Source organism: Bubalus kerabau, chromosome 1 (genome assembly GCF_029407905.1).
Source record: "Bubalus kerabau isolate K-KA32 ecotype Philippines breed swamp buffalo chromosome 1, PCC_UOA_SB_1v2, whole genome shotgun sequence".
Classification (NCBI taxonomy): Eukaryota; Metazoa; Chordata; class Mammalia; order Artiodactyla; family Bovidae; genus Bubalus; species Bubalus kerabau.
The window spans coordinates 178,012,665-178,084,753 of record NC_073624.1 but is presented as its reverse complement, the minus strand read 5'-3'; the positions used below and the strand labels follow the sequence as shown (position 1 = coordinate 178,084,753).

Below are 72,089 nucleotides of genomic sequence, written 5' to 3'. Positions count from 1 at the left end.
ATCTAATCCCTTAAATCTATTTTTCACTTCCACTGTATAGTCATAAGGGGTTTGATTTACGTCATACCTGAATGGTCTAGTGGTTTTCTCCACTTTCTCAATTTTAGTCTGAATTTGGCAATAAAGAGTTCATGATCCAAGCCACAGTCAGCTCCTGCTCTTGTTTTTGCTTACTGTATAGAGCTTCTCCATCTTTGGCTGCAAAGAATATAATCAATCTGATTTTGATGTCGACCATCCAGTGATGTCCATGTATAGAGTCTTCTCTTGTGTTGTTGGAAGAGGGTGTTTGCTATGACCAGTGTATTCTCTTGGCAGAACTCTATTAGCCTTTTCCCTGCTTCATTGTGTACTCCAAGCCCAAATTTGCCTGTTACTCCAGGTGTTTCTCAACTTCCTACTTTTGCATTCCAGTCCCCTATAATGAAAAGGACATCTTTTGGGGGTGTTAGCTCTAGAAGCTCTTGTAGGTCTTCATAGAACTGTTCAACTTCAACTTCTTCAGTGTTACTGGTCGGGGCAAAGACGTGGATTACCACGATATGGAATCGTTTCCCTTGGAAATGAACAGAGATCATTTTGTTGTTTTTGAGATTGCATCCAAGTACTGCATTTCAGACTCTTTTGTTGACCATGATGGTTACTCCATTTCTTCTAAGGGGTTCCTGCCCACAATATGCATGTATATGCAGAGTACATCATGTAATGATGTATATGCAGAGTACATCATGTAAAAAGCCAGGCTGGATGAAGCACAAGCTGGAATCAAGATTACTGGGAGAAATAGCAATAACCTCAGATACACAGAGGACACTACCCTAATGGCAGAAAATGAAGAATAATTAAAGAGCCTCTTGATGAAAGTGAAATAGGAGAATGAAAAAGTTGGCTTAAGGCTCATTTTTCAGAAAACTAAGATCATGGCATCTGGTCCCATCACTTCATGGCAGATAGATGGGGAAACAATGGAAACAGTGACAGGCTTTATTTTGGGGGGTTCCAAAACCACTGCAGATGGTGACTACAGCCATGAAATTAAAAGACACTTGCTCCTTGGAAGAAAAACTATGAACAACCTAGACAGCATATTAAAAAGCAGAGACATTACTTTGCCAACAAAGGTCCATCTAGTCAAGGCGATGGTTTTTCCAGTGGTCATGTATGGATGTGAGAGTTGGACTATAAAGAAAGCTGAGCACTGAAGAATTGATGCTTTTGGACTGTGGTGTTAGAGAAGACTCTTGAGAGTCCCTTGGACTACAAGGAGATCTAAGCAGTCCATCCTAAAGGAAATCAATCCTGAATATTCATTGGAAGGACTGATGCTGAAGCTGAAACACCAATAATTTGGCCATCTGATGTGAAGAGTCAACTCATTAGAAAAGACCCTGATGCAGGGAAAGATTGAAGGCAGGAAGAGAAGGGGAAGACAGAGGATTAGACAGTTGAATGGCATCACTGACTCAATGGACATGAATTTGAGCAAGCTCTTTCTCCTTTTCCTTTAGCTTCTCTTCTTTTCTCAGTTATTTGTAAGGCCTCTTCAGACAACCATACCCTCTAGGTCTAGCCATATTGTTGCAAATAGTGAGATTTCACTGTTTTATACCTAAGTAGTATTCTATTGTATAGAACACATTATCTTTGTCCAGTCTTCTGCCAATGAACACTTAGGTTGAAACTATATGTTGATTATCTTAACTATGTGGCAGTGAATTTAGTAATACATATTATTTAGTGTTTTTACATCTTTTGGATAAATACTCAGATGTGGAATTGTTTAATCACAGCCTAGTTCTATTTCTAGTTTTTGAGGAACTTCTGTTCTATTTTCTATAGTGTCTGCACCAATTTACACCCCTACCAACAGTGTACAGGGTTTCCTTTTCTTGAGATCCTCTTCAAAATTCATTAATTGTAGACTCTTTGATCGGAGAAGGCAATAGCACCTCATTCCAGTACTCTTGCCTGGAAAATCCCATGGACGGAGGGCCCTGGTGGGATGCAGTCCATGGGGTCGCTAAGAATCGGACACGACTGAGTGACTTCACTTTCACTTTCATGCACTGGAGAAGGAAATGGCAACCCACTCCTGTGTTTTTGCCTGGAGAATCCCAGGGATGGGGGAGCCGGTGGGCTGCCGTCTATGGGGTTGCACAGAGTTGGACATGACTGAAGCGACTTAGCAGCAGCAGCAGCAGACTCTTTGATAATAGCTATCCCCACAAGTGCAAGGTGACATCTCATTCTTTTTTGGTTTGCATTTCTCTAGGAAATAGTGATACTGATCAACTTTCCATGTTTTGGTTATCCATCTGTATGTTTTCTTTAGGGAAAAAAAAAATGTCTATTCAAGTCATTTGCCCACTTTTTATTGAGTTGTTTATTTTTTATATTGAGTTGTATGAGCTCTTTATATATTTTGGATTTTGATCCCTGCCAGTGATATAATTTGCAAATATTTTATCCCATTCCATAGATATCTTTTCATTTTCTAGTTTCCTTTTTTGAAAAAACTTTTAAATTTAGTTAAGTTCCATTTGTTTATTTTTGCTTTTATTTCCTTAAGCACAAGACAGAGATCCAAAACAATATTGCTATGATTTATGTCAAAACATATTCTGCCCATGTTCTCACCACTCAGAATTTTATGATTCAGGTCTTACATTTAGGTCCATAATCCATCTTCAATTTGTTTTGTTTGTATGGGGTGTGAGGAAATGTTCTAATTTCATTATTTCACATGTGGCCATTTAGTTTTCACCAGCTTCCCAAGTGGCTCAGTGGTAAATAATCTTGCCCACCAGAACAGGAGACACAGGTTCTATCCCTGAGTCAGGAATATCCCCTGGAGAAGGAAATGACAATCCACTCCAGTATTCTTGCCTGGGAAATCACAAAAGCAGGGAAGCCTAGAGGGCTCATCCACAAGGTTGCAAAGAGCTGGAGATGACAGCTTGCACAAATGCTCATTCAGTTTTGGCAGTGCAACTTGTTGAAGAGACTGATCTTTTCTCCATGGTACATTCTTGCCTCCTCCTCTGCCATAGTTTAATTGGTCACAACTGTTTGGATTTATTGCTTGGATGATCTATTGATTCATGCATCAGTTTTTGTGCCAGTACCATGCAGTTCTGATTATCATATCTTGGTATTGATAGTATAGTCTGAAGTCTGGGATCCTTATGACTTCAGCTTTGTTGTTGTTGCTGATGTTTTCCCAGGATTGTTCTGGCAATTCTGGGTCTCTAGTAGTTTATGTGAATTTTAGGATTTTGTTCTACTTCTGTGAAAAATATCATGAGTATTTTGATTCAGAGTGCATGAGATCTGTAGATTGCTTTTGGTTGTATGCCATTTTAAGAGTATTACTTCTTCCACTCCAAGAGCACAGGAATGTTTTTTCATTTCTTTGTATCATCTTTGATTTACTTCATTAATTTTATACATTTTGCAATACAGATCTTTCACCTCATTGGTTAAGGTTATTTCTAGGCATTTTTAAATTTGATTTTAACTATATATATATTTTTACCTTCCTCCTTCTTATAGTTGATTATTAGTGTATAGGGAGCTCTAAATTTCTGTATATTAAAATTTTATCTTGCAGCTTTTCTGATTTCATTTAATAGTTCTAATACACTTTTGGTGGAGACTTTGGTTTTTTCTATTTAAATTATCTTGTCTTCTACATCATGGCTTAATGAAAGACTCCTTTTTGTCTCTCCTCTTCAATCAACAGCCAAGATAACGTCCACAACACAACAAAGGTGCCTCTGCACAACATACCAGGTTATCAGAGAATTCCACAAACCTGTACTTCTAAGGTGAGGACATATAGGAGGTGCCAACTACATACAAGAGGGTGATAGAACCTGTGACTCAGTATTTCTCAGACCCTTTAGAAAAGCCTTAATCCCAGTGGCCCAGGCAGCATATCGTTAACAGTGGCAGCAAGCAAGGTACCAACAATCCCAGAGGCACAGGAAACTATAATTAGGATGAAAGAGAACATCTTTGACAGAGGTTGGAAAGTGCATACGTTTTTTTGTTTGTTTGTTTGTTTTTGTTTTAATTTAAATTTATTTATTTTATTTTATTTATTTTATCTTTTTTGCATGAGTCCACCTCACAATCTGGACTGCATTTTATTTTATTTATTTATTTAAGTTCTTTTTTGATATAAATTTATTTATTTTAATTGGAGGTTAATTACTTTACAATATTGTATTGGTTTTGCCAAACATCAACATGAATCTGCCACAGGTATACACGTGTTCCCCATCCTGAACCCCCCTCCCACCTCCCTCCCCGTACTATCCCTCCGGGTCATCCCAGTGCATCAAATGATAATGAAGGGCTGCTCAGGTAGAAAGATTGAAAAACCAAAAGAAAAAAGAAAAAGGTATGCCACCTAGTGGATTAAAAAAGCAACACATTTTTAATTTAGAAGGAAAGAGAAAACTGCTCCCTTTTTCAAAGGCACCACCTGAGAGGAACAGCACATCAAACACGAGAAAGAACCACAGAAACATTACCCCCCAAAGGAAACAATAACTGTCCAGCAGCCAAACTTCAACACTGTCATGAAGAAATTCAATACAAGAAAACTGAGAAAGGCAGCTGAATGAACCCAGGAATAAAATTAATGACCAGAAGGAATGCTTTTCCAAAATATTGAAACTTGAAGATAAAACTAAACAGAAATTCTAGAGCTGAAAAGCAAACAATAAGCCCGATGAAGAATGCATTAGAAATCACTGGAAGCAGGACAGAGTTAGTGAGTCTGTTGATGGAAAGCTAGATGATACAAGTAGGAGAAGAAAGAGAAATGAGATATTAAAAAATGAGGAAATTCAATGAGAGGTAACTGACTCATTAAAGAAGGGCCACTTTAAGGTAATGAGTATCTGAAAAGGAGAAGAGAAAAAAGAAAAGTGTAGAGAGTTTACTCAAATAAATAAAGCTGAAAATTTCCCAAACCTGGGCAAAGAATTGGAAATACAAGTCCATAAAGTTAAGATCATCTTATTACCTCAATGCACAAAGACCTTCTCCAGGACACAGCATATTAAAGTTGTCAAAAATCATGAACAAAAAATCATTTAGAGGCAGAGACAGAAAAAACAGGATGGTAGCCTTCATGAAACACTCATTAGGCTAAAAGAAGATTTCACAGCAGAAATTCTACAAGCCAGGAGGGAATGGAATGACATTCTCAGAATTCTGGAAGAGAAAAACTTTCACCCCAAAATATTCTATCCATAAAAATTATCATTAAGATATGAAGGAGAAATACTTTTTCATACAAACAAATGCTAAGGGAGTTTTGCAACACTAGACCTAACCTACAAGAAATGTAGAAAGAAGCTCTTCAACATGAAACAAAAAAGGCAAAAACACACAAAACTTTGAGTAAGGTGACAAATAGAGTCATAAAATTATAAAATACCACAGAACAGAGTTATAAATACCTTATTATCATGTAATGTGCAAAGAGGAGAAAAAGCAGAAAACAATTATGGCTACTTCAATTAGGTAACAAGCTCACAACATAAAAAGGCAACTAAAACACAAAACGGGAAACTAAGGAACCCATGTGCGAAACAAAAATAAGATGCTATCAGTGGGAAAAGGACTATTTTTACCTATGAGATGTTTACCATAAATCCGTCTTGCCCACAAAACATAAATCTAGACTAATGACTCAAAACATCAAAAAAGAGGAAGCTGATTAAAACAAATCATAGAAAAATGATCAAATTCAAATGGCAGACAGAAACTCAGGAAAAAGAAAAAAGGAGGGTGGGGAATAGGATAACCAGAATAGAAAAAATAAAATACCAGTACTAAATCCTCATCTGTCAAAAATCATTCTAAATGTGTTGAATGCACCTATAAAAAATACAGAGTGGATTAAAATACAAGACCCACATACATACTAAACCCAAGAGACTCTTCATGTCTAGACATAGATTTAAAATTAAGTGACGGAGAAGGATAGCCCAAGCAAATGGCAACATAAAAGATGTAGCCATAATCATATCAGAAAAAATGGATTTAAAGACACAAGAGGAAACAAAAGACAAAAATGGACAGAATGCAATGCTACAGGGGACAGTTCATCAAGAACACATAATTGTTTTTTTTTTTTTAATTTACAAGCACCTAAAATAGGAGCACCAAACGTATAAAACAATAGTTAACAGACCTAAAGGGAGAAATTGACAGTAACACAATAATAGCCCATGACTTTAACAATCCTGATATATGAATAAATATCATCCAACTAGAAACTCAAAAAATGAGTATCAGCTAAACTAAATAGAGAAGAGAAGGCAATGGCACCCCCACTCCAGTACTCTTGCCTGGAAAATCCATGGACAGAGGAGCCTGGTAGGCAGCAGTCCATGGGGTCGCTAAGAGTCGGGAACGACTGAGCGACTTCACTTTCACTTTTCACTTTCATGCATTGGAGAAGGAAATGGCAACCCACTCCAGTGTTCTTGCCTGGAGAATCCCAGGGATGGGGAAGCCTGGTGGGCTGCCGTCTCTGGGGTTGCACAGATTCAGACACGACTGAAGCAACTGAGCAGCAGTAGCAGCAAATTAAATATAAGGCCAGATGCATTTGATATATTTATATAGAACATTCCATCCTAATGCAGAAGAATATACATTTTTTTCTCAAGTGTACATGGGGCATTCTCAAGAATGGGCCGCGTTCTGGGGACACAAAACTAGCCTCAATAAATTTAGGAAATTTTGAATCACATCAAGCTTCTCTTCCAATCACTAAGATATAAAACTAGAAATCAAATAAAAGAGGAAAGATGGAAACAAAAAACAGAACTATGTGAAAACTGAAACACATGCTACTGAACAATTATGAGGTCAATAAAAATACCAAGGGAGAAATAGAGAATCACCTGAAGACAAATGAAAATAAAAACATCACATACTTAAATCTATGAGATATACTAAAACTGAACTAAGATAGAAATATTTAGCAATACAGGTCTACCTCAGACACAAGAAAATTTCAATGTAAACAATTTTTATTTGCACCAGAAGAAAGATCACCATACAATTTCATGTTAGCAAAACATGTCAAATTGTTTGCTTTATAATGGCTTTCTGTGAACACCATATGATATCACTTATATGAAGAATCTAAAATATGACACAAACGTAACAAATGTCCTTATCTCTGAAACGGAAACAGACTCACAGACATAGAGAACAGACTGGCAGTTGCCAAGGGAGAGGGAGTGTAGGGGGGATGGATTGAAAGTTTAGGATTAACAGATACAAGTTGTTATATTTAGCATAAATAAACAGCAAGGTCCTACAGTATAGCACAGGAACTATATTCAGTATTCTGTGATAAAGCATAAAGAAAAAGGATTTAAAAATAAAGCATATCTGTGTATAACTGAATCACTTCGCTATATAGCAGAAATTGACACAACACTGTAAATCAACTATACCTCAATAAAGTATTAAAAAAAAAAAAAAAGAATGGCTTGTTATGCAACAAGAGCTTACTGATACAAACAGCCCAAATGAGCAGAAGTGAAGACTTTTGACATTTGGTTTGCTGTCAAGACAGCATTAATGACCATTTTGTTATTCAAGTTTAATTTAGATCACATTATTAAAATGTAACTCCATTAAAGTTCCCTTTCAGGTAACCAGAGGAGTTTGAAAGAAAATGAATGTTTGTGGACAAAAACTTATGACCCTAAAACACAGGACTAGACAGGAATTCAATTGTTCTTGTGAGTCACCCTTTTATTATAAAGACTTAAGAGATTCTTTACCATAAAGAGGACATAAAATGGTTCTTATTTGTAATGTACATGCATTTCTCCTAAGTTAGTATTATGCCTAACTTAGAAAATAGGACAATATTTCTTTAGAGCAGCAGCAGAATTCATGTATAGGCAAGTTTTCAACAAGAAACCAGAAGATAATCTAATAAAAGCACATAAAATAAGCCATTGAATCCTTCATTCCAACATATAAACCTCCTCTCACTTGAATATTGATTTTCCATAATTTAGGGAGTTGACATATAACAAAGATTTTGCTATATCGTATTTCATAATATTGTGATGGCCTCTGCCATACATCACCATGAATGGGCCATAGGCATACAAATGTCCTCTCCGGAAAGGAGAGGTCACATTCTTTATGTCAAATATTTATTCAAATTTGTGTTACCTATTATCCAACTGGTTTATTTAAGTGACATGTCATCTAAGACAACTAATGCCTTATTGATTTTCTGTTTGGACCATCTGTCCATTAATATAGTTGGGTTTATAAATTGGTACAGCCACTAAGGAAAATGGGCTTCCCTCATAGCTCAGTTGGTAAAGAATCCACCTTCAATGCATGAGACCCTGGTTTGATTCCTGGGTTGAGAAGATCTGCTGCAGAAGGGATAGGCTACCCACTTCAGTATTCTTGGGCTTCCCTTATGGCTCAGCTGGTAAAAAATCTGCCTGCAATGTGAGAGACCTGGGTTTGATCGCTGGATTGGGAAGATTTCCTGGAGAAAGGAACGGCTACCCACTCCAGTATTCTGGCCTGGAGAATTCCATCAACTGTATATTCCATGAGGTTACAAAGAGTCAGACATGACTGAACGACCTTCACTCACTCACTCATTCACTCTGGAAATCAGCAAGGAGGTTTCTCAATGACCTAAAAATAGAACTATTATATGACCCTGGAAACTACTCTTGGGAATAGTTATATAGTTCAGTCACTCAGTCGTGTCCGACTCTTTGCGACCCCATGAATCGCAGCACGCCAAGCCTCCCTGTCCATAACCAACTCCCAGAGTGCACCCAAACTCATGTCCATCGAGTCAGTGATGCCATCCAGCCATCTCATCCTCTGTCGTCCCCTTCTCCTTCTGCCGCCAATCCCTCCCAGAATCAGAGTCTTTTCCAATGAGTCAACACTTCGCATGAGGTGGCCAAAGTACTGGAGTTTCAGCTTTAGCATCATTCCCTCCAAAGAAATCCCAGGGCTGATCTCCTTCAGAATGGACTGGTTGGATCTGCTTGCAGTCCAAGGGACTCTCAAGAGTCTTCTCCAACACCACAGTTCAAAAGCATCAATTCTTCAGCGCTCAGCCTTCTTCACAGTCCAACTTTCACATCCATACATGATCACAGGAAAAACCATAGCCTTGTCTAGACAGATCTTTGTTGTCTCTGTTTTTGAATATGCTATCTAGGTTGGTCATAACTTCTCTTCCAAGGAGTAAGCGTCTTTTAACTTCATGGCTGCAGTCACCATCTGTAGTGATTTTGGAGCCCAAAAAAATAAAGTCTGACACTGTTTCCAATGTTTCCCCATCTATTTCCTGTGAAGTGATGGGACCGGATGCCATGATCTTCGTTTTCTGAATGTTGAGCTTTAAGCCAACTTTTTCACTCTCCTCTTTCACTTCCATCAAGAGGCTTTTGAGTTCCTCTTCACTTTCTGCCATAAGGGTGGTGTCATCTGCATATCTGAGGTTATTGATATTTCTCCTGGAAATCTTGATTCCAGCTTGTGTTTCTTCTAGTTCAGCGTTTCTCATGATGTACTCTGCATATAAGTTAAGTAAGCAGGGTGACAATATACAGCCTGGACGTATTCCTTTTCCTATTTGGAACCAGTCTGTTGTTCCACGTCCAGTTCTAACTGTTGCTTCCTGATCTACATATAGGTTTCTCAAGAAGCAGGTCAGGTGGTCTGGGATTCCCATCTCTTTCAGAATTTTCGACAGTATCTTGTGATCCACAAAGTCAAAGGCTTTGGCATAGTCAATAAAGCAGAAATAGATATTTTTCTGAAACTCTCTTGCTTTTTCCATGATCCACCGGCTGTTGGCAATTTGATCTCTGGTTCGTCTGCCTTTTCTAAAACCAGCTTGAACATCAGGAAGTTCACAGTTCACGTATTGCTGAAGCCTGGCTTGGAGAATTTTGAGCATTACTTTACTAGCATGTGAGAGGAGTGCAACTGTGCAGTAGTTTGAGCATTCTTTGGCATTGCCTTTCTTTGGGATTGGAATGAAAACGGACCTTTTCCAGTCCTGTGGGAATATATGCCCCCAAACTATAAAAGGACACATTTGAAAAGATGCATGCACCCTAATGTTCATGGCAGCACTGTTTGCGATAGCCAAAATATGGAAGCAATTCCAATGTCCAACAATAGAGAAGTATATAAAGAATATGTGCCACAAATAAATCAACATTAATATGTATAAATAATGAAATGTTACTCAGACATTAAAAAGAATGAAATTCTGCTATTTGAAGCCATGTGGATCGACCTAGTTATTATTAGGTTTAGTGAAATAAGTCAGAGAGAGAAAAAATAGTGTATGATATAACTTATGATGTATGGTAAGTGATCATATGGAATCTTAAAAATAATACAATAAGAATATATGCAAACAGAGACATACTCACAGATACAGAACACAAACTAAAAGTTACCAGACTGTAAAGAGAATGGGGTATGAGCAAATTAGCAGTATGTGAAAAAGAGAGGATAGCTACTGTATAGGCAAGTAACAAGGATATATTGTATAGCACAGGCAATTATAGACATTATCTTTTATTAACTTTTAGTGAAAAATAATCTGTAAAAATACTGAATCAGTGTGTTATGCATCTGAAATAAATAAGACATTGTGAATCAACTCTACTTCAGATTTAAAAATCAGGAAAAAATTTCCAAAAGTGCATTGCCTAGGGGATACCACATGGATACAGGCATTTGATCATCTATTTTAGCCATTGACTATGGTAGGTATGGGGCTTCCCAGGTGGTTCAGTGGGTAAAGAATCTGCTTGCAATGACAGAGACCCAGGAAATACAGGTTCAATCCCTGGGTCGGGAAGATCCCCTGGAGGAAGGCATGGCAACCCACTCTAGTATTCTTGCCTGGAAAATTCCATGGACAGAGGAGCCTGGCAGACTACAGTCCAGAGTCACAAAGAGTCAGACACAAATGAAGCAACTGAGCATGCATGCACACACATGGCAGGTATGTGAACAAGATACTAGGAACTTAAAGAGGAGAAAAAAATTAAATTGCACATTACAAATGACACTAAATTTTAAAAGTCTAGAATATCAGGAAAAAGAGTTAAGGTAGTTATATACAAAGAAATGACACAAACAAAAATCAAATCTGTGGTCTGAGATTTTAATCTTTACAAATACATGAACAGACATAAATGCTTAGAGTAGTTTTTTTTTTTCATAGCAGAACTACAACTCATGACTATTCTTTATACAAACAACAAAAAAGTCATTGATGCTATATGTTTTATTTGAGAACATTTTTTTCTTTTTTAATAAACTAATTTTAGTTAGAGGATAATTACTTTATGAAATTGTGATGGTTTTGCCATACATCAACATGAATCAGCCACAGGTGGAATATGTACCCCCATCCTGAACCCCTTCCCACCTCCCTCCACATTGAAACATGCATATTACCATATGTAAAACAGATGATCAAATAATAAATTATTTTAAGAAGGATTTCTCAGGTGGCTAGTATTAAAGCAGGTAAAGCAGGTAAAGCAGAACCTGCAGGTAAGACATAAGAGATGCAGGTTAGATCCCTGGGTCAGGAAGATCCTGTGGAGGAAGGCACAGCAATCCACTCCAGTATTCTTGCCTGGAGAATCCCATGGACAGAGGATCCTGGCAGGCTATAGTCCATAGGGTCACAAAGAGTTGGACTTGACTAAAGTGATTTAGCATGCATGCAGTTTTAAGAAATTCATCTGTTATATGAAAAAATGATTAATTCCCAAATTATCCAGATCCAAGGATAAGAAAAAATCTGAGAAGGTGGGAAAACCATAAAATGAATAAATGTTTGAATTATGAGAGATATCACAAGCCTTAACTAAGGTATATAAATCGTATGGAGAAGCTGAAGTCAATAAAAGGAATATTTCAGGAAATAAATTGAAAGAGCAAGTTCAACTCCCACAGCCTGATCAAAGATTAGCAATTTATGATTCTGAGGCCTTTCTTCAGCCCAGGTGAATTACGTTTTTTTTTTTATAGCTCACATTTGAAAGAACGCTATCAGAGCTCTCTTAATATCTCTGTTCCTCAGACTGTAGATGAAAGGGTTCAGCATGGGTGTGACCACGGTGTACATCACTGAGGCTGTTGCACTTGAGTGTGGGTTGTGCGGAGCAGCAGAGCTAAGATATACTCCTAAGCATGTACCGTAAAATAAGGAGATGACTGAGAGGTGAGATGCACAGGTGGAGAATGCTTTATACTTCCCCTGAGCTGATGAGATTCTACATATTGAGGAAGCTATCTTACAGTAAGTGTAAAGGATACCAGCAAGGGGAACACCACCCAGAAGCCCAGCTGCAAAATTCATCACCAGTTCATTAAGAAAGTTGTTGGAACACGCAAGTTGAATCAACTGCTTGAATTCACAGAAATAGTGAGGGATTTTCACCTCTCTGCAGAAGGACAGCGTCAATACCATTAAGGTTTCTAACAAGGAATGTAGGACGCTAATGATCCAGCTAACCAAAACCAGAATTCCACAGCGTTGTGGGTTCATGATGACCGTGTAGTGAAGGGGGTGGCAGATGGCCACAAAGCGGTCATAAGCCATCACAGTGAGGAGGAAGTCATCCAACCCTGCAAATAGCATGAAAAAATACATCTGAATCATGCAGCCTTCATAGGTTATAACGTGGCTCTGTGTCTGGATGTTACACAGCATCTTTGGGGTGATGTTGGAGGTGATACAGATGTCTACAAAGGATAGGTTGGAGAGGAGGAAGTACATGGGGGTGTGGAGGTGGGGGTCTGAGCTGACGGCCAGGATGATGAGCAGGTTTCCAAACACAGTGATCAGGTACATGGAGAGGAAAGGTCCAAAAATGAGGGGCTGCAGTTCTGGTTCTTCTGAAAATCCCAGAAGAAGAAATTCTGAAACATGTGTTAGGTTCCTTGGTACCATGGGCTGAAGGTAACTATGAGAAAAGGGGAAAATAACATGACTGATTTTTACACAATCAGATATTACTCACATTGTTGAAGGGCTGCCATTTATAATTGCCTATCAAAATATTAACTCCAAAAATTTGTTTATGAATTCAGTCCCCTTGGTGGAATTTCTTATGTCATCTTTAATTAGCAAGCTTGTTCGACTTTCAGCATTTTCCATGGCAAGTCAAATATTTCTTATATTCAAGGAGAAATTCTTTCATTTTTTCAGGGCATTTAAATTGTGTGCCGACAATGTTCCAGGTGCTGTCTAGGCAATAAGTATGGGGTGCTGAAAGATAAAAACTCTTACTATCCATCTACAGAGAAACATCCAGAGAATTTAAAAAAAAAAAAAAAAGTATGTATAGCTTCTCAGACCATGACAGATGCTATGAAGAAAATGAAAGCAGGTATAAGAGAATGAGTAAAGAAGGGGTACTATTTTTTATGGATGTTCATGCTAAGGCTTGAAAACTTGAAAAACAAGGTGACATTTCCATGAACATATCAGATGAAATGTGTGCCAGGCAGGGAGAACAGCAGTGCAGAGAGAGGTACTTCTTTAAGATGTGTAGTATGGGAAAGGTAATGGGCAGGAGGGAAAGTGAGGAGAGATGATGTCATAGGGTGCTGAGGAGCAAGGTGGCCTCCCTGCTGCTGCTGAAACATCAAATATCAAGGAGTCCCTTATATACATTATGCATTTTTAGAACCTTAGGAAATTGTTGCAAAGTTGGCTTGTATGTACTAATGAATCCTTTCTGTCAGTTGAGTTTAGAACTCTGTTATAAGATTCACCTTGGAATATATGTGCTCAGTACTCCTGCTTGGAGGACTTCACACACTTCACAGGTCATGAAAACACACACACAGTAGAATCTTCTTTCCTATGCTGTGTAACTTCCATGTCTTTTTCACCCCTAACTACCCTTATTAAGTTAGATGTTGATATAACTCAACATGATCATAGAAAATTATCTAGAAATAGCATCCAGAAATTCCTGTTTGTAAATTTTCCAACATTCCGAGATAGCTCTACGGGTAAAGAATCTGCCTGCAATGCAGGGGACACAAGAGACCCAAGTTTGATCCCTGGGTAGGGAAGATCCTTTGGAGAAGGGCATGGAAACCCACTCCAGTATTCTTACCTGGAGAATCCCATAGACAGAGGAGCCTGGTGGGTTACAGTCCATAGGCTTGCAAAGAGTTAGACACAACTGAAACAACTGAGCACAGTACCAATAAACTTGGAGCTCTGTTTTGGTATAGCCATTTTATGCTTTGTATTAAACTTATGTTGAAAATGTATTACATAAACTCATGTTGTTGTTCAGTCAATAAGTCATGTCTGATTCTTTCCATGGACTGTAGCACATCAGACTTCCCTGTCCTTCACTATCTCCCTAGAGTTTGCTCGCATTCATGTCCATTGAGTCTGTGATGCTCTATGCTTGTGTGTGTGTGTGTGTGTGTGTGTGTGTGTATACACATATATATATGATTTTCTTTCTCAAATATATATATGGACTTCCTTAGTGGTTCAATTGTTAAGAATCTGGCTGTTGATGCAGGGGTCACAGATTCAATCCCTGGTCCAGGAAGATTCCACATGCTGCCAGATAACTAAGCCCATGCATCACAACTACTGAGCCAGAGTGCCCTAGAGCCCATGCTCCCCCAAACAGAAACCACCACAATGAGAAGTCTGCACAGTGCAACTAGAAAGTGGCCCCTACTTGCCCAACTAGAGAAAAGCCCACACATCAATGAAGACCCAGCACAGGCAAAAATAAATAAATAAATAAAACTGAAAAATGATGGATGTATGTATCAAGGGAGAGAGACGGGAACTGGACATAAGAGAAAAGAAAAATGTAATAAACTCAAATGGTCCCTGACAGATTGTGGTAAAGAAAACCTTCTTTGGTTCTGGTGACATTTCATGTGCTTCTATACTCCCTTGAGTATAAAAAAAAAAAAAAAAAAAAAAAAAGGCAAAATGGCTGTCTGAGGAGGCCTTAAAATAGCTGTGAAAAGAAGAGAAGCAAAAAGCAAAGAAAAGATATAAGCATCTGAATGCAGAGTTCCAAAGAATAGCAAGGAGAGATAAGAAAGCCTTCCTCAGCAATCAGTGCAAAGAAATAGAGGAAAACAACAGAATGAGAAAGACTAGAGATCTCTTCCAGAAAATTACAGATACCAAGGGAATATTTCATGCAAAAATGGGCTTGATAAAGGACAGAAATGGTATGGACCTAACAGAAGCAGAAGACATTAAGAAGAGGTGGCAAGAATACACAGAAGAACTGTACAAAAAAGATCTCCACGACCAAGATAATCACGATGGTGTGATCACTCACCTAGAGCCAGACATCATGGAATGTGAAGTCAAGTGGGCCTTAGAAAGAATCACAACGAACAAAGCTAGTGGAGGTGATGAAATGTCAGTTGAGCTATTTCAAATCCTGAAAGATGATGTTGTGAAAGTGCTGCACTCAATATGCCAGCAAATGTAGAAAACTCAGCAGTGGCCACAGGACTGGAAAAGGTCAGTTTTCATTTCAATCCCAAAGAAAGGCAATGCCAAAGAATGCTCAAACTACTGCACAATTGCACTCATCTCACACGCTAGTAAAGAAATGCTCAAAATTCTCCAAGCCAGGCTTCAGCAATACGTGAACCATAACTTCCAGATGTTCAAGCTGGTTTTAGAAAAGGCAGAGGAACCAGAGATCAAAATGCCAACATCCACTGGATAAATCGAAAAAACAAGCGAGTTCCAGAAAAGCATCAATTTCTGCTTTATTGACTATGCCAAAGCCTTTGACTATGTGGATCATAATAAACTGTGGAAAATTCTGAAAGAGATGGGACTACCAGACCACCTGACCTGCCTCTTGAGAAACCTATATGCACGTCAGGAAGCTACAGTTAGAACTGGACATGGAACAACAGACTGGTTCCAAATAGGAAAAGGAGTATGTCAAGGCTGTATATTGTCACCCTACTTGTTTAAATTCTATGCAGAGTACATCATGAGAAACACTGGGCTGGAAGAAGCACAAGCTGGAATCAAGATTGCCGGGAGAAATATCAATAACCTTAGATATGCCGATGACACCACCCTTATGGCAGAAAGTGAAGAGGAACTCAAAAGCCTCTTGATGAAAGTGAAAGAGGAGAGTGAAAAGTTGGCTTAAAGCTCAACATTCAGAAAAACGAAGATCATGGCATCTGGTCCCATCACTTCATGGCAAATAGATGGGGAAACAGTGGCTGAATTTATTTTTCTGGGTTCCCATATCACCGCAGATAGTGATTGCAGCCATGAAATTAAAAGACACTTACTCCTTGGAAGGAAATTATGACCAGCCTAGACAGCATATTCAGAAGCAGAGACTTACTTTGCCAACCAAGGTCCATCTAGTCAAGGCTATTGTTTTTCCAGTGGTCATGTATTGATGTGAGAGTTGGACTGTGAAGAAATCTGAGCCCTGAAAAATTGATGCTTTTGAATTGTGGTGTTGGAGAAGACTCTTGAGGGTCCCTTGGACTGCAAGGAGATCCATCCTAAAGGAGATCAGTCCTGGGTGTTCATTGGAAGGACTTATGTTGAAACTGAAACTCCAATACTTTGACCACCTGATGTGAAAAGCTGATTCATTTGAAAAGACCCTGATACTGGGAAAGATTGAGGGCAGGAGGAGAATGGGATGACAGAGTTTGAGATGGTTGGATGGCATCACCCACTCAATGGACATGGGTTTGGGTGGACTCAGAGAGTTGGTGATAGAAAGGGAGGCCTGGTATGCTGTGGTTCATGGGGTTGCAAAGTCAGACACGACTGAGCAACTGGACTGAATACTCCCTTGATGCACAGGAAAAATGATAAAAAAAAGAATACACTTACCCCAAAGTAAAGTAGTGATGTCTTTATGCTTTAAAACATTTGCAGATTATACCACTCTAAATAAAAATGAGTAAAGGCAAAAAGACAACGCTTGTAAAAGGATGTATATAAAGTACAATACATAATGTAAAATGAATGTTGGCCACTTTTAATGTGGTATCCTGTGCTTAGTCACTTTAGTCATGTGTGACTCTTTGCAAACCCACGGACTGTAGCCCTCTAGGCTCCTCTGTGCATGGGATTCTCCAGACAGTCTTTTGGACTCTGTGGGAGAGAGAGAGGTTGGGATGATTTGGGAGAATGGCATTGAAACATGTATAATATCATATACGAAACGAGTCGCCAGTCCAGGTTCGATGCACGATACTGGATGCTTGGGTCTGGTGCACTGGGATGACCCAGAAGGATGGTATGGGGAGGGAGGAGGGAGGAGGGTTCAGGATGGGGAACACATGTATACTTGTGGCGGATTCATGTTGATATATGGCAAAACCAATACAATATTGTAAAGTTAAAAAATAAAAAAAAAGAATACTGGAGTGGCTTGCCATTTCCTCCTCCAGGGGATCTTCCTGACCCAGGGATCGAACCCATAACTCATGTCTCCTGCATTGGCAGGCAGGTTTTTTACCACTAGTGCCACCTGGAAAGCCCATCTTTAAGATGAGGCAGCAAAATCTGTTTTTCCTGTGCCTGTTTTATATTTTTTTGTTTAATTGTTTTTATGTGGTCTGATAGCAGACTAGGCAGTCCTCTTTCTCTCTTTTCGTATGTGGCCCCTTCTCTTTGCTATCCTTGGGTTTTCATCATTTTTCTGTTAATTCTTATATGCACACTTTGGTCCTAGTTTGCCCAACCATCAGTGACCGTCATGGTCCATACACATAAGATATACATGTCATGATGATTCCAACCTTCTGAGTAACATTCTTCATATTAGTTATCTGAGACATTGTGTTATTTGTACATTTCTTTCATTGTTCTCATCTTCTCAATGAACACAGAGTCTAAGCAGACAGAGACTTCACCTGTTATGTTCAACCTTGTATTTTAACCATGTGTGAATATATATGTGCTTGTACAAAAATGAATTTAGAAAAAATGAAAAGTTGAGGAAAGGAGAATTAAACCAGGTTAAATAGTATGGTTTCAAGACAATTTTAGCAAACAAAATTGAATGGAATGTTGAAAACTAATTGTATAAGAAATATAATAGCAATAACTTATGGGTTTTCCTTGTGGTTCAGCTCGTAAAGAATCCACCTGCAATGCATGAGACCTGGATTTGATTACTGAGTTGGGAAGATCCCTTGGAGAAGGGAACAGCTACCCACTCCAGTATTCTGGCATGGAGAATGCCATAGACTGTATGTATAGTCCATGGGTTGCAAAGAGTCGACATGACTGAGTGACTTTCTGACTCATGATATAAAAATGGATTAATTGAATCAACAATGACCTAGATGTCAAATAATATAAAACATAATCTTCCTAGAATGATCTGGTATATAGCACATTCTCAGTTATTTGTTGGATACATTAGGACTTAGGTCTCTATTTATGGACATTTAATATGTGGTAAGGTTGTATTTCATTTTATTCAGAAGAAGTGAATTGTTGATGAAATTAAACACAAATGTCTATTTATTTTGCCAAGTCTGCAGTTTCCCACCCTAAAACATCTTGCAAAAAAATTAGAACGATTATGACTTCAGTGTAAGTGTAACAGACACTTCACAGATAAACATCTTGCAATCTACATATAAAGTATTTGTGTGGGCAAAATCATGATAAATAAGTCAAGATGCTCAGAAGTAAGATGATAGGCAGTTTTAACTAGAGAAAATTTTTTTTTTTAATTTATGACCAAAAGTATGTACTTAAAGTCAGTTCAAAAACAATCTTTTGTAAAAATTATTTGAAATATTGATATCTATAGAAAAATGGACATATAATATGTGGGTACATAATAATAATACTAGGCAAATCAAAATCATGACCAAGCATAAAAATCTTTGCTTGAACTCAGTATATAGTTTAAGAGAACAGCAAAAAATATTTTTCATAGCATTGTCCTGGGATAAACTTAAAGACCTTTCACATTTTGGGGTAAGAATAATTACCCCCAAATGTGCTAGTGGTAGTAAAGAAGCAGTCTCTGATAAACAATCTGAAGATAGCTATTAATAGTCAAACTACAGATATTCTTTTTTCACTTTAAATCAATTTTTATTTTAATAATGAGTAAGATTTTTTTTCCATTAGGAATTTAAATGCTTTCAGGTTGACAAACATCTTTAACAATTACCACAGTCAAGAATATATCCAAAGTAGACAGTACAAACAAGATGTTAATTTTTGGGAACTACCCTAGAAGTCTGGTAGTTAAGATTTCATGCATAATACAGAAAGAGAAGTTTTAAAATAATCTAAGAATTTATGGCAAAAGAAATATTAACTTGAATGAGACTAGGTCAAGTAGAGTAGTTTCAAAACAACTGTATGTAACAAAACAGAATGAAAATCTATGCTATATAAAAATGTGAAATACTAGCAATTTAACAAAATCAACATGGATCATTAATATAAAGTTAAGTTGCCAATAACTTGGAAAAAAAGAATGAAACAGAATGACTTTTTAAGTGTAGGGAGAAAGCAGTATTTAAGTTATAATTTCACCTTATATGAATAGTTGTGGATTTCAGTGTACCCTGGTGGCTCAGATGGTAAAGAATCTGCCTGCAATGCAGGAGACCTGGGTTCAGTTCTTGGGTCGGGAAGATCTCCTGGAGAAGGGAATGGCAACCCACCCCAGTATTCTTGCCTGGAGAATTCCATGGACAGAGGAGTCCATGGGGTCACAAAGAGTCTGGCATGACTGAATGACTTTCACTTTCAAATTTCACAGAAGGTATAGTGAACATTAGTCAAATGATAAACAAGAATGCCTTCCAAATGATGGTTTGATGTAAAGCAACTTTTAAACATAGGAGCAATTAGGCATTTCCCTGGTGGTCCAGTGGTTAAGAATCAGCACTTCCATTGCAGGGGGCACAAGTTCCATCCCTGGTCAGGGAACTAAGATCCCATATGCCATGTAGGGTGGCCATAAATAAAGGAGCAATTAGAAATAGCAGAGATGTAAATGCATGTTGGAAAAACTGTAATCGGTGATTTATTAGCACGAAGGATACAGAACTTTCAACTTCATTTTTGTCTAAAACAATGATTGGCAAGTGGAGAATATTAAACTGACAGCTCAGTTTCTTTCAGAAAAAAAAATTTTAAATAAAAACAAATATATAATGATGCATGTACGTGGAATCTAGAAAAATGGTACTGAGGAACCTATTTGTTGGGCTGGAATAGAGACACAGACGTCGGGAAAAGACATATGGACACAGCTAGAGGGGAGAAGGGGGATGAATTTGGAGATCGGGACTGACGCAGGTGCACGGTCCTGTGTAAAACAGATAGCTAGTGGGGACCTACTGTGCCGCACAGGGCTCTCAGCTCGGTGCTCCATGATGACCTAGATAGATGGGATGGGGGACGGGAGGGAGGCCCAAAAGGGAGGGGATGTATGTATACATACAGCTGATTCACTTCATAGCACTACAAAAACTAACACAACGTGGTAAAGCAACTATACGCCAATAAATAAATAAATAGAAGGCAATGGAGAATATACAATATGATTAATTGAGAAATTTGACCACAACAAATTCATATATATTCACAATTCCCCTCAAACACATCTATACATAAATAAAGAACAAAATGACAAACAACCAGTATGAGGGGGTAGTGGTAACCTCCACCTGTTTATTTGAAAGATCATAATTATAAACACAGAGAAGGCAATGGCAACCCACTCCAGTACTCTTGCCTGGAGAATCCCAGGGATGGGGGAGCCTGGTGGGCTGCCATCTTTGGGGGTGCACAGAGTCGGACAAGACTGAAGCAGCAGCAGCAATTATAAACAAGAACAGAAATTCTCCAGTTCTATTCTACCAAGGAAAGGAGTCACAAAGATAATTTGAGATACAGAAAGTAAATAGTTATCAAATCCACTTACATATTCAATCATCACAAGTAATGGAATAATTCAAGTTCATTAGCATTCCCCTTTATGCAAATTAATTATTTTCCTTCCTTTGTTTTCCCCATAGAAGATGCTGTGAAATACATCTCTTGCAACTGCTGTTGCAAGGATGTGTTTGCAGGCCTTCTTTGGTGTGGACCTTTCTCATCAATAAGGAAATATAGTCAAATATGCCCTATATTGAAAGTTCGAAAAAAATGCCTTCACTTCATTTTATGTCCCTCCAGTTAACACCTTACCTCTTTCTTCCAGTGAATTAGTAAGATACTTGGATATACATTCTATTATATTCCACCTGGAAGCCCTTTATGTCTCTCTTCCCTTTTGTAATTGGGCTTTCTTTCCTGTCATTTAATTGTCATCACTGAGCATTGCCTTACTGAGTTCTCTTTTTAGCATCTAAAAAAATACTTTGATATTTCAATCAAACAAGCAAACCACCACAATGTTCTTTGGACTCTGGGATAGACAGAATTATTTTTCACGTGTCCTCAGGCAAATATTCTTGATTTTCATTCTCTATGACCTGTTCCTGCAGTGTCTTTTGGGTTCTTGGACTCACCAGCACAGGAACTCTGAGAGGTAGTTCTCTAGGCGGAAGTCTGAATCCCTTCCTGGATGGTTGATGATGGAGACTGAAGCTCTGTATGCAGATGAGACAGCAGGAAGGGTTAAACTATTGAAGCTTGAGCCAGACTTAGGACTCCAAAAGCAACAACTGTGTCTCATCCACACCCAAGTTGTACAATCTCAGGGACCACAGCAGAGGAGATATTTACAGCTCTCTCTGTCTGCTCATTATGTACATTTCTCTCATTTTACAATGGCCTATAAGCACATGAATTCCCTATGGAACTTGGTCTGGACAGAAAGAAATTTTTCCTGCTGATTCTCTGTTCTCAAGAGATCAGGTTATAAGCCAGGAGAATTCAGATCTATTGGGCTTCCCTGATGGCTGAGCGAGTAAAGAATCCACCTGCAATTCAGGAGACATAGGAGATATGGGTTCGATTCCTGGTTCAGGGAGATCCCCTAGAGGAGGGCATGGCAACCCACTCTAGTATACTTGCCTGGGAAATCCTATGGACAGAGCCTGACGGGCTACAGTCTAAAAGGTCACAAAGAGTTGGACATGACTGAGCGGCTAAGCACTTCTTAAGACCTATGCCAGTAGGACCTTTTATGATTATCTTTCCAAAGAGTTTTTTCAGACCCTTCTTTAAGTCTTTATTTCTCAGACTATAGATGAAGGGGTTCAGCATGGGTGTGACCACAGTGTACATCACCGAGGCTGTTGCACTTGAGTGGAATCTGTGGGTACCAGCAGAGCTGAGGTACACTCCTAAACCTGTACAATAAAATAAGGAGACAACTGAGAGGTGAGACGCACAGGTGGAAACTGCTTTATACTTCCCCTGAGATGATGAGATTCTGCGTATGGAAGAAACTATCCTAGAGTAAGAGTAAAGAATACACGTGAGGGAACCCCTAGCCAGGAACACAGCTCCAGAATACATCACCACATTATTGAGAAAGGTGTCAGAACTGGCAAGTTGGATCATCTGATTGAGTTCATAGAAAAAATAGAGGATTTCTAAGAAGGTACAGAATGACAGTCTCAACAAACTTAAGCTTTCTAACAAGGAATGCAGGACACTGATGACCCAGGACACCAGCACCAACAGTTCACATAGCTGGGGGTTCATGATGACCGTGTAGTGCAGTGGGTGGCAGATGGCCATGAAGCGATCATAGGCCATCACTGTTAGGAGCAAGATGTCCAGTCCTGCAAAGAGTGTGAAAAAATACATCTGGGTGATGCAGCCTTCATAGGTTATGACTTTTCTCTGTGTCTGGATATTCCACAGCATCTTTGGGATGGTGGTGGAGGTGAAGCAGATGTCTACAAAGGACAGGTTGGAGAGGAAGAAATACATGGGGGTGTGCAGGTGGGAGTCTGAGCTGACGGCCAGGATGATGAGCAAGTTTCCAAATACAGTGATCAGGTACATGGAGAGGAAAAGACCAAATATGAAGTGTTGCAATTTTAATTCCTCTGAGACTCCCAGAAGAAGAAATTGTTAAACTCCTGTTAGGTGTCTTATTGCCATTTGTTGATGCTGACTATAGAAAAATAGGGAAATCGCATGATTTATTTTCACACAAAAGCATCATTACTCATGTGGTAGAAATGCTACCATTTCTATTTTGCCATCAATAATTGCTTTCAACATTTTGTTCATGGATTTTGTGCACTTGAAGGAATCTCCTGTGTCATCTCTAGTTAGCAAAGTTGTCTCATGGTCAGTTTCCCCCAACATATTATGTATACTACAATTTTAATGAGAAATTCTTTCACACACTTGAGGAATATAAATTGAATTGTGACAATATTCCAGGTACTATCTATGCAGGGAGTTAGGGTGTTGGAAAACAAAAGCTCATAAAATCTGGTTGTGCAGAGAGAATATAAGAAAATAAAAAGTTACATAGAAATTTAAATGTATATATAGCATGACCCATAAAATAAAAAGAAAAGAAAGCTGGCATAAAAGCAAGGGTGAAAAGGAAATACTATTTTAGGCATGTTTAGACAAGAACTGCAAACAAGATGTTATTTGAACAGACTTCAAAGAAGGGTGACTGTCATGAACAGACTTGGGGAAGGGTGTCCTTACAAGGGAGCAGCCAGTGCACAGGCCCTGAGGAGAGTGCTTGCTTAAGATGACCCAGTTGATAAAAGGAAGCCAATCTGGTGAGGGAAAATGAGCAGGAGGATTAGAGAGGAGAGATATTGTCAGAGATGGTTGAAAAATTATGTAGCCTCCGTGTTACTGCTGAACCTTCAAGTCATGAAGCCCACATGTGTCTTCAGTGCTTTCAGTCACTTCAGTTCAGTCACTCAGTCATGCCCAACTCTTTGCAACCCCATGAATCGCAGCACACCAGGCCTCCCTGTCCATCACCAATTCCCGGAGTTCACTCAGACTCTCATCCATCGAGTCAGTGATGCCATCCAGCCATCTCATCCTCTGTCGTCCCTTCTCCTCCTGCCCCCAATCCCTCCCAGCATCAGAGTCTTTTCCAATGAGTCAACTCTTCATATGAGGTGGCCAAAGTACTGGAGTTTCAGCTTTAGCATCATTCCTTCCAAAGAAATCCCAGGGCTGATCTCCTTCAGAATGGACTGGTTGGATCTCCTTGCAGTCCAAGGGACTCTCAAGAGTCTTCTCCAACACCACAGTTCAAAAGCATCGATTCTTCGGTGTTCAGCTTTCTTCACAGTCCAACTCTCACATCCATACATGACCACTGGAAAAACCATAGCCTTGACTAGATGGACCTTTGTTGGTAAAATAATGTCTCTGCTTTTCAATATGCTACCCAGGTTGGTCATAAATTTTCTTCAGTGCTTTAGGAAACTCCATATTTTAAAAAGCCTATATGACTTATCTCACTCATTATAATGGCTTCAAGTTCCAACCATGTTGCTGCTAATGGCAAAATTTCATTCTTTTCTTAAGAACTGGTATATAGTTGATCTAAACTGTTTATTAGTTTCAGGTGTACAACATAGTGATTTGATATTTTTATAGATTATACTCCATTTAAAAGTATTACAAAATATTGGTTATACTCCCATACTGCATATTACAGATTTATATCTTGTTTTGTTTTATTTCTTTATTATTTTTTTAAAATTATTCATTTATGTATTTATTTTGTCTGTCCTGGGTCTTCATTGCCATGCAGGCTTTTATGATAAGTGAAATAAGTCAGACAGAGACAAACAAACATTTGTAACATCTTTCTTATATGTGGAATCAAAAAAAAACAAAGCCAAAAGCCAAGCTCATAGACAGAGAGAACAGATTGTGGCTGCCAGAGGCAGGAGCAGGGAGTTGGAGTGGGTAAACTGGATGAAAGGGGTCAAACGTACACACTTCCAGTTATAAGATAAATAAGTCATGGGGCTATAATATACAGTATTGTGACAATAGTTAATAATACCGCATTGCATATTTGAAAGTACACTTGGTGATTTGTATTAAATAGACTCATTTTTGTAACCATTTCACAATATATATAAATATTGAATCATTATGTGTAACCTGAAACTAATATAATATAACATAAGTTGATTACATCTCTATAAAAGATACCTTTTAAAATGCCTATAGGAAACAAAATTTAAAGAAAATCTCGAAATGACTTCTCAAAGAAATGATATACAATAACTACAATTTAATGATATCAAGTGTGTTACTAATTCAATTTTAGATTTGGAAATGAAAGAATATGACAGAAAGTCTTTTTTAATGTGGGGAGGAAGCAGTACCTAAGTTATAATTTCCTCTTCCATGGGGACATATGGACTCAAATTCAGGTATGGAATACAAAGTTGTCTTTGGTTAAATGCAAAGGAGAAAGCCTTCCAAATAGTAGTGGCTGAATATGTGCAACTCTCATAGATAGATCTGATCAAAATAGAATAAATTAAACAATAAGGGATAAGAGATAGGAAAGGTAGTTGGAGATGCATTAAAAGCATGATTTATTAGCACCTAATATACAGAAGAACATTTTCATTTCTATTTAAAGCAAGGGTTTTCCAAGTAAAGAATATTTAAGTGACAACTCTATTCCTTCAGTTAAACATTTTTTTAAAAAGCAATAGAGATGAATTGCAAAAAGTGAAAAGCAATAAGATGAATTGACACCGATTTTACCACACAAAATTTATAAATTCTCACACATTATATATACATTGTTTTGTATATACAGAAAATAAGTAAATGGCAAGCAGCAAGCTTGATGAAAAAATTTAATTGTTTGAAAGAATAAAATATAAAACAGTAATAAAACATGCTGGATTCACCTAGAGGGATGGGGTGGGGAGGAAGGTGTGAGGGGGTGTCAGCTGGGGAGACACATGTATACCTATGGCCAATGCATGTTAATGCATTGCAAAAGCCATCACAATATTATAAAGTAACTATCCTCCAATTAAAATAAGTAAATAAATTAAAAAAGGAAAGGTCCTGATTAGTCATGTCTCTATATTTTCAACAGAGAAAGTGATTGGTTAGCTAATCTACAAATGTATTCACTCTTACAGGAAATAACTACAGATGAAGCTCATTACCACACCATTTTTCACATGATAATGTGCCTTATTTTCTACATTGAGAGGAGAAATACTGTGAAATATATATATGTCATGAACTGCGGTTTCAATAAAATATGTGGAGGCATTCCTTAATCTAGATACTTCTCATCATAGTCAAATATGCTCCATATTAAAAAAAATACAAAAATCCTTGCATCTCTGTACATCTTTCCACAGCTAATACCCTTTGTCTCTACTCCAGTTAATTGCAAACTCCTTGAACTTAGATTCTACTTTTACAGGAAGCACTTTATACCTCCTATCTCCTCTTCTCATTGGGCTTTCATGTTCATCTTTTAATGGTCAACCTTGACCTTGCATTGCTAGTTCAATTTTCACTTCTATTTTTGGAATAAAAAATTAATATATTATTAATTAAGCACACAAACAACCTCAGTGATCTTGCCTCTGGGTTAGCCTGGACTGGCTCTCAGGTGAACTCGGGTGAATGTTCTTGATTGCTATTCCCTTTGACACTCTGCAGTATTTATCTGGTTCTTGATTCACCTGGGTGAGTCTCTGAGAGGAAGGTCTCAACAGAGATGTCCAAATTCCTCTTGAATGGTTGATGATGGAAATAGGAGCTCTGTTCCCAGACAAGACAGTGAGATGCAGTCAAGCATCAGTCCCCTAAGTCAGTTATGTCTCCAAAAACAACAACCGAGTCCTGTCCAGAGCAAGGATGCACAGGCTGAGGGATGCAGCAGAGGAGATATTTACAGCTCCCTGGGTCTACTCATTACCATGTTTCTCTCTTGTTTCCACCACCTCTAATAACTGATTTCCCTGAGGGACACTGGTCTGTACAGATAAAACATTTTCTTGCTCGTTTTCTATGTTTAGGAGACAATGTTACAAGTCAGATGCATTCAACATTTATTACTCTTTACATGAACTCTTGTATCTACCCAGAGGAATAAACCTTAAGTTTCCCAACAACTTATCCCAACCATGAATCTATCTTTATCTAGAATCCAAGATTGGTATTCTGTCTTGATTAGGGCCCTAATCAAGCACTAACTGTAGTGGGTCACAGCCCCTAAAATCCTATCACTATCTTTAAGAAGTGGGTTAACAGTGTCACTTTAATATAAAACCTTGGACAGTACACTGCTTGGATTTATGACAATACTGCCAAAACAGTTACACATTTCATACTTCCAGCACAAGACTGGTTATTTTGTTCCTCATTAGAAAGTGTTTGTTAATTGTAAGAGGTATATTTAGATCTTAGCATCTCCTAGAGATTGTATGATTTATGTTTGGAAAACTTCATTCTGTGAGGTAGTACTATTATGAACTCGGTTTTCCATTGTAGAAATGGGGTTCGTAGGGATTAGTGATCTCCCAGTTATAATCTGAGTAGAAGTAGTGACAGATTCTATTTTCTTGGGCTCCAAAATCACTGCGGATGGTGACTGAGGCCATGAAATTAAAAGATACTTGCTCCTTGGAAGAAAAGCTGTAACAAATTGAGACAAGCATTTTATTTATTTTTTTTTAATTTTTTTATTATTATTATTTTATTTTATTTTATTTTTAAACTTTACAATATTGTATTAGTTTTACCAAATATCGAAATGAATCTGCCACAGGTATATCTGTGTTCCCCATCCTGAACCCTCCTCCCTCCTCCCTCCTCCCTCCCCATACCCTCCCTCTGGGTCGTCCCAGTGCACCAGCCCCTTTACAATATTGTATTTGTTTTGCCATACATCAACATGCATCCGCCACGGGTGTACACGTGTTCCCCATCCTGAACCCCTCTCCCACCTCCCTCCCCAAACAAGCATTTTAAAAAGCACAGACATCACTTGGTTGACAAAGGTCCATGTTGTCAAATCTATGGGTTTTCCAGTAGTCATGTAATGATGTGAGAGTTGAACCATAAAGAAAGCTTTATGCTTTCAGACTGTGGTGCTGTAGAAGACTCCTGAGAGTTCTTTGGACAACAAGAAGAACAAATCAGTCAATCTTTTTTTTTTTTTTTTAATTTTATTTTATTTTTTAAACTTTACATAATTGTATTAGTTTTGCCAAATATCAAAATGAATCCGCCACAGGTATACATGTGTTCCCCATCCTGAACCCTCCTCCCTCCTCCCTCCCCATTCCATCCCTCTGGGTCATCCCAGTGCACCAGCCCCAAGCATCCAGTATCGTGCATCGAACCTGGACTGGCAACTCGTTTCATACATGATATTTTACATGTTTCAATGCCATTCTCCCAAATCTTCCCACCCTCTCCCTCTCTCTCAGAGTCCATAAGACTGTTCCATACATCAGTGTCTCTTTTGCTGTCTCGTACACAGGGTTATTGTTACCATCTTTCTAAATTCCATATATATGCGTTAGTATACTGTATTGGTGTTTTTCTTTCTGGCTTACTTCACTCTGTATAATAGGCTCCAGTTTCATCCACCTCATTAGAATCAGTCAATCTTACAGGAAATCAATCCTGAATATTCACTGGAAGGACTGTTGCTGAAGCTGAAGCTTCAATACCTTGGCCACCTGATGTGAAGAGCTGATTCACTGCGAAAGACCCTGATGCTGGGAAAGATTGAAAGCAAAAGGAGAAGGAGGTTGTAGAGGATGAAATGTTTAGGTAGTACCACCAGCTCAATAGACATGAATCTGAGCAAATTCTGGGATGTAGTGGAGAACAGAGAAACCTGATGTGCTATATAGTCCATGTCATCACAAAGTCATACATGACTTAGCAAATGAAAACAACAACATCATGATGAAAGCTAATTTGATTTATTGTGGTGATTAGTTTGTGATATACACAAATGATCAAACCATTATGTTGTACACCTGAAACTAACATAAGGTAATATCAGTTATGTTTCATTTAAAACAACAACAACATAAGGGCTGGTTTAGTCAAAACATTTGTTCAGATCAAAACTACAAACATTATGGGCCTGGGCAACGCCCCCCAGGCACTCTTAGGCAACAGCATCATATCAGTAGATAGATACTGAAATTGGGTTCATGAGACAGTTCACATTACCAGAAAGAGCAGTTAAAATAATGATGTAAAGCAGAGTGACAATACCAAAGTGAAACTGGTTTCATCTTTCCCCCTACAAAGGCATTGCATAAATGATCTTAGATGCCAAGTATAGTTTTATTCATATCAGTATAACAACTCATGATAGCTCTTTCATGGAAACTAAGGGCAATTGTGTGGGACAGTATAAGTCTTTTGACAAGAAAATATTTTTAAAAAATCCAAGTCTCTCCATGAAATATATGTTAATTTACAAATATATCTGATACAAAGTACAGAAAACTTTGGGAATATATGAAAATGGCCCCAAAGAAAAACTGTCTGTATACCAGACAGAGCAGAAAGATTGATAAATTGAATTGTTGAAATGTAAAGTTTAAAAAATAAAATAAATACATCAATGCCATTCTCCCAAATCTTCCCACCCTCTCCCTCTCTCTCAGAGTCCATAAGACTGTTCCATACATCAGTGTCTCTTTTGCTGTCTTGTACACAGGGTTATTGTTACCATCTTTCTAAATTCCATATATATGCGTTAGTATACTGTATTGGTGTTTTTCTTTCTGGCTTACTTCACTCTGTATAATAGGCTCCAGTTTCATCCACCTCATTAGAACTGATTCAAATGTATTCTTTTTAATGGCTGAGTAATACTGCATTGTGTATATGTACCACAGCTTTCTTATCCATTCATCTGCTGATGGACATCTAGGTTGCTTCCATGTCCTGGCTATTATAAACAGTGCTGCGATAAACATTGGGGTACTCGTGTCTCTTTCCCTTCTGGTTTTCTCAGTGTGTATGCCCAGCAGTGGGATTGCTGGATCATAAGGCATGTCTATTTCCAGTTTTTTAAGGAATCTCCACACTGTTCTCCATAGTGGCTGTACAAGGACTCTGTGGGAGAGGGAGAGGGTGGGAAGATTTGGGAGAATGGCATTGAAACATGTAAAATATCATGTATGAAATGAGTTGCCAGTCCAGGTTCGACGCACGATACTGGATGCTTGGGGCTGGTGCACTGGGACGACCCAGAGGGATGGAATGGGGAGGGAGGAGGGAGGAGGGTTCAGGATGGGGAACACATGTATACCTGTGGCGGATTCATTTTGATATTTGGCAAAACCAATACAGTTATGTAAAGTTTAAAAATAAAATAAAATTAAAAAAAAAAAAGAAATAAAAGAAAAAAAATAAAAAATAAAAAAAAATAAAAAATAAATAAAAAATAAAATAAATAAAAAAAAGAAAAGAAATTGTATACAAAGGTTGAATTCAAAGAAATAGAAATCCCAGGAAATAACTGGAAACAAATTATGTTCCACAGTGCTCAAAGAATCACAATTTTGTGTTCTGAAGTTTTGAGTCATGCAATCAAAGACACTTCTTCACCTCCAGAATGATTGGTCCTTTTATACCTGCCATCCCATATAATCTCTTCAGAGCCCCATTAATGTCTTCATTCCTCAGACTGTGGATGGAGGGGTTCAGCATGGGTGTGACCACAGTGTGCATCACTGAGGCTATTGCAGTTGAGGGTGAGCTGTATAGCAGCAGAGCTAAGGTACACTCTTAGGACAGAAGAGTAAAGCAAGAAGACAACTGAGAGGTGAGAAGCACCGGTGGAAAATGCTTTATTCTTCCCCTGAGCTGATGAGATTCTACATATAGAAGAAACTATCTGAAAATAAGAGTAAAAGATACCAGCAAGGGGTCCACAGCCAGCACCCAGTTGAAAAATAAAACACAGCATCTTTAAGAAAAGTGTCAGAACAGACAAGTTTGAACATCTGATTGAGATCACAGAAAAAGTGGGGTATTTCCATGTCTGTACAGAGGACAATCACAACATCATTCAGCTTTGTGACAAGGAATTTAGGACACTCGAGATCCAGGACACCAGCATCAGCAGTCCCCAGAGCTGGGGACTCGGGATGATATTGTAGTGCAGGGGGTGACAGATGGTGAAGAAGTGGACATAGGCCATCAAAGCCAGGTAAAAGTTGTCCAAAGAGTATGGAAAAATACATCTGGGTGATGTAGCCTTCATAGGTGATACCTTTGCTCTGGGTCTGTATGTTCCACAGCATCTTTGGGATGGTGCTGGAGGTGAAACAGATGTCTACAAAGGACAGGTTGGAGAGGAAGAAGCACATGAGGATGTGGAGGTTGGAGTCTGAGCTGACAGCCAGGATGATAAGCAAGTTTCCAAGCACAGTGATCAGGTACATGGAGAGGAAAAGCCCAAATATGACGGGCTGCAGTTCTGGTTTCTTTGATAATCCCAGAAGGAGAAATCCTGAAAATTGGGTATCATTGCTTGGTCTCATGTGTGGTGATAAAGACTAAAATTTTAAAATACTATGATTAATTTTTATATAAATGGACATCAGTAACATGTTGAAAATGCTGCAATTACAGTTGTTTGTCAAGCAAAAGTAAACATAAGAGAGAGCGGGTGGTTTTGTTATTTTCATTGGAAGTTCAGGAAGACTGAAAAACTGGGGTATATTTGTACATAAACCTTAAGGAAAAAAAAGTTGGCAGACAAAGAGTTATCTGGGGAAGTGTGTGCCCTGCAGGGAAAAGAGTCAGTGCAAAGGATCTGAAGAAGGCTCTCATTTCAGACATTCCAGGCTCAATATATTTCCAGTGTAGTGAGCAAAGAGCACAGGGAGAGTGATGACAGATAGTGTCAGAGAGTGGACTCCTTACCACAACTGGAACTTCAGGGCACAAGGAGTCCCTTTGTCAAATTCTTTTCTTTGCGGAACATTAATTTGATTTCAAGGCAAGGATTCTAGTCACAGGGATTCTTCTTATCTTCATATGTTGGTTAACATTCTGGTTTCTGTCTTTAAGGGTCACTTTACTGCATATGGGTTCAAGTAGTCAACACTCAGAACTGTGCATCAGCCACAAGACACATACAACACACAACACATAGCATATTTTGTCCTGTTAGGGGCACAATACACCGAGGCTCTTCTCATCCCTGAAAGAAAGTGAAGGTGTTAGACACTCAGCTGTGTCCAACTCTTTGTAACTGCATGGGCTGTAGCCCACCAGGCTTCTCTGTCTATGGGATTCTCCAGGAAGAATACTGGCATGTGCTGCCACTGCCTTCTCCAGTGGGTCTTCCCAATCCAGGGATCAAACCCAGGTCTCCTGCATTGCAGGCAAAGTCTTTACTGTCTAAGCTGCCAAGGTAGCACCTTCTCATTCCTAACCACCAAAATTAGGGGAAAAAAAAAAAAAACCTCTAGAAATAAAGCTGTCGATCAAATTATCTTTACCCTAAAGAGTAAAGAAATAACATTCATAGTCCAGTTGGTGAGCCTGCCTGGGACATATGAACTTGGTGTTTCATTAAAGTGTGTATTTAAATAAGTATAAAAATAAGTATAAAAACCTCAGCTATTTGTAAGGCCTCCTCAGACAACCATTTTGTCTTTTTGCATTTCTTTTTCTTGGGGATGGTTTTGATCACCGCCTCCTGTACAATGTCATGAACCTCAGTCCATAGTTCTTTAGGCACTCTGTCTATCCGATTTAATTCCTTGAATCTTTGTCACATTCACCACTTTATAATTGTAAGGGACTTGATTTAGGTCTTACCAAAATGGCTTGGTAGGTTTCCCTACTTTCTTCCAGTTGTCTGAATTTGGCAGTAAGGAGTTCATGATCTAAGACACAGTCAGCTCCCAAAGTTGTTTTGCTGATTGTATAGAGCTTATTCAACTTCAGTTGCAAAGAATGTAATCAATCTGATTTCAGTATTGACCATCTGGTGATGTCCATGTGTAGAGTCAGCTCTTGTGTTGTTGGAAGAGGGTGTTGCTATGACCAGTGAATTCTCTTGGCAAAACTCGGTTATCCTTTGCTCTGCTTCATTTTGTACTCCAGGGTCAAACTTAACTGTTACTCCAGGTATCTCTTGATTATCTACTTTTGCATTCCAGTTCCCTATGATGAGAAGGACATCTTTTTTTGATGTTATTTCTAGAAGGTCTTGAGTGTCTTCATAGAATCATTCAACTTCAGTTTCTTCGGCATTAGTGGGTGGGGCTTAGACTTCGGTTACTCTGATACTGAATGGTTAGCCTTGAAAATGAACAGAGATCATTGTGTTGTTTTGAGATTGTACCCAAGTACTACATTTCAGACTCTTTGTTCACTATAAGGGCTACTCCATTTCTTTTAAGGGATTCTTGCCCACTGTCAGTTCAGTCGTTCAGTTGTGTCTGATTCTTTGAGACCACATGGACTGCAGCATGCCAAGCTTCCCTGTCCATCACCAACTCCCAGAGCTTACTCAAACTCATATCCATTGAGTCGGTGATGCCATCCAACCATCTCATCCTCTGTCGTCCCCTTCTCCTCTTGCCTTCAATCTTTCCCACCATCAGGGTCTTTTCCAATAAGTAAGTTCTTCTCATCAGGTGGCCAAAGAATTGGAGTTTCAGCTTCAGCATCAGTCCTTCCAATGATTATTCTGGATTGATTTCCTTTAGGATGGACTGGTTGAATCTCATTGCAGTCCAAGGACTCTCAAGAGTCTTCTCTAACACCACAGTTCAAAAGTATCAATCCTTCAGAGCCCAGCTTTCTGTGTAGTCCAACTCACAACCATACATGACTACTGGAAAAACCATAGCTTTGACTAGATGGACCTTTGTTGGCAAAGGAATATCTCTGTTTTTTAATATTCTGCCTAGGATTGTCATAACTTTTCTTCCAAGGAGCAAGTATCTTTTAATTTCATGGATGCATTCACAATTTGCAGTGATTTTGGAGCCCCTCAAAATAAAGTTCCTCACTGATTCCATTGTTTCCCCATCTATTTGCCACAGTAGTAGATATAATGGTCATCTGAATTAAATTCACCCATTCCCATTCATTTTAGTTCACTGATTCCTAAAATGTTGATGTTCACTCTTGCCATATCCTGTTTAATCACTTACAATTTACCTTGGTTCATGGACCTAACATTACAGGTTCCTATGCAATACTGCACTAGGAATAAGTGTGGGCGGCTGTGACAGCACACAAGCATGGCCAAGAGGAGCTACCCCACGTCAGAGGTCAGGGGAGGAAGCCGAGAGGAGCTACCCCATGTCCGAGGTCAGGGGCAGTGGCCAAGAGGAGCTACCCCATCTCCGAGGTCAGGGGCAGTGGCCAAGAGGAGCTACCCCACGCCCAAGGTCAGGGGTGGCGGCTGAGAAGAGCAACCCCATGTCCATGAGCAGTGGCTCCATGGGCTCAGGAGGGCCTAGAGGAGCTACTCCACGTTCAAGGTCAGGAGGGGTGGAGGTGAGGAGATACCCCTTGTTCAAGGTAAGGAGCAGCGGCTGCACTTTGCTGGGGCAGCCATGAAGAGATACCCCACATCCAAGGTAAGAGAAACCCAAGTAAGATGGTAAGTGTTGCAAGAGGACATCGTTGCAGACACAATGAAACCATAATCACAGAAAACTAGTCAATCTAATCACACTAGACCACAGCCTTGTCGAGCTCAATGAAACTAAGTGATGCCATGTGGGGCCACCCAAGATGGGCGGGTCAAGGTGGAGAGGTCTGACAGAATGTGGTCCACTGGAGAAGGGAATGGCAAACCACTTCAGTATTCTTGCCTTGAGAACCCCATGAACAGTATGAACAGGCAAAATGATATACTGAAAGAGGAACTCCCTAGGTCAGTAGGTGCCCAATATGCTACTGGAGATCAGTGGAGAAATAACTCCAGAAAGAATGAATGGATGGAGTTAAAGCAAAAGCAATACCCACCTGTGGATGTGACTGGTGATAGAAGCAAGGTCCGATGCTGTAAAGAGCAATATTGCATAGGAACCTGGAATGTTATGTCCATGAATCAAAGCAAATTGGAAGGGGTAAAACAGGAGATGGCAAGAATGAATGTCAACATTCTAGGAATCAGTGAACTAAAATAGACTGGAAAGGGTGAATTAAACTCAGATGACCATTATATCTACTACTGCAGGCAGGAATCCCTCAGAAGAAATGGAGTAGCCATCATGGTTAACAAAACAGTACAAAATGCAGTACTTGGATGCAATCTCAAAAACGACAGAATGGTCTCTGTTCGTTTCCAAGGCAAACCATTCAATATTACAGTAATCCAAGTCTATGCCCCAACCAGTAATGTTGAAGAAGCTGAAGTTGAATGGTTCTATGAAGACCTACAAGACCTTTTGGAACTAACATCCAAAAAAGATGTCCTTTTCATTATAGGGGACTGGAATGCAAAAGTGGCAAGTCAAGAAACACCTGGAGTAACAGGCGAATTTGGCCTTGGAATACGGAATGAAGCAGGGCAAAGGCTAATAGAGTTTTGCCAAGAGAACACACTGGTCATAGCAAACACCATCTTCCAACAACACAAGAGAAGAATCTACACATGGACATCACCAGATGGTCAATACCGAAATCAGATTGATTATATTATTTGCAGTCAAGATGGAGAAGCTCTATACAGTCAGAGAAAACAAGACCAGGAGCTGACTGTGGCTCAGATCATGAGCTCCTTATTGCTAAATTCAGACTTAAATTGAAGAAAGTAGGGAAAACCACTAGACCTTTCAGGTATGATCTAAATCAAATTCCTTATGATTACACAGTAGAAGTGAGAAATAGATTTAAGGGACTAGATCTGATAGATACAGTGCTGATGAACTATGGACGGAGGTTCAAGATATTGAACAGGAGACAGGGATCAAGACCATCCCCATGGAAAAGAAATGCAACAAAGCAAAATGGCTGTCTGGGGCGGCCTTACAAACAGCAGTGAAAAGAAGAGAAGTGAAAAGCAAAGAAGAAAAGGAAAGATCAAATCAGATCAGATCAGTCGCTCAGTTGTGTTCGACTCTTTGCGACTCCATGAACCCCAGCAGGCCAGGCCTCCCTGTCCATCAGCAACTCCCGGAGTTCACTCAGACTCACGTCCATCGAGTCAGTGATGCCATCCAGCCGTCTCATCCTCTGCCGTCCCCTTCTCCTCCTGCCCCCAATCCCTCCCAGCATCAGAGTCTTTTCCAATGAGTCAACTCTTCGCATGAGGTGGCCAAAGTACTGGAGTTTCAGCTTTAGCATCATTCCTCCGAAAGAAATCCCAGGGCTGATCTCCTTCAGAATGGACTGGTTGGATCTCCTTGCAGTCCAAGGGACTCTCAAGAGTCTTCTCCAACACCACAGTTCAAAAGCAGCAATTCTTCGGCGCTCAGCCTTCTTCACAGTCCAACTCTCACATCCATACATGACTACAGGAAAAACCATAGCCTTGACTAGATGAATCTTTGTTGGCAAAGTAATGTCTCTGCTTTTGAATATGCTATCTAGGTTGGTCATAACTTTCCTTCAAAGGACTAAGTGTCTTTTAATTTCATGGCTGCAGTCACCATCTGTATTGATTTTGGAGACCAGAAAAATAAAGTCTGACACTGTTTCCACTTTTTCCCCATATATTTCCCATTAAGTGCTGGGACTGGATGCTATGATCTTCATTTTCTGAATTTTGAGCTTTAAGCCAACTTTTTCACTCTCCACTTTCACTTTCATCAAGAGGCTTTTGAGTTCCTCTTCACTTTCTGCCATAAAGGTGGTGTCATCTGCATATCTGAGGTGATTGATATTTCTCCTGGCAATCTTGATTCCAGTTTGTGTTTCTTCCAGTCCAGCGTTTCTCATGATGTACTCTGCATATAAGTTAAATAAACAGGGTGACAATATACAGCCTTAACGAACTCCTTTTCCTATTTGGAACCAGTCTGTTGTTCCATGTCCAGTTCTAACTGCTGCTTCCTGACCAGCATACAAATTTCTCAAGAGGCAGATCAGGTATTCCCATCTCTTGAATAATTTTCCACAGTTTATTGTGATCCACACAGTCAAAGGCTTTGGCATAGTCAATAAAGCAGAAATAGATATTTTTTCTGGAACTCTCTTGCTTTTTCTATGGTCTAGCAGGTGTTGGCAATTTGATCTCTGGTTCCTCTGCCTTTTCTAAAACCAGCTTGAACATCAGGAAATTCATGGTTCACATATTGCTGAAGCCTAGATTGGAGAATTTTGAGCATTAATTTACTAGCGTGTGAGATAAGTTCAATTGTGCAGTAGTGTGAGCATTCTTTGGCATTGCCTTTCTTTGGGATTGGAATGAAAACGGACCTTTTCCAGTCCTGTGGCCACTGCTGGGTTTTCCAAATTTGCTGGCATATTGAGTGCAACACTTTCACAGCATCATCTTTCAGGATTTGGAATAGCTCAACTGGAATTCCATCACCTCCACTAGCTTTATTCGTAGTGATGCTTAGGCCCACTGGACTTCACATTCCAGGATGTCTGGCTCTAGATCAGTGATCACACCATCGTGATTATCTGGGTCATGAAGATCTTTTTTGTACAGTTCTTCTGTGTTTTCTTTCCATCTCTTCTTAACATCTTCTGCTTCTGTTAGGTCCATACTATTTCTGTCCTTTATCGAGCTCATCCTTGCATGAAATGTTCCTTTGGTATCTCTGATTTTCTTGAAGAGATCTGTAGTCTTCCCCATTCTGTTGTTTTCCTCTATTTCTTTGCATTGATCACTGAAGAAGGCTTTCTTATCTCTTCTTGCTATTCTTTGGAACTCTGCATTCAGATGCTTATATCTTTCCTTTTCTCCTTTGCTTTTCACTTTTCTTCTTTTCACAGCTATTTGTAAGGCCTCCCTAGACAGCCATTTTGCTTTTTTCATTTCTTTTCTATTGGAATGGCCTTGATCCCTGTCTCCTGTACAATGTCACGAACCTCATTCCATAGTTCATCAGGCACTCTTTCTATCAGATCTAGGCCCTTAAATCTATTTCTCACTTCCACTGTATAATCATAAGGGATTTGATTTAGGTCATACCTGAATGGTCTAGTGGTTTTCCCTACTTTCTTCAATTTAAGTCTGAATTTGGCAATAAGGAGTTCATGGTCTGAGCCACAGTCAGCTCCTGGTCTTGTTTTCACTGACTGTATAGAACTTCTCCATATTTGGCTGCAAAGAATATAATCAATCTGATTTCGGTGTTGACCATTTGGTGATGTCCATGTATAGAGTCTTCTCTTGTGTTGTTGGAAGAGGGTGTTTGTTATGACCAGTGCATTTTCTTGGCAAAACTCTATTAGTCTTTGCCCTGCTTCATTCCATATTCCAAGGCCAAATTTGCCTGTTACTCCAGGTGTTTCTTGACTTCCTACTTTTGCATTCCAGTCCCCTATAATGAAAAGGACATCTTTTTGGGGTGTTAGTTCTAAAAGGTCTTGTAGGTCTTCATAGAACCGTTCAACTTCAGCTTCTTAAGATATAAGCATCTGAAACATGTGTAATATCATGTATGAAACGAGTTGGCAGTCCAGGTTCGATGCACAATACTGGATGCTTGGGGCTAGTGCACTGGGATGACCCAGAGGAATGGTATGGGGAGGGAGGAGGGAGGAGGGTTCAGGATGGGGAACACATGTATATCTGTGGTGGATTCATTTTGATATTTGGCAAAACTAATACAATTTGGTAAAGTTTAAAAATAAAATTAAATTAAAAAAAAAAGATATAAGCATCTGAATGCAGAGTTCCACAGAAGAGCAAGAAGAGATAAGAAAGCCTTCCTCAGCAATCAATGCAAAGAAATAGAGGAAAACAATAGAATGGGAAACTCTAGAGATCTCTTCCAGAAAATTAGAGATAACAAGGGAACATTTCATGCAAAGATGGGCTCTATAAAGGACAAAAATGGTATGGAAATAACAGAAGCAGAAGATATTAAGAAGAGGTGGCAAGAATACACAGAAGAACTGTACAAAAAAGATTTTCATGACACAGATAATCACGATGGTGTGATCACTGATCTAGAGCCAGACATCCTGGAATGTGAAGTCCAGTGGGCCTTAGAAAGCATCACCACGAACAAAGCTACTGGAGGTGATGGAATTCCAGTTGAGCTATTTCAAATCCTGAAAGATGATGCTGTGAAAGTGTTGCACTCAATATGCCAGCAAATGTATAAAACTCAGCAGTGGCCACAGGACTGGAAAAGGTCCGTTTTCATTCCAATCCCAAAGAAAGGCAATGCCAAAGAATGCTCAAACTACTGTACAATTGAACTCATCTCACATGCTAGTAAAGTAATGCTCAAAATTCTCCAAGCCAGGCTTCAGCAATATGTGAACAGTGAACTTCCTGATGTTCAAGCTGGTTTTAGAAAAGGCAGAGGAACCAGAGATCAAATTGCCAACATCTGCTGGATCATCAAAAAAAGCAAGAGAGTTCTAGAAGAATATCTATTTCTGCTTTATTGACTATGCCAAAGCCTTTGACTGTGTGAATCACAATAAACAGTGGAAAATTCTGAAAGAGATGGGACTACCAGATCACCTGACCTTCCTCTTGTGAAACCTATATGCAGGTCAGGAAGCAACAGTTAGAACTGGACACGGAACAAGAGACTGGTTCCAAATAGGAAAAGGAGTACATCAAGGCGGTATATTGTCACCCTGCTTATTTAAATTCTATGCAGAGTACATCATGAGAAACGCTGGGCTGGAACAAGCACAAGCTGGAATCAAGATTGCCGGGAGAAGTATCAATCACCTCAGATATGCAGATGACACCACCTTTATGGCAGAAAGTGAAGAGGAACTAAAAAGCCTCTTGATGAAAGTGAAAGAGGAGAGTGAAAAGGTTGGCTTGAAGCTCAACATTCAGAAAACTAAGATCATGGCATTTGGTCCCATCACTTCATGGGAAATAGTTGGGGAAACAGTGGAAACTGTCAGACTTTATTTTGGAGGGCTCCAAAATCACTGCAGATGGTGACTGCAGCCATGAAATTGAAAGACACTTACTCCTTGGAAGGAAAGTTATGACCAACTTAGATAGCATATTCAAAAGCAGAGACATTACTTTGCCAACAAAGGTCCATCTAGTCAAGGCTATGGTTTTTCCAGTGGTCATGTATGGATGTGAAAGTTGGACTGTGAAGAAGGCCTAGTGCAGAAGATTGATGCTTTTTTAAAATCAATTAATTAATTATTTTTTTATTATTATTATTTTTTACTTTACAATATTGTATCGGTTTGAAGTGTGGTGTTGAAGACTCTTGAGAGTCCCTTGGATTGCAAGGAGATCCAACCAGTCCATTCTAAAGGATTTCACCCCTGAGTGTTCTTTGGAAGGAATGATGCTAAAGCTGAAACTCCAGTACTTTGGCCACCTCATGCGAAGAGTTGACGCGTTGGAAAAGATTCTGATGCTGGGAGGGATTGGGGGCAGGATGAAAAGGGGATGACAGACAATGATATGGCTGGATGGCATCACTGACTCGATGGACATGAGTCTGAGTGAACTCCAAGAGATGGTGATGGACAGGGAGGCCTGGAGTGCTGTGATTCACGGGTTCACAAAGAGTCAGACACGACTGAGCGTCTGAACTGAACTGATGCAATATTCTTCTTTACAGCATCAGACTTTACTTTCACCAGCAAACACATATGCAACTGCATGCTGTTTCCACTTTGGCTCAGCTTCTTCATTCCTCCTGGAGTTATTTCTCCCTTCTTCTCCAGTAGTATATTGGGCACCTACCAACCTGGGGAGTTTATCTTTCCATGTCATATATTTTTGCCTTTTCACAGAGAAGCAAAAGGCAAGGAAAAATGGAAAGATACACCCATTTGAATGCAAGTTCAACAAGGAGAGATAAGAAGATCTTCCTAAATGAACAATGCAAAGATACAGAGGAAAACAACAGAATAGGAAAGACTAGAGATCTTTTCAAAAAAAAAAAAAAAATAGAGATTACAAGGGAACATTTCATGCAAAGATGGGTACAAAAAAGAAAGAAATGCTATGGACCTAACAAAAGCAAAAGATATTGAGAGGTGGCAAGAATACACAAAAAGACTATACAAAAGAGATCTTAATTATCTGGATAACCACAGTGGTGTTACCACTAACCTAGAGACAGACATCTTGGAGTGTGAAGTCAAGTGAATCTTAGAAGGCATCCCTGTAAACAAAGCTAGTGGAGGTGATGGGATTCCAGCTGAGCTATTTCAAATCCTAAAAGATGATGCTGTAATAGTGCTGCACTCAATATGCCAGCAAAATTTGAAAACTCAGCAGTGGCTACAGGACTGGAAAATGTCAGTTTTCATTTCAATACCAAAGAAAGGCAATGCCAAAGAATGTTCAAACTGCCACACATTTGTACTCATTCCACATGCCAGCACAATAATGCTCAAAATCCTCCAAGATATGCTTTAACAGTGCATGAACTGAAAACTTCCAGATGCACAAGCTGGATTTAGAAAAAGTAGAGGAACTAGACGTCAAATTGCCAACATCCATTGGATCATAGAGAAAGCAAGAGAGTTCCAGAAAAACATCTACTTCTGCTCTATTGACTACACTAAAGCCTTTGACTGTGTGAATGGCAACAAATTGTGGAAAACTCTTAAAAATACGAGAACACCAGACCACTTTACTAGCCTCCTGAGAAACCTGTATGCATGTCAAGAAGCAACAGAACAGGACATGGAACAACGGATTGGTTCCAAATTGGGGAAGGAGTACATCAAGGCTGTATATTGTCACCCTGCTTATTTAACTTATATGCAATAGCGATATATATGCCATAATTATATATGCCATAATTAAATATATATGCCATAATTGTAGGCACACAGAATTTTTTTAGCCAAAAAAGAATAACACAGGGAGCTCAACTTGATGCTCTGTGACAACCTAGAGGAGTAGTATGGTGTGGGAGGAGGCTCAAGAGGGATACTCCAGTATTCTTGCCTGGAAAATCCCATGGACAGAGAAGCCCAGCAGGCTACAGTCCACGGGATTGCAAAAGAGGCAAACACGATTTAGCGACTAAACAACAACAGCAACAACACGTGGTAGATACTGGGGACACAGGCTGAATAATTGTATGACACCAAAAGACCAGTTATAAAACTCAGTGGCACGAATAAAGTCGATATTATCAGGAAAGACAGTTAAACTGGTGATACAGAAAAATTACAGAGCCAAAATAAAAACATTGGTTTCAGATGTTACTCTGCAGTTGAATTCTATAAGTTATTTTAGCTGCCAAAGGCAATTTTTCCTCATGAGTTAAAGAAGATTTTTTTTAAAAAATACTTGAGAAGATGGATGTTGCTTAAGACAAAGGCCTTAATAAATCTAATTTTTCCTACCAAAGAAATGGAAGTTTCCAAATATTTCTCACCCATGTTTGGGGAAAAATTAGGGAAAGTAGAAAAATAGAAAAAAATGGAAAATTTTCCATGCATCACCTATTAAGAAAGCTTAATCAAGTTACTTAAATTATATGCTGAATTTAAATCAAAGAGTGCAAAAACCAGGCAATACATAAAAGGAACAAGTGCTCTTTCCACAATCTGATCAAGAATCACAATTTTTGACTCTAATGCTTTGAGCACTGCAATTACCAGCACTTCCTCAGCCCCAGGACAAATGGCCCTTTCATAGCTGCCACTCCAAAGAATCTTCTCAGAGCCCTCTTTATGTCTTTATTTCTCAGACTGTAGATGAAAGGGTTCAGCATGGGGGTGACCACAATATACATCACCGAGGCTATTGCACTTGAGTGTGAGCTGTGGGTAGCAGTAGAGCTAAGATACAATCCTAAACCCGTACAATAAAATAAGGAAGCAACAGAGAGGTGAGATGCACAGGTGGAAAATGTTTTATACTTCCCCTTAGCTGATGAGATTCTACATATGGAGGAAACTATCCTAGAGTATGAGTAACATATACCAGCCAGGGGGACAGCACCAAAGAGCCCAACTGCAAAATACATCGCAGCATTATTAAGAACGATGTCAGAACAGGCAAGTCGGAGTACTTCTTTCAAGTCACAGAAAAAGTGGGGGATTTCCAAGACTGTACAAAAATACAGTCTCAATACCAGTAAGCTTTGTACCAAGGAATTCAGGGCACTCATCATCCAGGACAGAAGCACCATCAGTCCACAGAGAATAGGGCTCATGATGACTGTGTAGTGCAGGGGGTCACAGATGGCTATGAAGCGGTCATAGGACATGACAGTTAGAATTAAGTTCTCCAGCTCTACAAATAGTATGTAAAAATGCATCTGGGTGATGCAGCCTCCATAGGAAATGGCTTTGCTCTGTGTATATATGTTCACTAGCATCTTTGGGATGGTGGTGGAGATGAAACAGATGTCTACAAAGGACAGGTTGGAGAGGAAGAAGTACATGGGGGTGTGGAGGTGGGAGTCTGAGATGGTGGCAAGAATGATGAGCAGATTTCCAAACATAGTGATCAGGAACATGGAGAGGAAAAGTCCAAATATGAGAGGCTGCAGTTCTAGTTCCTCTGATAATCCCAGAAGAATAAACTGTGCCATTCTTGTATCATTTCCTTGTACCACGTGGCGGTGATCACTACTAGGGAAGAAAAATATAGCATGATTAATTTCTACATGTGTGCACACTAACAGTAAAATGCTATGAATTACAATATTTAATCATCTTTAAGTAATCTACTGTGTCATATGTAATTAGAAATTCCTGTCTAACACTCAACCTTTTCCCCAAGAGGTCATGATTAGTTTTAAAGCAAATGTCTTTCATATATTCTAGAAATTCATGTTGAGTATCAACCATCTTCTAGGGTAAATGTGTGAGATGCTGAGAACAAAATTTCCAACAATGCAATGATGAAGAAAGAATATGAGCTAGCAAATTAAAAAAATACATATATGTCATCTCATGTGGTGACAGATGATATGCTTGTATATGTTACATTTTACTGAGAGTTCAGGAAGATATGCAAAAAAAAAAAAAAAAAAAAAAAAAACAGAAACATTTGAACAGAGACCTGAAGCAAGACAAGTTTACCTGGGGGACCAGTGTGCCCTATTGAGAAAGAGTCTGCAAAGTACCTGAGGGCAGGGCTTGTTTCAAATATTCAAGACTTAAAAAGCAGCAAAAGTGTCAAGGGGAACAAACAAGAGTAAGTGTGAGGAGAAATGGTATCAGAGGATGCTAAGGACCAAGGTTTTCCCGCTACAGCTGAACCTTCGAGACACAAGAAGTCCTTCATCCACATGTTGTTACTTTCACATTTTAACATTTGTTTTGATTCCTGTGAATTAAAATGAATTGAGTATTTTCTTTGCATCTTCTGGTTGACATTATTGTGTCTGTGTTTTAAGGGTAACATTTTGGAGTGGATGTGGCGGATTCATTTTGATATTTGGAAAAACTAATACAATTATGTAAAGTTTAAAAATAAAATAAAATTAAAAAAAAAGAATCACTTTCCAGAGAACTGCTCATTCCCCACAACACACACACACACACACACACACACACACACACACATCATGTCTTACTGGGTTTGTTACTCTCTGGCTCTTCTCACTTTGGGCTACAATAATTATGAAAGCAATGATGAAAGAAAGTCATCCATACTATGTTATTTTTGCCCAGGAAAATGTAGAAATAGTACCCAAGTTCTAGATGGTAAGCTTCCTATGGACTGTATTCCATTTAAATGTGACTACTTTGTGCCCTGTATTGGGCTTCCCCTGTGGTTCAGCAGTAAATAATCCCCCTGAAGTGCAGGAGATGCAAGAGACACAGGTTTAATCCCTGGGTTGGGAAGATCCCCTTGAGGAGAGCATGGCAACCCACTCCAGTATTTTTGCCTGGAGAATCCCATGGACTGAGGAGCCTGGTGGGCTACAGTCCATGGACTTGCAAAGCATTTGGACATGACTGAAGCAATTGAGCAAGCATGCATGCATTTAAAAAAAAAATGTAGTTCAAAAAACTGAGAGAATGAAAAGCCCTGTGGAGGAAAAGAAGGTCTACCGGTGGGTCACATTCCTTGATGGTTGCCTTGTCCTAGGATACAAGCCTTGGAGTACGTATACCTCAGTTATGCAGACATTTCATCCTCTATGACAAGTCTGATGGCATCAGGGATTTACACCATGGTCTCCCCTACAAACCTGTATTGAACACTTTCATTTTCAAAGCAAAATCGATTAAACTCAGCTGGTCCCTAAGAGACCAGGGAAAAGAGAAAGATTCCTTGATTCTGATAGCTTTCCAATGACAGTTGTATTGCCTTGATGCTCAAAATACCTCATAACATATTCTAGAGCAATTTATCAAAGCAGGAAGGAGTAATTATTTTAGGAAAACAGGAGCATTACAGTAGAAAGTAAGCAAAGGGAATAAGGCTTCCTTGGTGGCTCAGATGGTAAAGAATCTGCTTGAAATGCAGGAGACCCAGGTTTGATCCTTGGATCATGAAGATTCCCTGGAGTAGGAAGTGGCAACCTACTCCAGTATTCTTGCTTGGAGAAACCCATGGATAGAGGAGCCTGGAGAGCTACAGTCCGTGGGGTCACAAAGAGTTGGACAGAACTGAGCAACTAACACTTCCAAGGGAATAAACCCACAACTGACAACAGAAAATAGACAATACACAATTATAGATGAGGATTTTAAAAGATAAATTCTCTAGGCTGGTGCACAGGGATGACCCAGAGGATGGGATGGGGAAGGAGGGGGGAGGGGGGGTTCAGGATGGGGAACACATGTACACCCATGGCGATTCATGTCAATGTATGGCAAAACCAATACAATATTGTAAAGAAAGTAAATAAATAAAACTGAAAAAAATTAAAAAAAGATAAATGGTAACAGACTTTTGTAAATGATCTTGAATACAAAGCTTTTGATTCATAAAACTGACTTTTGGAACTCAGTGTTATCACATATTAGCCGTTTGAATGTAGTGCATCTACAGACCCATTCTAAACATTAATGACCTAACTCAAACAGTGGGGATAGTGGTATCTATCCTCCTAAGTTGGAAGGCAAATTTAGTCAATACATGTAAAAGTTTAGCATAGTTCCTTTCTTATACTAAATTAGCAGGTATTACAGAGATGTGAATTTGCTTGTTTTTCTTTCTACGTTCCAAATGCTTCCCTTGCTTCCCTACCTCTTGGTATTTAAGAATTCCAAAGTAAGACTCATTTTCATACCCCTGTTTTCGTTCTAAGCACAATATTTTCCTGTGAATATATAACCTGAGGAAAGATACTGTGAAATGTTTGTCTCAAGAACACTGTTGCAAGGCAGTATATACTTCCATAGATGTGGGTCGTTCTAATAAAAATGGAAGGTATTCAAGTACTTCCCAAATTCAAAAGACTTTTTGTAAATGTGGATATTTCATTTCACATGCCTCCAAACCCACTTTTCTTACTCTCCTTAAATGTATAACTCCTCTAATATGCTCTGATTTTACTGGAACCACTTTATGCTCCTCATTGCTTCCTCATTCTCATCCAATTGGATTTCCATTCCCATCACTTAATTGTCAACATTGATTCTTGTGCTGCTGAGTTCATCAGACACTTCTCGAAAAATTTTAACATATAAAATAAATGAATTATAAGTTAATTAGTCAATCTAATGAACAACCATGGCTAATATTTCAGCCCTGGTGTGGGCCAATTAGGCTCTCAAGTGACCTCAGAAAAAAGTTTTCCACTTGTATTCTCTCTCAAACTTCCTTGAAGTACCTATAGAACTCTCACACTCACCTGGATGGGGATGACAGGAGGAAAGCCCCTGTGTGGATATCCATGTTTCTCCGTGGATGGTTGATGATGAAGGCTGAAGCTCTGTTCTCAGGCAGGTCAGAAGGAAAGAGGGAACCATTGATCCTTATTCAGATGTAGGACTCCAAAACCAATAACCATGCCCTGTGCAGCTCAAGGTTGTATAGACTGAGGGATGCAGCCAAGGAGATTTTACAGCTCTCCATGTCTGTTCATTAGGCACTGTTTCCACTGTTACTCCCACATCTGAGCACAACACTTCCCTGTGGGACACTGGTCTAGATAGGAAAATTTTCCTGATGAGTCTCTTTTCCCAGAAGGCTAATTAGAAGTCAGATGAATCTAGTTTTTATTACCCTCTTCCCATGAACTTGCCTGCCTTCCAGAGGTCTAATCTCTTTGCACTTGATCCTTGTGCATGCTAAGTCGCTTCAGTTGTGTCCAATTTTTGCAACCCTATGGACAGTAACTTGCCAGGGGCCTCTGTCCATGTATTCTCCAGGCAAGAATACTGAAATGGGTTGCTATGCCCTCCTCCAAGGGATCGTCCCAACTCACAGATCAAACCCACATCTCATGTCTCCTGCATTATAAAGTGGGTTCTTTTCCAATAGCACCACCAGGAAAGCCCATATTAACTATACTTCAATTGAAAAAATAACTTAAAGAAACAAAAAATGGTATTGACTTAATGATCTGACATAGATTAGCAATAAAATTGGCAAAAGAGTAGACATGCATTTCAGTTCAATCATTTAGTCATGTCTGACTCTGCAACCCCATGGACTGCAGCAACCCAGGCTTCCTTGTCCATCACCAGCTTCTGGAGCTTGCTCAAACTCATGTCCATCCAGCCAGCGATGCTATCCAATCACCTCATCCACTGTCGTCCCCTTCTCCTGCCTTCAATCTTTCCCAGCATCAGGGTCTTTTCTAAGGAGTCAGTTCTTTGCACCAGGTGGCCGTAGTATTGGAGATTCAGCATCAGTCCTTCCAATGAATATTCAAGACTGATTTTCTTTAGGATGGATTGGTTTGATCTCCTTACAGTCCAAGGGACTCTCAAGAGTCTACTCCAACACCACAGTTCAAAAGCATCAATTCTTCAGCGCTCAGCCTTCGTTATAGTCCCACTCGCACATCCATAAATATTGGAAAAACTATAGCTTTGACTAGATGGACCTTTTTTGGCAAAGTAATGTCTCTGCTTTTTAATATGTTGTATAGATTGGTCATAGCTTTTCTTCCAAGGAGCAAGTTTCTTTTTATTTCATGGCTGCACTCACCATATGCAGTGATTTTGGAGCCCCCCAAAATAAAGTCTCTCACTGTTCCACCTGTTGCTCCATTTATTTGCCATGAAGTGATGGGACCGGATGCCATGATCTTAGTTTTTTGAATGTTGAGTTTTAAACCAGTTTTTTCACTCTCCTCTTTCACCTTCATCAAGAAGGTCTTTAGTTCCTCTTCACTATCTGCCATAAGGGTGGTGCTCTGCGTATCTGAGGTTATTGATATTTCTCCCAGCAATCTTGATTCCAGCTTGTGCTTCATCCAGTCTGGCATTTTGCATGATGTACTCTGAATATAAGTTAAATAAGCAGGGTGACAATACACAGCCTTGACATAATTCTTTCCCAATTTGGAACCACTCTGTTCTTCCATGTCCAGTTCTAACTGTTGCTTCTTCACCTGCATACAGATTTCTCAAGATACAAATCAGATGGTCTATGGTCTGGTATTCCCATCTCTTGAAGAATTTTACATTGTTTGTTGTGATCGACACAGTCAAAGGCTTTGGTGTAATCAATAAAGCAGTAGATGTTTTCTGGAACTCTCTTGCTTTTTCTATGATCCAACGGATGTTGGCAATTTGATCTCTTTTTCCTCTGCTTTTTCAAAATCCAGCTTGAACTTCTGGAAGTTCACGGTTCATGTACTGTTGAAGCCTGGCTTCGAGAATTTTTATTATTACTTTGCTGGAGTGTGAAATGAGTGCAATTGTGCAGTAAGTTGAAAATTCTTTGGTATTGCCCCTTTTTGGGATTGGAAAACTGATCTTTTCCAGTCCTGTGGCCACTGATGAGTTTTAACTGAATGTAATACTCAATGCTCCTAGAAACAGTGGCACATAGTAGATGTTCAATTATTTGTTGAATGAATCAAGAATCAGGTACAGTAGAGATGCACATTGGGCTTTCCAGCTGGCTCAGTCAGTAAAGAATCCACCTGCAATACAGGAGACCCGGATTCAATTCCTGGGTCAGGAAGATCCCTTGGAGAGGGAATGGCTACCCACTCCAGTATTCTTGTTTGGAGAATTCCATGGACAGAGGAGCCTGATGGATTACAGTCCCTGGAATCCAGAAAAGTAAGATACGACTAGGCAACTAACACTTTCACTTTTCATAGTGATTTCAAGATAACTGAATGCAACAATATTGAATAAAAATCTACAATTAACTTATATAAGGACATAAAATATTAACAATTTAATATACCAACATGAGCTACTATTTCAACTTAAATTCCCAAAGACTTCGAAATAAAATATCTTAAAGGATTTTAAAATGTTAGAATAAAGGAATACTCAAGTTACAATTTGTTCTCATTTTAATATATTTGGATTCAAATACACATATGAAAGATGAAGGTGACATTTTTCAAATGGTAAAGAATAATGCTTTCCAAGTGCTCGCCAAAAGTGATACAACTTTTAGAAATATGTTTAATCAAGAAAGGCTGATAAGAGCAATAACGAGTAACAGATTTCCATGTATATAAATGTATAAAAGTTTATTTATTCACACTATGCAAGAGAACATTCACTCTTGTTTTTGTTTATAACAAGGATTTGCAAGTGACAAGTATTAAAGTGACAGTTCAATTATTGCAGTTTAAAAAAAAAAGCCAAAAAGTAGAAAAGCAATGGAAAAACCACCATATAATTGAGTGATATGGAACTAAAGAGCCTCTTGATGAAAGTGAAAGGAGTGAAAAAGCTGGCTTAAAACTCAACATTCAAAAAATGGCATCCAGTCTCATCACTTCATTGCAAATAGATGGGGAAATAAAGGAAACACTGACAAACTTTATTTTCTTGGGCTCCAAAATCACTGCAGATGGTGACTGCAGTCATGAAAATGAAAGACACTTGCCCCTTGGGAGAAAAACTATGACCAACCTAGACAGCATATTAAAAATCAGAGACATTACTTTGCTGACAAAGGTCCACATAGTCAAAGCTATGGGTTTTTGAGTAGTCAGGTATGGATGTGAGAGTTGAATTATAAAGAAGGCTGAGTGCTGAAGAATTGATGCTTTTGAACTGTGGCATTAAAGTAGACTCTTGAGAGTCCCTTGGACTGCAAGGATATCAAACCAGTCAATCCTAAAGGAAATCAATCCTGAATATTCATTGGAAGGACTGATGTTGAAAATGAAACTCCAATACTTTGGCCAGCTGATGCAAGGAACTGAGTCCTTAGAAAAGACCCTGATGCTGGGAAAGATTGAAGACAGGAGGAGAAGGGGATGACAGAAGATGAGGTCGTTGGATGGCATCACCAACTCAACGGACATGAGTTTTAGCAAGTTCCTGGAACTGATGATCGACAGGGATGCCTGGGTTGCTGCAGTCCATGGGGTTGCAAAGAGCTGGACACGACTGAGTGACTTAGCTGAACTGAGTAATAAAAAGAACAACATATGACTGAGTATATGTTATCAAACATTCTAATATATCTACATACTTAAAATAATTAAATTTCATGCAATAATTTTGTGAATAGTAGTGGTGAGAGTCAGCACCCTTGTCTTGTTCCTGACTTTAGGAACACCATTGAGGATAATGTTTGCTGCGGGTTTGTCATATATAGCTTTAATTATGTTGAGATATGTTCCTTCTATTCCTGCTTTCTGGAGAGTTTTTATCATAAATGGATGTTGAATTTTATCAAAGGCTTTCTCTGCACCTATTGAGATAATCATGGCTTTTATTTTTCAATTTGTTAATGTGGTATATTACATTGATTGATTTGTGGATATTGAAGAATCCTTGCATCCCTGGGATAAAGCCCACTTGGTCATGGTGTATGATCTTTTTAATGTGTTGAAAGCAAAAATAAACAAATGGGATCTAATTAAAATTAAAAGCTTCTGCACCACAAAGGAAACTATAAGCGAGGTGAAAAGACAGCCTTCAGAATGGGAGAAAATAATAGCAAATGACTCAACTGACAAACAACTAATCTCAAAAATATACAAGCAACATCTGCAGCTCAAATCCAGAAAAATAAACGGCCCAATAAAAAAATGGGCTAGAGAACTAAATAGACATTTCTCCAAAGACATACAGATGGCTAACAAGCACATGAAAAGATGCTCAACTTCACTCATTATCAGAGTAATGCAAATCAAAACCAATATGAGGTATCATATCATGAGAAACGCTGGACTGGAAGAAACACAAGCTGGAATCAAGATTGCTGGGAGAAATACCAATAACCTCAGAAATGCAGATGACAACACCTTTATGGCATAAAGTGAAGAGGAACTCAAAAGCCTCTTGATGAAGGTGAAAGTGGAGAGTGAAAAAGTTGGCTTAAAGCTCAACATTCAGAAAATGAAGATCATGGCATCCGGCCCCATCACTTCATGGGAAATAGATGGGGAAACAGTGGAAACAGTGTCAGACTTTATTTTTCTGGGCTCCAAAATCACTGCAGATGGTGAGTGCAGCCATGAAATTAAAAGATGCTTACTCCTTGGAAGGAAAGTTATGACCAACCTAGATAGCATATTCAAAAGCAGAGACATTACTTTGCCAACAAAGGTCCGTCTAGTCAAGGCTATGGTTTTTCCTGTGGTCATGTATGGATGTGAGAGTTGGACAGTGAAGAAGGCTGAGCGCCGAAGAATTGATGCTTTTGAACTGTGGTGTTGGAGAAGACTCTTGAGAGTCCCTTGGACTGCAAGGAGATCCAGCCAGTCCATTCTGAAGGAGATCAGCCCTGGGATTTCTTTGGAAGGAATGATGCTAAAGCTGAAACTCCAGTACTTTGGCCACCTTATGCGAAGAGTTGACTCATTGGAAAAGACTCTGATGCTGGGAGGGATTGGGGGCAAGAGGAGAAGGGGACGACAGAGGATGAGACGGCTGGATGGCATCACTGACTTGATGGACATGAGTCTGAGTGAACTTTGGGAGTTGGTGATGGACAGGGAGGTCTGGCGTGCTGTGATTCATGGGGTCGCAAAGAGTCGGACATGACTGAGTGACTGATCTGATCTGATGAGGTCCCATTTCATGCCAGTCAGAATGGCTGTGATCCAAAAGTCTACAAGCAATAAATGCTGGAGAGGATGTGGAGAAAAGGGAACCCTCTTACACTGTTGGTGGGAATGGAAACTAGTACAGGCACTATGGATAACAATGTGGAGATTCCTTAAAAAACTGGAAATAGAACTGCCATATGACCCAGCAATCCCACTGCTGGGCATACACAATGAGGAAACCAGAATTGAAAGAGACACGTGTACCCCAATGTTCATCGCAGCACTGTGTATAATAGCCAGGACATGGAAGTGACCTAGATGTCCATCAGCAGATGAATGGATAAGCAAGCTGTGGTACATTTACACAATGGAGTATTACTCAGCCATTAAAAAGAATACATTTGAATCAGTTTTAATGAGGTGGATGAAACTGGAGCCTATTATACATACTGAAGTAAACCAGAAAGAAAAACACCAATACAGTAAAGTTACACATATATATGGAATTTATAAAGATGGTAACGACAACCCTGTATGCGGGACAGCAAGGGAGACACAGATATATAGAACAGTCTTTTGGACTCTGTGGGAGAGGGAGGCGGGGGATGATTTGGGAGAATGGCATTGAAACATGTATAATATCATATAGGAAACGAGTCGCCAGTCCAGATTCGATGCAGGATGCAGGAGGCTTGGGGCTGGTGCACTGGGATGACCCAGATGGATGGTATGGGGAGGGAGGTGGGAGTGGGGTTCAGGATGGGGAACACGTGTACACCCATGGTAGATGCTGATGTATGGCAAAACAAATACAATATTTTAAAGTAAAAAATAAAATAAATAAATAAAAGAACAAATTTAAAAAAAAAAGAAAAAATATTTGTGAATAAATGAAACATCAAATTTTTGTTGAAAAGTATGATCAAGCATAGGAATCCAACCAATCCAACCAGAGCATACAAAACAAAAGACTCTCACAGACAATACTTTTTATCAAGAAAGTAAATGACTAAAAAATGGAAATATATATATAACATCATTGGTAATAAAATAATTGCAAGTGTTATAATTAATAATAATTAAAGCTCTTTAGTGTGCCCATTTTCACATAAAACCTTTTTATGTGAATATCCAGAGATAGAAAAGATACTGAGATATATAAGTTCCGAGTAATACTGCAGTAGGCATGTATTTGCAGAAACCCCTTGGTCAGGATTTATTTTTGCAATCTTTATTGTAAAATTCAGATTTAAATATAAGAATGTAGGGAAAACCACTAAACCATTCAGGTACAACCTAAATCAAATCCCTTAAGATTACACAGTGGAAGTGATAAATAGATTCAAGGGATTAGATCTGATAGACAGAGTGCCTGAAGAACTATGGATGGAGCTTCATAACATTGTTCACCAGGTAGTGATCAAAACCATCCCCAAGAAAAGGAAATATAAGAAGGCAAAATGGTTGTCTGAAGAGGCCTTACAAATAGCTGAAAAATGAAGAGACACAAAAGGCAAAACAGAAAAGGAAAGATATATCCATTTGAATGCAGATTTCCAAAGAATAGCAAGGAGAGATAAGAAATCCCTCCTCATTGATCAATTCAAAGAAATAGAGGACAACAATAGAATAGGAAAGACTAGAGATCTCTTCAAGAAAAGTAGAGATACTGAGGGAACATTTAGGGCAAAGATGGGCTCAATAAAGGACAGAAATGGTATGGACCTAACAGAAGCAGAAGATATTAAGATGGGGTGGCAAGAATACATAGAAAAATATATATATAAAAAAAAGATCTTAATGACCCAGATAACCACAATGGTTGATCACTGACCTAGAGCCAGACTTCCTGGAATGCAAAGTCAAGTGGGCCTTAGGAAGCATCACTATGAACAAAGTTAGTGGAGGTGATGGAATTCTAGCTGAGGTCTTTCAAATCCTAAAAGATGATGCTGTGAAAGTGTGTCACTCAGTATATCAGGAAATTTGGCCATAGTGGCCACGGGACTGGTAAAGGTCAGTTTTCATTACAATCCCAAAGAAGGGCAATGCCAAAAATGTTCAACTACCGCACAATTTCACTTATTCCACATGTAAGCAAGATCATGCTAAAAATCCTCCAAGATAGGCTTCAACAGTACATGAACTGAGAACTTCCAGATGGACAAGCTGGTTTTAGAAAAGGCAGAGGAACCAGAAATCAAATTGCCAACATCCACTGAATCATAGAAAAAAAAGAAAATTCCAGAAAAAACATCTATTTCTGCTTCATTGACTACACTAAAGCATTTGACTGTGTGGATCACAACATACTGTGGAAAATTCTTCAAGAGATGGGAATTCCAGACCACTTTACCTGCCTCCTGAGAAATCTGTATGCAGGTCAAGAAGCAACAGTTAGAACTGGACTAGTTCCAAATTGGGAAAGGAATCCATCAAGGCTGTATATTGTCACTCTGTTTATTTAACTTATATTCAGAGTACATCATGTGAAATGTTGAGCTGGATGAATCACAAGCTGGAGTCAAGACTGCCAGAAAAAATATCAAAAGCCTCAGATAGGCATATGACACCATTCTTATGCTAGAAAGTGAAGAGAAACTAAAGAGCCTCTTGATGAAGGTGAAAGAGGAGAGAGAAAAAGCTAGCTACAGCTTAGCATTCAAAAAACTAAGGTCATGGCATTCGGTCTCATGACTTCATGGCAAATAAATGGAGAAACAATGGAAACAGTGACAGACTTTATTTTCTTCAGGGAATAAAGGCTATGACAAACATAAAGTGTATTAACAAGCAGAGACATTACTTTGCTGACAAAGGTCCACATAGTCAAAGGTATGGTTTTTCTGGTAGAGAGTTGGACCATAAAGAAGGCTGAATGCAGAAGAATAGATGCTTTTGAACTGTGGTATTGGAGAAGACTCTTGAGAGTCCCTTGGACTGCAAGGATATCAAACCAGTCAATCCTAAAGAAAATCAATCCTGAATATTCATTGGAAGGCCTGACTGATAATGAAGCTGAAGCTTCATTACTTTGGTCATCTGATGTGAAGTCTGACTCATTAGAAAAGACCCTGATGCTGGGAAAGATTGAAGACAGGAGGAAAAGGGAACAACAGAAGATGAGATGGTTGGATGGCATCACTGACTCAATGGACATGAATTTGAGCAAGCTCCAGGAGATGGTGAAGGACAGGAAAGCCTGGGTTGCTGCAGTCCATGGGGTCTCAAAGAGCCAGACATGACTGTGGGATTGAACAACTTGGTCAGGATCTTTCTAATTAATATGAAAACCAAGCACTTGACTTAGTGAGTGAACAAGAGTAACAACATACCATAACCTACCTTAGAACATTATAGTGATTGCAAAAATTTTTATTTATGATGTAGTCATAAATAAATGTAGTTCTCATACTACATTTATGATGTAGTCCCCTTATGCACTTCATTCCCCATTATGTTAATGATACTCAGAAGTGTTTAATGTTATGCTCAATAAAAGTGAAAGTGAAGTGGTTCAGTCATGCCCAGCTCTTTGGGACCCCATGGACTGTAGCCTACCAGGCTCCTCTGTCCATGGGATTTTCCAGGCAAGAGTACTGGAGTGGGTTGCCATTTCCTCCTCCAGGGGATCTTCCCAATCCAGGGATTGAATCCAGGTCTCTGGCACTGTAGGCAGCCACTTTACTATCTAAGCCACCAGGGAAGTGCTCAATATTTTAAACCAAATAAGAGATGGAGTCTTGATTGGAATCTCTCGGGAGGCTCCCAGTTTTCAAACACTGGAGCAGTGATTCTCAACCAAGAGTGATTTTGCAATTAAAGATATTTGGCAATATTTGAAGGGGTCCTACTGAACTCTTCTGACATACAGGACATCATCCAATGCAAGTAATCATACTTCCCAAGTATCAACACTGAGAAGGTGATGAAACCTATTCTAGACTAGCACTTCTCTAAATCCACTGCTTCTACAAATTACCAAGGATTGTATTTCAAATGTAAATTATTATTCAGTAGGCCAGATCTGGAGAAGGCAATGGCAACCCACTCCAGTGTTCTTGCCTGGAGAATCCCAGGGATGGGGGAGCCTGGTGGGCTGCTGTCTATGGGGTCGCACAGAGTCGGACACGACTGAAGCGACTTAGTAGCAGCAGCAGGCCAGATCAGGGGCCCAGGGACATGCGTTTATAACAAGACTCTAAGTGTTATTTGATAGTACAGATCCTGGCCTGTGGATGACAATTTGAGTAGCAAGAAAGTGGTCTGTGTTAGATTCAGGTGTAAGTAGTTTTAGGCCTTCACTCAGAATCCTCCAATCTTTCTTAATTTTGAAAGAAAAGATTTTTGGTCACTTGTTAGGTAGTGATAAATTTGTGTTTGATTTTTTATAAAAGTATTAGTGAAGTCACTCAGTCGTGTCCAACTCTTTGCGACCCCATGGACTGTAGCCCAGCAGACTCCTCTGTCCATGGGTTTCTCCAGGCAAGAATACTGGAGTGGGTTGCCATTTCCTTCTCCAGGGGATCTTCCCAACCCAGGGATCAAATCCAGGTCTCCCGCATTGCAGGCAGACACTTTAACCTCTGAGCCACCAAAGTGACATCAAGTAATTTCTATTAGGATAATATTTTGTAGTAGTCACAATAAGATCCTCCAAAAGATTTCTACAGAAAATCTCAAGAACTTTGGAATAGCCTAGTTTACATAACTAGTTTAATTAAAATAGCAGAGGAAATAAGGTTGCTGATCATTTATCTTGATATAAGAATATTAGCACACCCCAGTACACCAGCCGCAAGCTTCCTGTATCCTGCATCAAACCTGGACTGGCGATTCATTTCTTATATGATATTATACATGTTCCAATGCCCCAAATTATCCCCTGCTCCCTCTTCCACAGAGTCCAAAAGACTGTTCTATACATCTGTGTCTCTTTTGCTGTCTCACATACAGGGTTATCATTACCATCTTTCTAAATTCCATATATATGCGTTAGTATACTGTATTGGTGTTTTTCTTTCTGGCTTACTTCACTCTGTATAATTGGCTCCAGTTTCATCCACCTCATTAGAATTGATTCAAATGTATTCTTTTTAATGGCCAAGTAATATTCCATTAGATGTTGATGTATGGCAAAACCAATACAATATTTTAAAGTAATTAGCCTCTAATTAAAATAAATAAATTTAAATTAAAATAATAATAATAAAACAATGAAAAAAAAAAAGAAAGCATCACACACACAAAAAAAGAATATTAGCACAGATATCCAGGTCAGACTTATACAATTATGATGATTTTTCTAACCATTCAAGAGAGGGGAAGAATTGGAATTAGAGAGAGTGTTAAAATGCCATACACCTGGATTTGAATATGGAGGAAGGACCATGAACTATGGAATGGTGGTAGCCACTAGAAGTAAAACAGAAAATTGAATGCAACCTGTTCTGGAGTATTCTTAAGGATCACAGTCTTGTAGATATCTAAATTTTTGCTCAATTAGACTTCGGGCCTCTGACCTTACATAATTTTATGACAGGTACTTTTTTTACCCACTGGTGTGGTAATTTGTTATTGGAGCAATCAGATCAGATCAGTAGCTCAGTCATGTCCAACTCTTTGTGACCCCATGAATTGCAGCACGCCAGGCCTCCCTGTCCATCACCAACTCCCAGAGTTCACTGAAACTCACATCCATTGAGTTAGTGATGCCATCCAGCCATCTCATCCTCTGTCGTTCCCTTCTCCTCCTGCCCCCAATCCCTCCCAGCATCAGAGTCTTTTCCAATGAGTCAACACTTCACATGAGGTGGCCAAAGTACAGGAGTTTCAGCTTCAGCATCATTTCTTCCAAAGAAATCCCAGAGCTGATCTCCTTCAGAATGCACTGGTTGAATCTCCTTGCAGTCCAAGGGACTCTCAAGAGTCTTCTCCAACACCACAGTTCAAAAGCATCAATTCTTCAGCGCTCAGCCTTCTTCACCATCCAACTCTCACATCCATACATGACCACAGGAAAAACCATAGCCTTGACTAGACGGACCTTTGTTGGCAAAGTAATGTCTCTGCTTTTCAATATGCTACCTAGGTTGGTCATAACTTTCTTTCCAAGGAGTAAGCGTCTTTTAATTTCATGGCTGCACTCACCATCTGCAGTGATTTTGGAGCCCAGAAAAATAAAGTCTGACACTGTTTCCACTGTTTCCCCATCTATTTCCCATGAAGTGATAGGACCGGATGCCATGATCTTCATTTTCTGAATGTTGAGCTTTAAGCCAACTTTTTCACTCTCCACTTTCACTTTCATCAATAGGAACCTAAAATATATTTGTTCAATCATCTACTGTTTCTACGAGCTGAGCTAAAGATTTTCAATTCACACAATAAGCTTCTCTTAAATACGGCATTTTGTGTTGTATTCCTACCATATATAGGAGGAAATCAGAGTCGCTTTAGAGATCTTTACCCCATTAGTTTATACAGAGAATTTTTATTTATCTAAATGTAAATGTGGCTCTGATTCTGAGGCCTTTGAAATTTAAGATAGGAAAAGTACCTCATTATTGAAATTAATATCCTACTTTAAATCTTTGTGTTAACATTTCTACATTCTTTCTAGTTTGTGTTAATTCCAGCATTCTTTTTTTTTTTTTCTTACTCTATCCTTCCAACTTTCCCTCAAGTTTTCCTTCAACACAATAGGTGAGATTACTAATGAGACTGTGTGCAATATATATATATATATATATATATATATATATATATATATGAGTGGGTTTATTTCAGAGACTGGTGGATACAAATGAAGGCACATATAAACATATACGTACTCCTAACCTTGAACATGGTTTGTGGACTCAGCAAATATTTCTACACATTGCAGCATCCATACCTCACAACATCCAAGTGAAGCTAGAATTTATCATCTCATATTTCCTTATGAAATGAAAACTGAGGCTCAGGGCCATTATATTGTTAACAACATTACAAAGAAATTAAAACTTATTGTGCACCTTTTTAAATTATTCACAAATGGAACCATGTAATATACTCTTAATTTTTGAAATTTAAAAAAACTGTATATTTTAAAAATGTGCAGTTTACTGTATGTAATTACATGTTAATGAATTAGCTAAAAATTAAACATTTCTGAATTAAAACATGAATTAAACCATGCTGCATGGTTTAGGGTAATATGCTAAGCACAGGTAGTTGAGTCACACCTAAAATTGATTGAGATAGCTCTTTTAGGAAGAAAGAAAAGTGTCAGAGTGTTTTGTTTATATATTTTATATCACATATGTCATTTAAATATGATATTTAAATTATCCATTGACTTTTACTGATTATGAAAGAAATTAGAATGGGGAAAATATTTCATTTAGAGAATTGGAAAGAATCATATTCGTAGGAAGCAGCAATGGAATTTCTTCAAGCAGAAGCAGAAAGATATAATTACACCAAACAATCCTTCACTCCAGTGATAAATCTCTTTACACACAATGAAATCACATACACCAATAAGTAAATGGCACCATGAAAAAGTTTGCATAGAAATAATCTGACATGAATTTTTGCTACATCATACTTAAGGTCCCCTCTGACTCCACATCTTATAACGCCAAACTCTTTATTGAAATTTTTGTTTCACATACACACCAATTAGAGGTATGATTTTGATGCTCACTTTGCCAGTGATTCATGTAGGTAAAGTGGACATTGAGCTACATGGAGAACAGTACACTGTGAGGGCATAAAAGCAGATGACATACTATGAAACACACTATTTGTTAATGTCTACAGTTTCAGAAAGAGCAATTACAGTGGTGATGTTCCAAGGTATGAAGAACCAAAATGTGATAAAATGTAGTTTCATATTTTTCTCTTCTATGATATTATGTAATAGGTTTGGGTATACAGTTTTTTTCCATAGAAGTAGCAAAATTCATGATAATTCTTTAGTAAAATGAAATAAAATTTACTCAGTAAAAAGTAGATCATTTCAGAATTTATTCTTAAGAAATGGGTGAAGTCTCATGAGATAAATTGGAATTTATATATATTTCACACAAGAGTTTGAAACAATTTGAGAGAATAGAAAAATGACAAAAGAAAAAACTTAGATAACAGAGAAAAGTTTATAAAGGATGTTTTTAAAATTGTATAAAGTGAAGTGAAGTCTCTCAGTTGTGTCTGACTCTTTGCGACCCCATGGACTGTAGCCTACCAGGCTCCTCTGTCCATGGGATTTCCCAGGCAATAGTCCTGGAATGGATTGCCATTTCTTTCTCCAGAGGATCTTCCCAACCCAGGGATCGAGCCCGGGTCTCCCACACTGTAGACAGATGCTTTACCATCTGAGCCACTAGGGAAGTCCTTAAAATTCTATAGAGAAGTTGAAATAAAAGAAATGGAAATACCAGGCTATAAATTGAAGAAGCAATAACTGTCATCACAATCTGAACAAAGAATCACAATATCTGCCTATGAGGCTTTGAGTTCTGCTATCATGGGCATTTTTTCAGTCCAAGATCAAATGGCCCTATTAAAAAGTTTCCATCCCAAAGAATCTTTTCAGAGCCTTCTTTATGTCTTTATTTCTCAGACTGTAGATGAAGGGATTCAGCATGGGTATGACCACAGTGTACATCACTGAGGCTATTACACTTGCTTCTGAGCTGTGGGTACCAACAGAACTAAGGTATACTCCTAAACATGTACAATAAAATAAGGAGACAACAGAGAGGTGAGATGCACAGGTGGAAAATGCTTTATACTCTAAGATAGGACACTATCTTAGAGTAAGAGTAAAGGATACCAGCCAGGGAAACAACCCCAAGAATTCCAGATCCAAAATACAGCACTACGTTATTGACGAAGGTGTCAGAACAGGCAAGCTGGATTAGCTGTTTGATTTCACAAAAAAAAAGTGGTGGATTTCCAAGTCTGAGCAGAAGGACAATCACAATATCTTTAAGCTGTGTAATAAGGAGTTCAGGACACTAATGATCCAGGACTCTAGAACCAGCCATCCACAGAGCTGGGAGTTCAGGGTGACTGTGTAATGCAGGGGGTGGCAAATGGCCATGAAGCGATCATAGGCCATCACAGTCAGGATAAAGTCATCTAATCCTGCAAAGAGAATGTAAAAATGCATCTTGACAATGCAGCCTTCATAAGTTATGACTTTGATCTGTATCTGAACATTTTGCAGCATCTTTGGGATAGTGGTGGAGGTGAAGCAGATGTCTACAAAGGACAGGTTGGAGAGGAAGAAGTACATGGGGGTGTGGAGGTGGGAGTCTGAGCTGACAGCCAAGATGATGAGCAGGTTTCCAAACACAGTGATCAGGTACATGGAGAGGAAAAGCCCAAATATGAGGGGCTGCAGTTCTGGTACCTCTGAAATTCCCATGAGAAGAAATTTTGAAATGTGTGTATTGTTCCCTAGTTCCATATGGTGAAGGTGACTCTTGGGGGAAAAAAGAACAAAATGACTAATTTTCCCTGAAATTGGCATAACTCACATAGCTAAAATACTATAATTTCTATTTTGCTTGTAAGAAACTGATGCTAATATATTGTATATAGACAGATCCTCCCTGAGGATGTATCCCATTTCATCTCTCACCAGATATTTTTATCACATTGTCAGCATACTTCCAAAGAGTTCATGTATTTTCAGTTTTTTTGTTTGTTTGTTTGTTTTTGTTTTTACTATACAATATTGTATTGGTTTTGCCATACATCAACATGATACCGGGTGCTTGGGGCTGGTGCACTGGGATGACCCAGAGGGATGGTAATGGGAGGGAGGTGGGATGGGGGTTCAGGATGGGAAACACGTGTATTTTCAGTTTTAATGAGAAATTCTTTCAGATATTTGAGGAATATTTTATATTGAGGGCCAACATGCTCCAAGAACATATAAGGAATAAGTAGAGGTACTGAAAAACAAATTTCCCACAATCCAAGGATGGTAAAAGATGATATTCAAATAAATATATTTTATGTCAGAAGGTGAACGATGTTTTGAAGAAAACAAAAACAGATATAAAGGAGCGAATAGGAGGGAAATTTATTATGTACTGAGTGTTCAGGCAAGGCCAACAAACAAGAGGTTATTTGAAGAGATGTTAAGAAAGAAACAGAAGAATATAGTATGACACCAGGAGAAGTGTGTGGCTGGAAGAGGCAACAGCCACTGCAAAGGTCCTGAGCAAGACACTTGTTCCACATGTTTGAATGCAAACAAGGAAGCCAGAGGAATGAGCAGGAGGGGGAGTGACTAGAGATGGTGTCAGGGATGCTGAGGATCAAAGTGGCCTCTCTGCTACAACTGACACCTCAGTTCACAGAGAATTCCTCCTTCCATGTTGTTCTTTGCACTTAATTAATTTTCTTGCAAAAATGTCCTATGAGTTTTATTAGATCCTTTTCATAGTTTCATCTGTTGATTGAGTTCTGGCCTCTGTGAACTTCTCATGCCAACTTAATATATGAGTCCAGTTGCCTCTGCTTTAAGAACTGCTCTCACTTCACAAGGCACAGGCACACACACCCCACAGCCTCCTGAACTACATTACTGGCATGAATTTCTCATTTAGAACCAACCTCCTTGGGCCATGGGTGGTTACAACTCAAGTTGGTCAGATCAGATTACCTTTCTCCTAAACAATGTTTTAACGGTACCCAGAAATTTTAGTTCATAAGCTTCTGAGACAGTAATAAAGTTAGGGTTCCTTTTAACTACAACCACTTTGTGTCCTGTGTTTAAAGAAATATAAAAAGTATGGGAGAGAAAGATAAAATGAAGGGAAAAGATCTAACAAGCTCAAATCATCCCTGAGACAATGGGACAAAGAAAACCCTCCTTGGTTTGGCAACATTTCAACTTTAGCTACATCTCCTTGATGCCCAGGAAAAATCAGAAAGAAACATATCTCTTTTCCAATGAGAGAAATTATATCTAAATGATGTGAAAAACCAAAACCATACAGATATAATATCCCAAGAGAAGAATAAGTAAAGATAGCAAACTCACAATTCAAAAATAAAAACACACAAAATATGACGTTTCATATGTGTTACATAAAGCAGTAGAAGATGTCTTTCCTGTGCTTTTCCATATAATCTGACCTTTTTCTGTGTGGTCTGATAGTGAATGAGGCAAGCCTTGTCTCTTTTTTTCTTACGAGTCATAATTTGTTTGCTACTGTTGGTCTTAATGTTTTCACTTTTTTAATTAATCCAATGGGCATACTTCAAGTCTAGTTCTGGTCTTTGACCAACAGGCAAAGGCCTTTCCAGACCTTACTTTATAGAGTAGGCCATGGAAATTCCTTCTCTTATTCTGGATAAATTTCTTTACATGATTTAAGCCTGAGGACTGTATTTTATTTCAGTGTACTGTGACATTGTCACTATATTGCAAGATGCTAATCATCAGAGACTTAAATTGCCTCATTCAATTCTTATTTTCCCAGGTCTGTGAATATATTTGCATTTATTTAAAAAACACACTGAAGAAAAATATAAATTATTAAATGACATAATATGGCTAAATTATGAAACCAGTTAAAAGGGTGATTTCACACAACTGTATTAAAGAAAACTGAATGGAAGAGCAAAAGCTGACTGAAGCATGATATATATAATAGGAGTAATTAAGCACTTATGACATGAATGAAGAATTAATTTAGAAAAGACCTTGGCTCAAGAGAATATAACATAGAATGATCCAGAAATTTCTGGCAAGTAGCAAATGTTTTGCTATTATTTGTTGAATGATTAAGAATTAGGTCCCTTTAGATATGAACAGTATCCTATGGGATGGTTGCATCCTATTTGGTTGGAAAATGCTGGATTGTTGAATAAAAGCTGGAGTAAATGGCCACCTATCTAGAAGGAAATTAAGTAGTTCCTTATCTGACACATCTTTTTAAAATGGACTAAAGACCCCAGTGCAAAAGTAAGCAGTACTCTTTAGACGAATATATGAAAAACTACATTGGAACTACTTTTCCATTGATATTAGAAACACGGATAACTTTTAACTCAGGATTCCTCAGTCTCTGCACAATTGGACATTCTCTGCCAGATTCTTCTCTGGGTCTGGGTCTGTCCTATAAATTGCAAGATATTTAGAAGCATCCTTGCCCACCACTTACCCATCATCAGTGTGACAGTGAATAATGTCTAGAAATATTGCTTAAAGTTTCCTGGGGGACACAATTATCCTTGGTTGAGAAAAATAATATTAAACTAAGAATTCCAAAGTACTTTTGTAGCAGTGATATAATAGTCACTTATTTATAAATAATATAATACACCACCAAATGTCTGAGTCACACAGCCACACCATGCAGTATTATACAGATATGGAAATAATGAATCAGCATTATACTGGTTGATTGGAAGCAAGTCCCTGAGGTATTATTGAGAAAGAAACAAAAGAGGGACAAATTGTAGAAAACATTAAACATAATGACTATTTGTCACTAAAATATAAAGACCATTTATCATAAATTCAGAATTGTATTGAATCATTTGTGTAAAAGTATATAAGTATGTATAAGAACACATTTTATTTTTTAATTAAATTTATTTATTTTTGCAGGGAGCTGCCCGTGAGAACAGGGTCCTTTATCTAAAGGACACAGCTCTGGGAGCTGCCTCAGTCCTTGAGGGTTTGCTTGCAAACATAGCTCTCTGTCCCACCACCCCAGAGATTAGGTGCTTATTTACTGCAGGCACCTGGAGTTCTGTGCAAACTTCTCACGCACAGAGAAATGTTATCTGGTGTAAGAAATAATAACAGGGTGCCATTCCCATGCTCTCAAGATTTCTTGTGACTGTTTGTAAGATGTGTAGGTCAAACAAAGAAAATGTTAACTGTCTTGTCTTTCTCATGCTCTTCTGTATAAATATGAGATGCTGAATAAAGTTGGTGTCAGACTGCGTCCCTTTGTGGAGACGTGTCTGAACCTCTCGACCCCCTCTTTGTTGTAGATTTCTCTTGCTTTAGTTTCTTTTCTCAGCCCCGCCGTGCACGTTCTCGGGACCTGATCGACTTTGCCGGCTGGCACCTGCAGGTGGCGCCCGAACAGGGACTCGGGAATCTGAGCGCGACCGCCGCCCGCCAAGATTGAAGTAAGTGACAAGGAATTCCTAATTAATTAAAGTAAAAGGGCAGGGAGTGTTACTGTCGAGAGTAATAAATCATAGGAAAAGGCAATAGCCGCCAGTTATTTGTACATATGTTGAAAACTATGTTAAAGGGTAGGGGAATTCATGTAAATAAGTTACAGCTAGAGAAGTTTTTACTTTTTATAGAAGAGGTTTGTCCCTGGTTTCCAGAGGAAGGAACAGTTAGTCTGGAAACTTGGAAAAAAAAGTAGGAAAACAATTGCAGACTATTACATGGTCCCAATCGTGTTCCTGTGGATGCTTTTTCTTTGTGGACTCTCATAAGAGACTGTCTGGATCCTGAACATGAGGGGCATAAAATTAAAACGGCTCTCAGGGATTCCACAGGACCCGAAGTTGCAGAGCCTTCCGCCCCTCCGCCTGAGCCGCTTTATGCTGTGCCTGAGGGAACAGCTTGTAAGGCTGGAGGGAGTGATGATATGTTAAGCTTTGATGAACAGGAAGAGTTAAATTAACAAGCGGCTCAGTACCATAGAAAGAATATGCCTTGGGAGATGACGGTTAACATGCAATCCCCCTCGAGAAAAGGGGAATTAAAGCATTCAGGGCTTTCTGAAGAACAGCTGGAAAATTTAATTCAGAAGATTGTTATAGCAGTAAAGAAGGATGCACAGGGAGATTCCCACTCCAGTCAGCCTGTGCCTCCAGCATGTCCTCCCTTGGTTCTTGCTGGACTCGATCCACCTCCGCCTTTTGTAGAACTGCAAGAGCTTATATCTATCCCTGCTTCTTTGCCCAGTGAAAACATAAAAATTAGAAGTGAGATATTATTATCTACTCTTCAACAAGCGATTAAGAGAGCTAATGAAGAAGGAGAACATATTCCTGGGTTTTCAGGAATCTATCCAGTATTTGAAAATGCTCAACAGCAGAGGTATTATGAACCGCTGCCCTTTAAGCAACTTAAAGAGTTAAAAATGGCTTGTGCACAATACGGCCCAACTGTGCCATTTACTCAGGCTATTATAGAGGCTTTAGGAAATCAAAATCTGCCACCTAATGATTGGAAACAGGTTGCTCGGGCTTGTTTATCTGGAGGAGATTATTTACTATGGAAATCTGAGTTTGCTGAGCAGTGTGGGATCACAGCTGATATCAATTGGCGACAGGGACTGAACACCACTTATGAAATGATGGTGGGAGAAGGAGATTATCGAGACACTAATAGTCAACTTAATTATTTGCCTGGAGCCTACCCTCAGATTAGTGCTGCGGCTCTATGAGCATGGAAAAAGCTTCCAAATTCTGATAAAAAGACTGAAGATTTATCTAAAATTCGCCAGGGGCCAGATGAACCATATCAGGATTTTGTTGCCTGCCTGCTTGAGGCAATTGGTAAAGTGATAGGGGATGAGCAGGCGGGGATGGTGTTGGCTAAACAGCTTGCTTATGAGAATGCCAATTCAGCTTGTCAAGCTGCCTTGAGACCTTACAGAAAAAAGGGAGGCTGATCCGATTATGTACGGATTTGTGCCAATATCGGCCCTTCGTACGTTCAAGGCATAACTTTGGCCACAGCATTACAAAGAAAGACAGTCAAAGAAGTACTGTATCAACAACAAAAGCGAGATAAGGGATAGAATTTTGCAATTTGCTCACTATCACCAATTTCTCTTCCCAAAAATCATTGTTTCTCAGCCCCTTGCTGACACCCTAACTGTATTTACTGATGGCTCTTCTAATGGAATAGCTAGTTTGATTATACAGGACAATACTGCCACCTGGCGTACTAATTATAAGTCTGTTCAAGAAGTAGAACTATTTGCCGTTTTTCAGGCTTTATTACAAATCTCTGCTCCATTTAATTTATATTCAGACAGTCAATATATCATAAGAGCCTTAAACACTATTGAAACTGTTCCATTTATTGGTACCCTGAATTCTACTATTCAAACTCTTTTTCGTGATATACAACATTTAATTTGTTCCAGAGTTAATAAATGCTATTTCGGTCATATTCATGCTCACTCTGGGCTTCCTGGACCTTTAGCACGAGGCAATTCTTTGGCTGACAAAGCTACACGTATGATATTTCCTTCATTGGAGCAAATGGCAAAAACTTCTCACAGTTTACACCATCAAAACAGCAATAGCTTAAGACTTCAATCTGGCATTACTCGAGAAGCTGCCAGACAGATTATTAAGCAATGTCAAACATGTCCTCAATTTTTTAGCATCCCCTATTATGGAATTAATCCCCGAGGATTGTTGCCAAATGACATATGGCAAATGGATGTTACCCATATTCCTGAATTTGGTAAACAAAAATTTGTTCATGTTACTATTGACACCTTCTCCAGCTTTTTACAGGCCTCTCTACAATCCAGAGAATCTAGCAAACATTGTATAGCTCATTGCATTAAATGTTTTGCTGTTATGGGAACCCCTAAGACCATAAAAACAGACAATGGTCCAGGATACACTGGAAAAAAATTTCAACTCTTTTGTACACAATTGTCTATCTCACATAAAACGGGTATCCCTTATAATCCTCAAGGTCAAGGAATTATTGAACGGGCACATCAAACTCTCAAACATCAATTGCAAAAACTAAAGAAGGGGGAATTGTATCCCAATACCCCCTCCAACTCTCTAAACCATGCTTTATTTGTTCTAAATTTTTTACAATTGGATATAAGTGGCCATTCAGCAGCACAGTGATTTTGGAATTTTGATGCATGAACAATAAGACCTAAAGTCTTTTGGAAAGACCCACTTGTGGGAAAATGGTATGGACCAGATCCTGTACTAATCTTGGGACAAGGGCATGTTTGTGTTTTCCCACAGGATGCCAAAGCACCGCGCTGGCTGCTGGAAAGGTTGGTACGCACAGCGGAGACGATCGCTAGTAAACCAGATGAAGAGATTGACTATTCAAGAGCATGATGAATTACCATCTCGGCAACAACTTCAGGCATTGATGCGAGAGGCACAGAATCGTGTTGCTGTACAGGGCGATCTGATATCGCCTTTAAGCTTTCTGATAACCTTATTAATTATCTTAAATCAGATTAATACTGCACATTCTGAAGAATATTCAAATGCTTACTGGGCTTATTTTCCCGATCCTCCCCTTCTCCAACCAGTGGGCTGGGAGGGTCGGTCCATTCCCATATACACTAATGATACTGTGGCTTTGGGTGGTTTTTCAGATAAACATATTATTCCTAATCAAGTTAATTTTTCTTATCATGGAGTGTTTGATCGCTTACCTATTTGTCTGTCTAGATATTTTAATTCAACAGGATGTCTTTTTGTTGGGGAGTCAGGATATGCTGATTATGACAATGGTGGGAGCCTATATATTCCTGGAGTAACGAAAGAATCTGGAACTCCTCAACATCGTAATGGAACTGGTCCTTTAGATATCCCTTTCTGCGACTTTGGAACAAGGGGAAGAGTCACTGCTGCACGATGGAAACTGTGTCGAGATGGAACTGCTACGGTTTATAACATATTTGGGACAAATGAGTCATTGTGGGACTGGTCTCCAGACTCGGCCCGAAACCCTGGATCTCAGGACAATAGGAAATTTGCATCCCGTATTTGGAACTTCGGCAGCTCTAAAGTGTTCCAAACAGAAATCTGGAAATTAGCTGCTGCCCTTGGATGTGAGGGTTCCTACCTTCAGGTGGGATCGAAAGTGAGACACGGTTATTTATGGAATCTCACCATGAGGTACCCTCGTGCATGTGTGTCTCACCCTTATGCTTTACTAGTAGGATTTGTAAATATACAACCTGGGTTGTGAAATTATGATGTAACTTGTAACAATTGTACCTTAACTAACTGCATTAGGGGAATTACTAATCAAACTAGGGTTTTAGTCTTAAGACAGCCTGCTTTTGTTATGGTTCCTGTAAAGATTAATGGGTCTTGGTATGATGAAAGAGGACTTGAACTTTGGAGAGAAGTAGAGGGTGCTTTAATGCGTTATCGCAGGGGAATAGGGTTAATAATTCTGGGATTTTTAGCTTTGGTAACCCTTATTGCCTCCTCGATTACTGCAGCCCTGACCCTGGCACACTCAGTGCAAACTGCAACTTTTGTTAATAATCTGGCACAAAATGTATCCGTTACCTTGGGGACTCAAGAAGATATTGACAAAAAGCTAGAGGATCGATTAAATGCCCTTTATGATGTTGTAAAAATTTTAGGTGAAGAGGTTCAAAGTATAAAGTTGAGATTACAGGTACAATGTCATGCAGATTTTCGATGGATCTGTGTTACCCCAAAAAAATATAATGGTAGTATAACTGCTTGGGATAAGGTGAAAACTCATTTAGAAGGTATTTGGCATAATGAAAATATTTCCTTAGATTTGCTGCATCTACATCAGGAAATAATGAGCATTGAAAATGAACCTAGGCCTGATTTGGATGTTGCAAAAAGAGCTGAGTCTTTTGTTAAATAACTTTTTCAACATGTACCTACTGTCAATAGTATTTGGTACTTGGGAGCAGCCATAGGAGGACTATTCTTAATAATTTTAACTGTTTTATTTCTTGCACCTTGTTTAATTAAAAACCTGATTGATGATCTATGTATGATAAAGGCTTCCATCTATGGAAATGGTCTGCGGTTGAAGGAACATAAGCGTACGCCTATATAAAAAGAAAGGGGGAGATGCGGGGAGCTGCCCATGAGAACGGGGTCCTTTATCTAAAGGACACAGCTCTGGAAGCTGCCTCAGTCCTTGAAGGTTTGCTTGCAAACATAGCTCTCTGTCCCGCCACCCCAGAGATTAGGCGCTTATTTACTGCAGGCACCTGGAGTTCTGTGCAAACTTCTCACGCACAGAGAAATGTTATCTGGTGTAAGAAATAATAACAGGGTGCCATTCCCATGCTCTCAAGATTTCTTGTGACTGTTTGTAAGATGTGTAGGTCAAACAAAGAAAATGTTAACTGTCTTGTCTTTCTCACGCTCTTCTGTATAAATATGAGATGCTGAATAAAGTTGGTGTCAGACTGCGTCCCTTTGTGGAGACGTGTCTGAACCTCTTGACCCCATCTTTGTTGCAGATTTCTCTTGCTTTAGTTTCTTTTCTCAGCCCCGCCGTGCACGTTCTCAGGACCTGATCGACTTTGCCAGCTGGCACCGGCAATTTAACTAGAGGCTAATTACTTTACAATATTGTATTGGTTTTGCCATACATCAACATGAATCCTCCACGGGTGTACACGTGTTCCCAATCCTGAACCCCCCTCCCACTTCCCTCCCCATACCATCCCTCTGGGTCATCCCAATGCACCAGCCCCAAGCATCCTGTATCCTGCATGAACCTGGACTGACGATTCGTTTCTTATATGATATTATACAAGTTTCAATGCCATTCTCCCAAATTATCCCCCCCCACAGAGTCCAAAAGACTGTTTATACATCTGTGTCTCTTTTGCTGTCTCCCATACAGGGTTATCATTACGATTTTTCTAAACCAATACAGTATACTAACGCATATATATAGAATTTAGAAAGATGGTAACGATATACGGAATTTAGAAAGAACACATTTTAGAAAGAGATTTTTCAAAAACTAAAAACTTATGGAACAAAATATATCGGTGAGAGTACAATTATGTTAAGTATATTGTTTCCTGAGCAATATGCCATGTGCTAAGTAACTTCAGTCATGTCAGACTCCATGTGACCCTATGGACTGTAATTTGCCAGTAGCCTCCATCTGGCCAAAGGATTCTCCAGGCAAGAACTGTGGAGTGAGCTGCCATGCCCTCCTTTAGGGGATCTTCACAATGCAGAGATCGAACCTGCATCTCTTAATTCTCCTGCATTGGCAGATGGGTTCTTTACCATTAGTACACCTGCGGAGCCCCTTCCTGAACAATAGGATCTAATAAAATTGAATGAAAATCTACAAATAACTGATAAAAAGACACAAAAGAGTAAAAATTTAACAATATTAACATGGATCTCTAATTCAAGATCAAATTGCCAAAGATTTGGAAGTGAAAAAATATAACAGAAGAACATTTATGAAGTGAGGAAGGAGCAGTATCTAAGTTATAATTTTATCTTATATGTAGAGAGAGGAATTCAAATATGGCTATAGAATGTAAGTCAAATGGTAAAGAATTATGATCAGAGGCGATGCAATTTTTAGGAAAAGACTTAATCAGAAGGCTGAAAGGAATAACTAATGAGAAACTCTTAATAGAAGTAAATATGTATAAGTTGTCTATCACCACTAAGAATGCTAAATAACTATCACTTTCCTTTCTTGCTTACAGCAAGAGTTGACACATTTAGAATATTAAAGTGACAAATTATTATGGTAAGAAAAATAGCAGTAAAGAGCAATGAGTGGTATGTACTGTGCAGCATGGTGACTATAGTTCATAATACTCTTTTTAGCATAATTGAAAGTTGCTAAGAGACAGTATATGCTAAAAGCTCCCCTCACAAGAAATAAACTGTAACTATATGTGGTGACAGATGTTAAGGAGATTTACTGTAGTGATCATTTAGCAGTATAAACAAGTATTAAATCATTATGCTGTGTACCTGTAACTCATATATCGTTGTAGGTCAAATACCCAAATTCTTTTGAAAAGCAATGAAGAGAATGTTGGCAGATTTGACCAACAAAATTTATCAGTTCTTATGCAATCTCACAAATATATCTATGCATATATAAA

At 39.0% G+C, this 72,089-nt stretch overlaps 4 protein-coding genes and 2 pseudogenes across 4 annotated transcripts; 1 reads left to right on the top strand and 5 right to left on the bottom strand.

Moving 5' to 3' along the window:
• Positions 1-12,103: 12,103 nt before the first annotated feature.
• Positions 12,104-13,027, bottom strand: LOC129641976 (olfactory receptor 7A5-like). Its single transcript, XM_055566546.1, has one exon. The coding sequence runs from the start codon at positions 13,025-13,027 to the stop codon at positions 12,104-12,106; it is 924 nt and encodes a 307-aa protein (XP_055422521.1).
• An 8,602-nt stretch (positions 13,028-21,629) lies between these two features.
• LOC129620060 (olfactory receptor 7A17-like) lies at positions 21,630-23,083 on the bottom strand. Its single transcript, XM_055535770.1, has 3 exons — positions 22,729-23,083; positions 22,224-22,443; positions 21,630-21,714 (listed from the first exon to the last, which is right to left on the bottom strand). Exons 1-3 carry the CDS (start codon positions 23,081-23,083, stop codon positions 21,630-21,632), a joined length of 660 nt encoding a protein of 219 aa, XP_055391745.1.
• A 7,838-nt stretch (positions 23,084-30,921) lies between these two features.
• On the bottom strand, positions 30,922-31,590 carry LOC129620010 (olfactory receptor 7A17-like). The gene has a single exon (XM_055535656.1). The coding sequence runs from the start codon at positions 31,588-31,590 to the stop codon at positions 30,922-30,924; it is 669 nt and encodes a 222-aa protein (XP_055391631.1).
• A 10,592-nt stretch (positions 31,591-42,182) lies between these two features.
• LOC129619960 (olfactory receptor 7A17-like) lies at positions 42,183-46,970 on the bottom strand. The gene is made up of 3 exons (XM_055535532.1): positions 46,927-46,970; positions 42,764-43,744; positions 42,183-42,312 (listed from the first exon to the last, which is right to left on the bottom strand). Exons 1-3 carry the CDS (start codon positions 46,968-46,970, stop codon positions 42,183-42,185), a joined length of 1,155 nt encoding a protein of 384 aa, XP_055391507.1.
• A 13,799-nt stretch (positions 46,971-60,769) lies between these two features.
• Positions 60,770-61,681, bottom strand: LOC129641975 (olfactory receptor-like protein OLF4; annotated as a pseudogene).
• A 3,820-nt stretch (positions 61,682-65,501) lies between these two features.
• Positions 65,502-67,583, top strand: LOC129641974 (endogenous retrovirus group K member 10 Gag polyprotein-like; annotated as a pseudogene).
• The last annotated feature ends 4,506 nt before the right edge of the window (positions 67,584-72,089 follow it).

What these genes read in the sequence shown, in the direction of transcription:
- LOC129641976 (XM_055566546.1), bottom strand. Translation starts at nt 13,027, where the DNA reads ATGGTACCAAGGAACCTAACACATGTTTCAGAATTTCTTCTTCTGGGA.
- LOC129620060 (XM_055535770.1), bottom strand. Translation starts at nt 23,083, where the DNA reads ATGTACCTGATCACTGTATTTGGAAACTTGCTCATCATCCTGGCCGTC. An exon ending in GCTGGTGTCCTGGGTCATCA is followed by an intron (nt 22,444 to 22,728) that starts GTGTCCTGCATT and finishes CTCACCTCTCAG; the next exon opens with TTGTCTCCTTATTTTATTGT. An exon ending in ACTGGCATAGGTCTTAAGAA is followed by an intron (nt 21,715 to 22,223) that starts GTGCTTAGCCGC and finishes ATCTGCATACAG; the next exon opens with AGCTTCAGTCTCCATCATCA.
- LOC129620010 (XM_055535656.1), bottom strand. Translation starts at nt 31,590, where the DNA reads ATGAGACCAAGCAATGATACCCAATTTTCAGGATTTCTCCTTCTGGGA.
- LOC129619960 (XM_055535532.1), bottom strand. Translation starts at nt 46,970, where the DNA reads ATGGATATCCACACAGGGGCTTTCCTCCTGTCATCCCCATCCAG. An exon ending in CTCCTGTCATCCCCATCCAG is followed by an intron (nt 43,745 to 46,926) that starts GTGAGTGTGAGA and finishes TTTCTTCCCTAG; the next exon opens with TAGTGATCACCGCCACGTGG. An exon ending in CTGGGGCTGAGGAAGTGCTG is followed by an intron (nt 42,313 to 42,763) that starts GTAATTGCAGTG and finishes CTGTATCACCAG; the next exon opens with TTTAACTGTCTTTCCTGATA.